The 67,344-nt window shown below is 41.1% G+C and overlaps 2 protein-coding genes across 3 annotated transcripts; both read left to right on the top strand.

Annotated features, from left to right (window-relative positions):
• Positions 1-11,052: 11,052 nt before the first annotated feature.
• Positions 11,053-42,046, top strand: DCTN4 (dynactin subunit 4). Of its 2 annotated transcripts, XM_044231278.1 has the most exons (14): positions 11,053-11,217; positions 14,129-14,199; positions 16,638-16,816; positions 23,578-23,621; positions 24,832-24,939; positions 26,041-26,061; positions 26,467-26,540; positions 26,767-26,879; positions 27,215-27,324; positions 31,426-31,499; positions 33,832-33,886; positions 34,923-35,030; positions 36,861-36,958; positions 39,419-42,046. In XM_044231278.1, the coding sequence occupies exons 1-14, from the start codon at positions 11,083-11,085 to the stop codon at positions 39,630-39,632; spliced, it is 1,404 nt and encodes a 467-aa protein (XP_044087213.1). In that variant the 5' UTR covers positions 11,053-11,082; the 3' UTR covers positions 39,633-42,046. The 2 variants fall into 2 exon arrangements, with proteins under 2 accessions (XP_044087213.1, XP_044087220.1); XM_044231285.1 differs by lacking the exon at positions 26,041-26,061.
• A 6,733-nt stretch (positions 42,047-48,779) lies between these two features.
• RBM22 (RNA binding motif protein 22) lies at positions 48,780-59,107 on the top strand. Its single transcript, XM_044231297.1, has 11 exons — positions 48,780-48,903; positions 49,346-49,399; positions 50,354-50,383; positions 51,206-51,338; positions 52,624-52,724; positions 52,826-52,998; positions 53,791-53,991; positions 55,406-55,570; positions 56,314-56,402; positions 56,616-56,747; positions 58,009-59,107. Exons 1-11 carry the CDS (start codon positions 48,850-48,852, stop codon positions 58,137-58,139), a joined length of 1,263 nt encoding a protein of 420 aa, XP_044087232.1. The 5' UTR covers positions 48,780-48,849; the 3' UTR covers positions 58,140-59,107.
• Positions 59,108-67,344: the final 8,237 nt, after the last annotated feature.

Genomic DNA, 67,344 nt, shown 5'->3' on the forward strand with positions numbered 1-67,344 from the left:
TTCCCATTGAGCCAGCCAGGCACCCCTAGTTGTTTACTTTAAATATGCGTGTAAGTTTTATTTGTCCCTCTGGAATCGCCCTCCACACACACACCCCAGGAGCAGCCCTTGGCCAAAGATGTGGTAGAGGGGTAAACACTTGACTCCTTTAGCCTTTGATGGAAATGTTTTGAGGCGTGTGTTTATGTTGTTCCCCAGAGTTTCTCTGTGGGACTAAGCTCCAGCCACCAGGATTGCCTGTTTAAGGACCCAGTTTTATCGGCCTCCTCTTCCCTGTACCAGTTCCTCACTCCTCTACTAGTGTTCCCTGAACCTCTCCATAGATGATTTCACTTAAACCCTCATCTGGTTGTCTGCTTCAGAGGGAAGAAAAACTAAGCTAAGTTTCCTTGATGTCCGACCTCCTGCAGGGTTCGGCTAAGGGGGAAATGGTAGCAGAATCTGAGGCACTTTGCATTCTACCTTCTGCCCCGGGGGATGCCAATGCCCGGCTCTGTCCTGGACCTAAAGGTCCCAGGTCCTGCTCCTGTCAGGGGCCCTCTTCACATTGCTCTGACTCCAGGTTCCAGTAAGTGCTCCCTCCCCTTACCCCTTCAGACCTCAGGCCATAAATGGCACCCCACTTTTACTAGCCCTGGGGTGCTGCAGTATTCCTTGTGATTACACTCCACTCCACTCACACTCTTAAACAAAAACACTAACTCAAATAGATGGGCGCCCCGCCCTGTTCATTGCAACATTATATACCACAGCCAAGATATAGAAACCTAAGTGTCCATCAATGGATGAATGGATAGAGAAATTGCAATGTGTATACAATGGGTATTGTTGAGCCATAAAACGAATGAAATCTTGTCACTCGTGACACCATGGATGGACCTCACGGGCATATGTGAAGTGAAATAAGTCAGACAGAGGAAGACAATTGCCCTATGATCTCTTCACTTACAGATATACCCTGGAATGTCCTACAGAGAGAATGTTAAAACAAACACAAAAACAGAAAAGCTTCCCTGTGATGGCAGGAAGATTCTCAGACCAAACACTGACAGCTCAAAATCTAAAAGGGCTCCCCAGATAGGAATCGTAAGAGGGGACCAAGAGGCACAGGGGGGAGTAGAGGCAAGACTGGAAATCCCAATTATCCAAACATAATAAAAGAAATCAACTTGGTGGTCATTTGGTAAGCTAGAGATCCAGTTTCACTCCCGACAAACCACTTCCTCTGTCTGAACCTGTTTTTCCATGTGTGAATGAAGGCATTAGACTAACTTGGTGGCCTAATAGCAAATACTTACTAACAACGTAGTATCTTTTATGTTCTACCCACTTTAACTTTCATTCACTTGTTTTACCTTCACAGTGAAGGATAAAGCTGGTTTGCAAGAGCCCTTGACACTGTTCCAAAAGGGGCTGGGCTCTCCCCCACCAGCATGGCCTCCTCAGCCCACACTGGAGCTCTGAGGATCTGATGAATGTGTTTAGCAACCGACTGGCTCTTTTCTTGGTCTCTTGTGAAATATGCTTTCCTGTGTGGTAACCCTCATGCTTTGTCATTTGGAACAAAGTAAACTAGAGACCGGAGAAGTTAGGTTCATCCCCTTCTTTTAAACATAAAAGCATCCAATCCTTTCCGTGATGTTTTTATTTTGACCTCAGAAAAAAGAAACAGATCATCTTGATAAAGAAATAAATTTCCAGTAGCTGAATTCAGCCAAACCATGAAATGGATTATTCCCAGACCCAACACAGGCCTCTGTGATGCGCAACTCCACATCACCCTTCATGTGGCAGTCTGCGTGCGTGACATGCCCAAGCTGGGCAGCAGCAAATCCTGTAGGCTCTACCTTCAAAATATAGTCAGAATTTCTGGTCCATGGCACGGTCACATCCTGCCTGGATTACTACAGTAATCTCTGAACTGACCCCTTTCTTCTATCTTTGTCTTTCTATAGTCCATCTTCAAAATGGCATCCAGAGTGACCCTTGTAAAATGTAAGTTAGATCGTGTCACTGTTCAGCTTGAAATCCTGCAATGGCTCCCTACTGCCTAGGACAAAAATACATTGTCCTTAAAATGCCTTTCAAGATCCTACATGAGCTGCACCCTCCCCTTTACCTCTGAGACTTAATTTCCTAAACCTCCCTGCCTTGCTCACTCCTTAACAACCCCTCTGCCTCCTTGCTGTTCCTCAGTTAGGTCTGAGGGACTTTGCTGTCCTCTGCTCGGAAGGCTGTTCCCCCCAGACAGCCACCAGCCTACTTGCTATTTCCTTTAAATATTTGCTCAAACCCAGCCTTCTCAACAGGCCAACCCTGACCACGCTATCTAAAACTACAGTCTGCTTCCCTTCCCCCACTTCCTCCCTCCTTCCTCCCTCCTTCCTTCCTTCCATCCTTCCTTTCTTCCTTTCTAAGATTTTATTTATTTATTTGACAGAGAGAGAGAGAACAAGCAGGGGGAAGGTCAGGCCTCTAGAGGGAGAGGGAGAAGCAGGCTCCGCATTAAACGGAGAGCCTGACATGGGGCTCAATTCCAGACCCCAGGATCATTACCTGCGATGAGGGTGGACACGTAACTGACTGAGCCACCCAGGTACCCCCACCGTTCTTTCTTTACCTTCTAAAAGAAGGAATTGCTTAAATATCAAAAGGAAAATATTTTTTTCAATTCACTCCCTTCCATCTGCCAGCAAGTTCCAGGCGGTTGAAGGTAGTATTCATGTCTTCAACAAATGCTTATCAAGTGCAGGCTCTGTGTCAGGCATTGAGTCAGGCAGAAATTCAATCTTCGATCCCATTTTAGTCAAATCAACAATCAATACACTAGTGGTCTAGAAGCCAGGTTCAGAGTTAGGTGGTGAACTGTGTAGAGATGGGGGTCCAGTCAAGCATAATGAAGGTAATAAACTTGGAATGAAGACCTGTGTTCGAACCTTCGCGTCACCTCTAACTTCCTCTGGGGTCTTCCCAAGTCCCTTCCCTTTTCTGGGATGGCTTTAGCTCATCTTTACAGTAAAGAAAGCAGACTAAATAATCTTTAAGGTCATTTCTGGCTCTACTGTTCCAAGCTCTTACCCATATTTCACGAGAGCTACAGTCTCTAGGGCTAATTGTGAGTTCCCAGGGGGTGAGTTGGCAAACAAGCAGGAGAAGGAAATGAGTGGAGTGCATGGCCTTGAGTTGTCTGTCCCTTATGAGCCAGCACTTCAGGGGTCAGAGGTCTGCCTTAAGCACTAGCAGCAGTTGGGTAGCAGCTGCAGTGGTTAGCCCGAGGTCACCCTGTGCCTCCTCCAGCTGAAAGAGGACACCCAACTCATGTCTCCGCATCCTCAGGAGAGCACAGAGGAAATGTTCCATGGGGCCACAGAACTGACATCAGCTTTCCGTTGGTCTACTAAGCCCAGAGAAGAGAGAGTGTACGGGACAAGCTTTGTTTTGGCTTGAGGTGTGCTTGAGAAAATCCCATGGAAGCCAAGGGAAGAGCACTCTAGAGATGTGAGTGAATGAAAAACAGGCTCTCCTTGTTTTTTAAGTGTTGTTAGAGGAGCAAGTGGTTTCTTACTCAGTTGTGGTTATGAATTAACAGATGTAACACGAAGCAGGGAAGTTTATTTATAAAATCAGAAAACATAATACTGGGGCACCTGGGTGGCTCAGTTGGTTAAGCATCTGCCTTCTGCTCAAGTCACAATCCCGGGGTCCTGGGATTGAGTCCCACGTCAGGCTCCCTGCTCAGTGGGGAGCCTGCTTCTCCTCCTCCATCTGCCCCTTCCCCACCATCCCCGCTGCTGGTGCTTTCTGTCACTCTTGCTCAATAACTCTATATCAAATAAATAGAATCTTAAAAGAAAAGAAGACCTCACGTCTCCCCATCATTGACATTGCACCCATGGACATAGGAGGGCCCGAGCAGGAATTTGGTGTGGACATAGGGCCTGTCTGCTTCTTGTAAAAACTCGAACCCACAAACACCACAATCCATTGCCAACCCAAAGGACCCAAGTACTTTCCAGTCGCAGTCACTCTAGGGCTCTGCACTGAATGGCTGACCTGACCTGATGACCATTCACCCCACCCACTCACAGTGCGGACTTTTCTCCCCTCTCTTTCTAAGAGACCTGAACTGGGCAGACTGCAAAATAAAATCTCGGTGTTCTATTTATTTATTGTCTTCCTATAAGACCTCTGGGTCGAGGCAGAGGCAGGAAACTAACTGGTGTGAGTCTAACACCCCCCTGAGTGACTGTCCCCAGCCCAGGCAAGAAGTGCCCCCTTCAGGTGCCGGGCGCAGGAACTGAGTGTGTCCTACACAATGGTGCTATTCTGTGTCAAACACCTCTGTATTTTTTAAAACATCAATTGATATTAAAAACAAAAAAATTATTGGAAAGTAAAAAAAAAAAAAAAAAAAGAAAATGGAATACTGTACCAGGAATCAGAAAACGTGTGGCATATTTAACTCTCTGTGTCTTGTTTCTACTGTCCAAAAGATGCAGGGATTCAAGCGGGATCTTTCTGGTATGTGATGATTCTAAGTCATCCATCTGCTACACCAGGATGCTATCATAGGCAGGAGACAGTAAACTCCAACCCATGGCTACTGTCTGTTTCTGTGAAGCCTGCAGGCCCCACTGAGGCACCCTCACTGCTCCCAGGGCCTGCCTCCCAGCCCAATACCTGTGCCTTGCTGCTGTCTGGGTCCACGCTGGTAGCTACTTACACTGGGGATTCTGCTACTGGTGACTTCCAGTCACTGAGCAGAGGAGTCTCAGTCTGCCCCAGCTGAGATGGCCAGGCTCTCTTGGGAGGAAAGCAGGGCACCCAGATGCAGGTCACTGGGGAAGAAAGTTAAACTGAGCACAACGGCAGTCTTTCTGCCCTGTAACCCTTCACCCCACCCCCTTGCCGCTGGCCATTCCCTTTGCTGGGAGAAGGTCTCCAACTTGTGGCAAGGTGTGCCCCACATCCTGCAATGGGCAATCCAGAGAGATGGAACAGAAGTTTTCTCTCTTGTTATTATATAGCTACATGATATCCTTGATTTTACCTCTTGGCCTGTAAAGCCCAAAACATTTGCCAACTGGACCTTTACAGAGCAAGTTTGCCATCCCATGGGCTATCACATAATCTGTAAGATGGTACGAGTATGGAGTTAGGTGACTGGGTTCATCCATTACCTATTGGCGTGACCTTGGGCAAGGTCCTTCACTTCTCTGAGCCCGTTTCCTCACCTGTAAGATGGAGTCTGTAGTGACAGCAACTGCCATAGGCTTGTCGTATGTATATGCTAGGTGACTTGCAAACAATACCTATCAGGCAACGTGAGCAGATTTAGCAATTTGTGTATGTAAAAATAGTCCCAGATGTATGTCATCAAACAGAATTTATTAAGTCCCTATTCTGGGCCGGGCCCTTTGCCAGGCCGTGGTCTGGAGGGGAAGGCAGATTTGCTAAGAAAACAAAAACAATACAGTATGTCCATTGCTCTAACGGGACACAGCTGTGGGACAAATGCGAGTGTGTCCAGTTCCCTCTTTGTAGATCCAGGCAAGGTTTCACTGGGGAAATAAACCTTGAGGTGGCAAGCAGATGAAGGTCATACCTGGCTAAAGGAAGTGCACATCCAGAGAGGCATGACGGCTGCCAAAGACATTGCACACTCTTGTTGGGGGCCCAGCAAGAGTCAGATAGGCCTTGAGTCTGAGTAGGCAGTGTCTGGAAGATGAGCCTAAAGAGGTAGGCAGGCCCCAGGGCCTGGGGGGCCTTATACGATATCCCAAAAATTTGGTGGTATCTCCTGTAGGTGTTGGAGAGCCATTGGAGAAAGCAGAACAACAAAAAAGATCAAGATCAAAATCTGGCTTTCAGAAACCTTGCTCTGGCTCAGTGTGGAGAGCAAACCGAGGAGCAGTCAGGAGGTTGTGACACACCCAAGAGAAAACTGGTGAAAACCAGTGAAGGTGGTGGCTGTGAGAATGAAGAGAGGCAGTGGCTGAACTAGACAGGAGGTAGAATTGAAAGGCAAGAGTTCACCCAGGAAGTCTCTAGGTTTTTGGGTGGGGCAGCTAGGTGACCGTAAGGGAATAGCTACAATGGGAGAAGCAAGGAACCAGGGCAAGGTAAGAAGCTCTGGAAAAACAATTCTGAGTTGACTCTATGGCCATGCTCCCAGAATGAAGGCACAGCCGCAGCCCTCTCCCATGGCTCCCCTGGGGAAACAAGCCGGAGCCAGCACCACCGCCGCATTTCCCAGGCAGCGCCCCTCAGGGGAAACGGGAGGGGTTTGAAGAAACGGAGGACTTTTTTCCTCCTTCCTCTGCTCACTTGCTATGGCTTTTAGGTGAGCGTGCAGATTCAATGCAGGGAAACCTGTGGTTAACACCGTTTTCTCACAGGAAACCCAAATAAGAAGTGTGGCCCAGGCTGAAGGCCTGCACTAGATCAGACTAGACCTCCAGGATTCTTATTCTGCAGAGGACCCTGAGCAGTTGATGTGGGGGTTCGATTTCAGGTCCTCTCTGCAAGATCTCATTCGACCAAAGTGTGACCGACTCGTTTGGTTTTTTTTTCTTGGTTATTGTGAATTTACTCTGAATGATTCTTTAGAGGAAGGAAAACCCTTCTGGGTTTTTCATGTTTGGAATAATCAGGGACTGTTTCTTACATGTGCCTAGTACTTCCTGGCTTACAGATTGCTTTCTCAGCCGTGGTGATTTTCCTATTCACACCAAAACCGGGATTATTCTTTCCATTCTATGGGTTATGAAACAAGACTCAGAGGTAAAAATGGCTTTTTCAAGATCATATAGCTAGAAAGCATAAAATTATTCACCCATATTTGATGTAATATTCCATGTTGGCAAAACAATGGGGAAATGGGAGTCTCAGATACTAATGGTGAGAGTATAAACTGGTCTGGTCTTTTCACAAGGGCTCACTGCCAATAACTATTAAATGTGGTTACCAGTTACCTAGCAGCTCTATTTGTGGGTCCCTATTTAACCTCAACTCCCCTTAGACAACAGAGCTTGCAGGCAGGGAGCTGGGAAAAGTCAATCAGTTGTAAGGAAGGTCAGTTCAAGAGCATGTTATTAAGCTGGTCACCAATGCATGTAACTAGGGCTTGATCATGCTGGTACCCTCTAAAGACACAGTGAGAATGTCTAGGAGAAAGAAGAAGGGGGCATTTATTCACAAGATCCCATACTTGGTCATCATTGGTCAATGATGGTCCCATAGAATGCTCACTCTTTCACATCTCCAGGTTCGCCAAGTGGATTCCCAGAGGGATATCAAGAAGGTATTCATGTTGTAATCAGACAGTTTAAAGTAAAAAAGATTTGGGGAGGACCCGGGCCCAGGGACTGGAGTTGGCCCTGGAACACAGATCTCCAAAGTGAGGTCTAATCTTCAGAGTCTGACAGGTAGGGTTCTGTGGAGCTGGAATCATGGAGAAAGAATCCAGCCCCCAAAGGCAGGGAGAGAGGCCTGGCAAGAGATAGGCAGGATGCTTCTGTTTTCTGCGATTGGAGACTTTCCATATTCCATAGCACAGGGGGAAGAGAAGATCTGATAAGCAGTGCTACCAGTGATCAGAAAGCAGCAGAGACAAGGCCTGTCATGGTCAGTCCTGGGGCCAAAGACAGAATATTTTTTAAGATTTTTATTTATTTGACAGAGAGATCACAAGTAGGCAGAGCAGCATGCAGAGAAAGAGAGAAGGAAGCAGGCTCCCGATGCGGGACTCGATCCCAGGACCCTGAGATCATGACCTGAGCCAAAGGCAGAGGCTTTAACCCACTGAGCCACCAAGGTGCCCCCAAAGACAGAATATTAAACAAATGATTACCAAAAAGCAGTGGTTCTCTAATTTTGTGGGCATGAGATTCACCTGGAAGCTTAACAGAGATTTAGACTTCTGGGTCCCACCCCCAAAATTCTAATTTTGGTCCCCCTCTCTCTCTCTTTTAAAAGATTTTATTTATCTATTTTTTTGTCAGAGCGAGAGAGAGCAAGCCCAAACATGGAGAGAGACAGGCAGAGGGAGAGGGAGAAGCAGGCTCCCCATTGAGCAGAGCCTGATGTAGGACTCCATCCGAGGACCCTGGGATCATGACCTGAGCTGAAGGAAGATGCTTAACCGACTGAGCCACTCAGGCACTCGCTCATCTGGGTCTTGATAAGGATCTGGAATCTACATTTATAACAGTAATTCTCAGTGTAGGTGATCCAGAGCCATACCTGAGAAACAATGCCCTAGGGCCTAGGCTCTGAGCCTTATGGGGGCAGGAACTGTCCCATTTATCCTTGGTTCCCTCCCTAGTACCTGACACATAGGGACCAGATAATTGTCCATTGAACTGAATTGTTCAAAAGCTGCGCTCCAAAAGATATGTTTCATGTGAAGTCAGCTCAAGTCTGTAGTGTTTCTCTACCTACAGGCTCTGGGCAACAGAGCACACATAGACAAGTGGGATTCCACCAAACTAAAAACGTTTTGCAGACAGGGGTGCCTGGGTGGCTTAGTTGATTGAATGTCTGCCTTTCACTCAGGTCATGAACCCGGGATCCGGGGAGTCTGCTTCTCCCTCTCCCTCTGCTGCTTCCCCTGCTTGTGCTCTCTCACTCTCTTTGTCAATAGTTAATAAACTATTAACAGCAAAAGAAACAATCACAGAATGAAAAGGCAACCTACACAATGGAAGAAAATATTTGCAAATCCTGTATTTGATAAGGGGTTAATATCCACAATATAAATAAGTAAATAAATAAATACTCCAATTTAAAAATGAGCAAAGGACCTGAATAGTTATGTCTCTGAAGAAAACATACAAATGATCACCAGATACATGAAAAGGTGCTCAACATCACTAACCATCAAGGAAATGCAAATCACAACCACAATAAGCTATTACCTCACACTTGTTAGAATGGCCATTATCAGATAAAAGATAACAAGTGTTGTCCAGAAAGTGGACAAAAAGAGAACTGTTGTACACTATTGTGGAAATGCAAACTGGTACAGTTACTATGGAAAGCAATATGGAGGTTCCTCAAAAAATTAAAAATAAAACTGCCTTATGATCCAGTAGTCCCACTTCCAGGTCTATAGCCAAAAGAAAAGAAATCAGAATCTTTTTTTTTAAGATTTTATTTATTTGACAAAGAGAGCAAGAGAGCACAAGCAGGGGGAACAGCGAAAGGAGAGGGAGAAGCAGACTCCGGGATGAGCAGGAAGCCCAACGAGAGACTGATCCCAGGACCTCAGGATCATGACCTGAGCTGAAGGCAGACACTTAACCCATCTGAGCCACCCACGCATCCCATGAAATCAGAATCTTAAAGAGATAGCTGCACTCCCACAATCATCTCAGCATTATTTACAACAGTCAAAAGAGGGAAACAATGTAAATGCCAACAGATGAATAAAGAAAATGTGATATATAAATATATATACAATAACTGAAATATAATATAAACATAAATATATCAATATGTATCTCCTGCCATTTGAAGCAACAGGATGAACCTGGAGGACAGTATGCTAAGAGAAATAAGCCAGACTCAGAAAGATAATATTGCATTATCTCACTTGCATATGGATTCTAAAATAATCAAACTCACAGAAGCAGAGAAAAGGGTTGTTGCCAAGGTCAGGGGGTCGGTGCGGGGCGGGGAGAGGAAGTGAAGAAATGTTGGTCAAGGGGTACAAAATTTCAGTTAAGCAAGATGAATAACTTCTGAAGATTTAATGTATAAACAGTGTGACCCTAGTTAACGATATTGTATATGATATCCTTGAAATTTTCTAAGAGTGTAGATCTTAAGTGTTCTCATCAGAAAAAAGAAAAGAAAGAGAAAAAAAGAAAATAGTAGCCATGTGAAGTGATGGGTATGTTAATTAGCTTGAGTTCATTATTTCACAGTGTATATCAAATTATCGAGGTGTACACCTTAAATATATATAATTTTAAGTTGTCAATTATACCTCAATAAAGCTGGGGGAAAATATGCTAGAGGCAGTATGCGTAGGTGTAATGCATGCCCCTCTGGAGTCAGGACAGGGTTCCACTGCTATCTATGAAATCTTAGACAAGTCATTGTAATTCTCTGAGCCTGTTTCCCTCGGAGCCAAATAAAAATGATAGCGCCTTTTGGAGTTCTTGTGAACATTAAATGAGACAATGTGTGTAAAGTTTGGTCACAGCGCCTTGCACTCAATAAATATTCAATAGACGTTAGCTAGTATTGATATTCCGTTCCCCTTCTTTTCACCAGCTCCAACATCAGACAGGTAAAGAAAGCATTAGTACAATGAGAAGAACACAGAACTGGTGGCGGGTAACCTGGGTTCCAGTCTCTGCTAGGCCGGTTAAAAGCAATCATTTTATATATCTAAGCCTTAGTTTATGTACTAGAAAAAATGTAAATGATACCTGGCAACATTGGTCAATGATTTAATTCCTCCATCAACCAATACTTACTGAATGCTCATAATACAGACTTAGTCCCAATTCTAAGTACTCAAAACCTGGAGATGAATGAGCCATGGCTTCTGGGTGGAGGAACTCAGAGTCTAAAAAATTTCAAACGAGATGATGTCTGCGAAGATTTCCTACAGGTCAGTGACAAGACAGTCAAAAGAAAGTGCTGGTTTGACTATTAACTTTCCAGTTCCCAAGGCACTCTGTCCCTGCGACCCTCCATCTACCTTCTGTAAGTCTTCCTGGAAGGTGAGGGCAGGAGAGACCGTTGTAAATGAAACAAAAGTGCAGCCTTTCTTTCCGGAAGAGACAAGGAAACGGAGAGCACTGGCCTGTCTGATTTGATCTGGGATTGCGTACTCTGATAGAAAGCTCGGACCTCGCCCAGGCAGGCAACGCTCGCTGAAACGCTGGGTTAGAACCGGGGATCCCCAGCTACGCAAGCGCACTGTGACTTTCGCCCGGCGCCGGGTCCCACAAGTTCCGAAACCTTACGCAAAGTCTCAGACGAAATACGTAGGAAAGGCGCCGAGGCAACGCAGGCTCTCGGGTCACGTGACGCGGCGAGAGCGTCGTTGACTCCTCCCTCTCCAAGATGGCGTCCTTGCTGCAATCGGAGCGGGTTCTCTACCTAGTCCAGGGAGAAAAGAAGGTTCGGGCCCCGCTATCGCAGCTTTATTTCTGCCGCTATTGCAGCGAGTTGCGGTCGCTGGAATGTGTGTCTCACGAGGTAATGCAGTCGTCTGGTGAAGAGTGTGTATGTGTTGGGGGAGGAGAGGAGAAGGGTTTGCCCTAGTCACCGCGACGGGTGGGAAGTCATTTTCCTAGTTTGCTGATTGGCTCTGTCTTCCGTCACTCAGATTTGCTGGCGATTTAATTTGCTTATAATTTGTCGTTTGGAAAGAAGGAGCGGCCTTGGGTGGGGCTGAGCGGATCTTTTGGTTCTGGAGCGCTTTCGGATTGGACAAACCCGACTTTAAGGACCCTGGCCGTCTCCTGGCCGGGGTGGGGGGGTGGTAATTGGGTGGGTTGGGGAGGAAGATGTGGGGGTGATTATTCAGGCCACTTGAGGGTCGAGATACCGTCTTTCCATGACTGTAGGGTGGTGCCCACGGGCGTTCTCATTCATGCCCCTCCCATCTTGGAAGTTCTGCTCTTACTTTGGCCAGGAAATGGGCCTTGCTGTGTTTTGTGGCTCAGACCAAGGCCTGCAGCAGGGAAGAGGTTGGGTGGTTGGGGCGAACTGGGTTAAAAGCGTTTAGAATAACGTCTGTTCGTGTAAGAAGCTCATGGAGCTTCTCCAGAGGGTATGGTGCTGTCCTTCGCAGGAACAAGTGGGCGTTGGAAGTAGGATTGCTCATAACGTAAAACACTCCACCCCATTAAAAAAAAAAATTACCAAATAACAAAATCCCCAAACTTCTACAGCACTTAGCACATCTTGTTCATTCTGTAAGCTTTGGGGATTAAAAGACGAGTAACATAAATCCTGCTGTTGAATGACTCACAGTCTAGTTAAGGAAAAGCTGCTGGTAACAGTTAATGCTTATTCAGTGCTTTCTATACGCCATGTGGTTTATGTAAACTCATTTAATCCTACAGGCCAATAGAATGAATATTCTTAAAAAAAAATCAACAACAAAAAACTATAGTTAAAGCAACAGACACAGTGTTTGCCCTAGGTTACACAGCCAAAAATTTGGGGGTGGCAGAGAGGACCAATATTTAAACTTACGGCAGCCTTTCAAATCAGGATTTGAAACATGATTCAGAGAACTTCACTGAAGATACCTGGACTGTTAAAAATGCATATGAAAACGTTAAATACGTACTTTAAGCCATTTTGTACTTGATGAATGTACTTTGATAATGTACTTTAAGCCATTTTACTCATTTTTTAAGATTTTATTTATGTATTTGAGAGAGAGACACACACACAGTGAGAGAGGGAACACAAGCAGTGGGAGAGGGAGAAACAAGCTTCCCGATGGGCAAGGAGCTCAATGCGGGGCTTGATCCCAGGACTCTGGTATCTTGTCCTGAACTGAAGGTAGACCTATAATGCCTGAGTCATCCAGGTGCCCCATTTTACATATTATTAAAATTTTATTAGGTGTATTTATCTTAATATTAAGAATAGGCACAGAAAGGAGTTAAGTAATACAAGAGAAAAATCACTGCTATATTATATACAGGATATTTCTTGTGTTTTTTTCTCCATTAGCATCTTCTCTGTGTGTATCTCTTTAGCAGGTCCTTTGTCTTTTAGGTGTTTTCCTGTTCTCGCTTCACCTCCACTTCTAGAATTTATTGGATTAGATTCCCACATGGTGGTCATTAGAGAGCTCAGTCTCCATGATTTTTAAGGATATCTTGAGCTAGGACAGTCTGTCTTACTGTATCTTACTGACTCGTGTGTACCTCCACCTGTGAAGTGGAGGCCCTTTAGGATTAGGATTTGGGGAAGGGTGAGGCCAGTAAGGGCTTGAGGAGTCCAGAAAGTTCTAATGGAGAACCTGGGATTGAAGCTGCACATGAAGGGACAGATGGAATTTGAAAAGAGCCACAAGAAGGAACAAATTATAGTTTTCCTTTTATGATGAGTAAGTGCAAATATTAGTTAACAATACTGTGCTTTATGTTCCTAGAGGTTATTTGAGCAGCGACTTTATTTTTTCAAAGGTGGTCCTGTGTATAGCAGATGATGAAAAAAAGAAGCCAGTTTCTGTCATAGTATTTCTGTTCATTTAAATTTGTCTGTACATCTGTAGATGATTAAAGTTCTAGAACTGTCAAATAGGATCTACCTATATTAAAGAAAATAATTATTCAGAGCTTTAAAAATACAGTGAATTTATTTTTCTTCTTGGTTTTTGAGTTACATACAGTAAGAGTATCTTGCTGGCTTAGTAGTTTAATTTGCCATTTAAAAATCTGTAATCAGGCACCTGGGTGACTCAGTCGTTAGGTCTCTGCCTTCAGCTCAGGTCATGATCCCAGTCAGGCCCCCTGCTCAGCAGGAAGCCTGCTTCTCCCTCTCCCACTCTCCCTGCTTGTGTTCTCTCTCTTGCTCTCTCTCTCTCTCTCTGTCAAATAAGTAAATAAAAGTATTTAAAAATAGTAAAAAGTATCTCTGATTAGAGATTAGAGAACTTTTGTGAACATGTAATACTTCAATAATGAGAAAACTTTTAAAGTTTTCCTTTAACAATTTAAGTGCTATCAAGTTATTACAGTCCATTAAAGCTAAACAGTTTAAAACGATGAAAGGATATTTGATCAGAGCTTCACAAATTGTGTTATTTTACTTATTAGTCTGTTTATTAGATTATCATAGAGTTCTTCTTTTCCATGTCTTTTCCAAGACAACTTGTAACACATCTATTACATAAAATCCTAATGAAAGGGAAGAGGAAAGATCAAAAAGGAAAACTGGAAGGGTTTTAGGAAATACAGAAAATAAGAAAAAACATGGTTGAAGAATAAACCCTAAGCTGAAAACAGTCTAGGTTCTTTGGCATATCATTGGTTTCTCATGTTCTGGTGCAGTACATTTTAGAATTCACTATTTGGCATAGATGTAGATACAAGCTAGACTGAGTGCCTTTTCCTCTGATTTTTGATTTCTTGTTTCTTTCTAGGTGGATTCCCATTATTGTCCCAGTTGCTTAGAAAATATGCCATCGGCTGAAGCCAAATTGAAAAAGAATAGGTAAGATTAGGATCCGGTTTTTGTTTTTTTTTTCTGTTTTCCTGAACTATTTTTTTAATAGCTGGCAAGGAAACTTACGGAATTAACTCTTGTTTTTAACTGGCTGGTTTTCATTTTTTAGCATCACCTTTGCCAAAGATGAAATGTCTTTTGATTTTTTTAAATTAATTTTCTATTTTAGAACAGTTTTAGACTTAAGAATTATTGTGAAGATGGTAAAGAGAGTTCTGTGTACTTAATACATAATCTCCCCTATCATTAACATCCTGCATGATTATGGTATATTTGCCTCAATTAATGAACTACATGGATATTTTGTTATTAAATAAACATTTCATTTTATTCAGATTCCCTCAGTTTTTCCCTAATCTCCTTTTTCTGTTCCTGAATTCTATTTAGGATACCCATGTTACATTTAATAGCCATGTCTCTTTTGGCTTCTCTTGCTATGACATTTTCTTAAACTTTCCTTGGTTTTTGAGGACCTTAAAAGTTTTGAGGAGTACTGGTAAGATATTTTGTAGAATGGGGGCGCCTGGGTGGCTCAGTGGGTTGAGGCCTCTGCCTTCGGCTCGGGTCATGATCCCAGGGTGTGGGATTGAGCCCCGCGTCGGGCTCTCTGCTCAGCGAGGAGCCTGCTTCCTCCTCTCTCTCTGCCTGCTTCTCTGCCTACTTGTGATCTCTCTCTGTCAAATAAATAAAATCTTTAAAAAAAAAAAAAAAGATATTTTGTAGAATGTCCCTCAGTTGGAATTTATCTGATGTTTTTCGCGTTAGCTGGGGAAATGTGTTATGGGGTATAAGACAGTAGAGTTAAAGTGCATCTTTTATTACATCCCACAAAGGGTACATACTGTCAATAGAACTTATCACTGTTGATGTTAGCCTTAATAACCTGGCTTGAGCTAGTGTTTGTCAGGTTTCTCCAATATACAGTCACTCTTTTTTCCTCCTTTTTTATACTGTACTCTTTGGAAGGAAAACACTCTTATAGTGGGGAGTTATGTTCCCCCTCTGTGAGGATTTTCTACATAAATTATTTGGAATTCGTTTAAATGGTAGATTTTTCTCTCCTCTCCTATTTATTTATTTAATCATTTATTTAAATACTGGTTTTATACCGTAGGATATAATCCAGTACCACTTTATTTGTTTATTTTTTTGCTCAGATTGTTCCAGCTTTGGCCATTGTGAGCTCTTTCGGTAGACTCCTATATCCCTTTGGTGTACCCCCATTTGTTGCATGGGCTGGAGGTTGGGGAAGATGTTCATTCATTTGAGCGTTCTGTCATTTTTTGGGCATACAAGATACTACAAGATACTCCCGGAACTCTGCCTCAGTCCTTGAGATAGCCATTTCTCCAAGGAGCCCTGGTTCCTTTAATTGGAAAATGGTATTAAAAACCAAGATCTGGGTAGTAAGTGTGCTCATTGCCCCTGGATGCCATTTGGTTTTTAGCTTAAGCATGAAAGTCCTTTGCTACCAGTCATACCCTTATACCTGCATGGATGTGAACCACCATGACTTTTCTTTCCTGAACCTGAGAAATAACTCCTAATAAGCCAGACACTGTTTGTTTTATGATTAAAAATTTAATTTAATGATGTAAATTAAATTAAAATCATTAAATTAAATCATGTTAATTTTATGATTTAATCCTCAGACTATCAGTGAGCAGTTAACAGTGGGTAGATACCATTATTATCCTTATATGAGGACATTATCCAGATGGCAAAATATCGCAAAAAATTAGAGTTGTAGAACAGAGCTTCAGAGTAAGTCCAGCACTCTAGGAGTGAAATCTTGATAACCTCAGGTGGTGAAAAAGCTACAAGCAGCAAGGCACTGGGGCCCCTAAAGGGGAAGTGTCGGGGGAGCGTTAGGAAGAGTGGTGCCTAAGGAGAGAACAGAAAGCCCTGAAAAGGCGCTGCTTCTGAACTGTTGCAGTTTGAGAATATTCTTTGGTTTCTATGTCCGCTCTCTGGCGCAGCAAACAAGCAGTTGTTTTCCAAACCCAGTTTCATAGCCTATTATATTGTTGCCTCTCGAGTTTTCATTGTGCAACTGCTCAGTCCTTTCTAAAGGCATAAGTGGTGACCTCTCTTCCTCAGAAATCTTCGTGGTCTGTACAAGCCTAAATGGAGTCTGAAACGGTTAAATCCAGACTGTTTAGCAGTGATTGTCTCTGGAATAGGATTGGTCAGGCTCTTAATTCTTCGGGAACTTTAGTGATGATTACATTTAAAAAATAAATAAATGAACATACAATACTTAAATTTTAAAACAAGATTTTAATACTTTTTAATTTCCTTTTCATTGAAAGACAGCCCTCCCTTACAGTCCCTCTTGAATTCCTAACACCTAGGACACTGTGTGGTACATAGCAGGTGCTTGATAAAGACTTGTCAAGTGAATGAACAGTGGTCTTGTGTTACAGGTGTGCCAACTGCTTTGACTGTCCCGGCTGTATGCACACTCTCTCTACTCGGGCAACAAGTATCTCCACACAGCTTCCAGATGACCCTGCCAAGACCACCATGAAAAAAGCCTACTACCTGGCCTGTGGATTTTGTCGCTGGACATCTAGAGATGTGGGCATGGCAGACAAATCTGTGGGTGAGTCAGGCGGACTTCAACATGAGATTTTATGGAATTGGCAGTGTTAGAATTGCCCACAGATGATTGTTTCTGTTACCTGTTTACCTGTTGGAATGCGGGAGCTAAATTCAGCTCAATCTTCTGTGTTTCCAAATCCTCACATTTATGCACCATAATGTTTCGTCTAAGACTGGGTAAACCATTTAGTTTTCTTAGAGCTGGTAAAATAGTGTTGATAAATCTGTTGATAAATCTTTTTTACAATCAAAATATTAATGCTCTTCATAAAACATAAATACTCCAGATGATGAAAGACACCATGAACAAATTTAAAAGATAAAAATGACAAACTAAGGGGCGCCTGGGTGGCTCAGTGGGTTAAGCCTCTCTGCCTTCAGCTCAGGTTATGATCTCAGGATCCTGGAATCGAGCCCCGCATCGGGCTCTCTGCTCAGCTAGAGCCTGCTTCCCCCTCTCTCTTTGCCTGCCTCTCTGCCTACTTGTGATATGTCTGTGAAATAAATAAATAAAATCTTTAAAAAAAAAAAAAAAAGACAAACTAAGAAAAATATTTGGATCATATATAACAAACTAAAGATAAGTAGGCAAAAATGAAGAACCCTTGTAAATCAAGAAAGAAACCCCAAAGAAAGAGTAGGCAAAGGATAAGAAAAGCAGCTCATAGAAGTAGAAATAAAATGATGAATAACCAAAATGTGTACATGGTAGGGCCCATAGTTCAGTTAAAATTATCTTTATCTTGACTCCAAACTCCTCCAAACCTTGCAGATTCCATGGAAAGACCTTAACCTTCCATAAAGTTACAGCTCAAGTTTGTGTTTCCCTCCCCTGACATTTTTTTTTTTAAGATTTTATTTATTTATTTGACAGAGATCACAATCAGGCAGAGAGGCAGGCAGAGAGAGAGGAAGGGAAGCAGGCTCCCTGCTGAGCAGAGAGCCCGACTCAGGTCTTGATCCCAGGACCCCTGAGATCATGACCTGAGCCGAAGGCAGAGGCTTAACCCACTGAGCCACCCAGGCGCCCCCTCCCCTGACATTTTTTAGCCTTTTTTATTTTGACTCTTTTTTTGAGTATCCATAAATTGCCTTGTACTATTAATGCAAATTAAAACTTCACTGATTTGGCAAATTTTTTAGATCTGGTGTTGGCAAGAATATGGCACAATAGTTCTTTCCTATATTTCTACCTTGGAGAGCAGTTTGATAACATTTATTAAAATTTTATTTTTTAAAATTAATTTATTTTGTTTTTAAAGTATATTTATTTAAGTGAAGTATATTTATTTAAGTGAGCTCTGCACCCAACATGAGGCTTGAATTCACAGCCCCAAGATTGAGTTACATGCTCCTCCCACTGAGCCAGACAGGTGCCCCTGTTTTGTTTTGTTTTAAGATTTTATTTATTTATCTGAGAGAGACAGAGAGTGCAAGTGGGAGGGACAAAGGGAGAAAGAATCTCAAGCAGACTCTGTGCTGAGTGTGGAGCCCAATTTGGGGCCCCATCTCATGACTGAGATCACCACCAGAGCTGAAACCAAGAGTCATACACTTAACTGACTATACCACTCACCGCCCCCCCCCCATTTTTTCTTTTTCCCCAAACTTGGGGCTTGAACTCAGGACCCTAAGATCAAGACTCAAGCTGAGATCACAACTTGGACGCTTGGGTGCCTGGGTGGCTCAGTTGGTTAAGCAACTGCCTTCAGCTTAGGTCATGATTCTGGAGTCCTGGGATCCAGTTCCGCACCGGGCTCCCAACTCCATGGGGAGTCTGCTTCTCCCTCTGACCTTCTTCCCTCTCATGCTCTCTAAATAAATAAATAAATAAATAAAATCTTTAAATTAAAAAAAAAAAGAGAGAGAGAGAGTTGGACACTTAACTGATTGAGCCACCCAAAGTGCCTCTATTTATATTTGTTTTTATTTTAATAAAATAAATGGCATTTTATTTATTTAAATTCTAGTAGAGTTAACTTACAGTGTTACTTTAGTTTCAAGTGTACAGTAGAGTGATTCAACAATTTTGTACATTACTCAGTGTTCATCATGTTAGTGTATTCTTAAAAACCCCTTCACCATTTTTTGAAAATAAATTGCTTTTATCCTTCTGCCCACCATTTCCAATTCCAAATATCCTGGAGTATTAAAAACATGCTCAAAGATGTATGTATTTACATGAAATGTTTATCAGTAAAACAGAAAAATTGTGTGTGTGTGTTTGGACCTAAAGACCAGCTAAGGTGTCAATCACTTTTCCATCATTTGAGCATTTCTGGGTGGAGATTGCACTTACCTTTATTAAAGGAGACTTCCTGTATTTATCTTTAAAAAATTTTTTTAAGTAAAAAAGGCTTATTTAAGAAACAAAACAGGGGCGCCTGGGTGGCTCAGTGGGTTAAAGCCTCTGCCTTTGGCTCAGGCCATGATACCAGGACCCTGGGATCGAGCCCCGCATCGGGCTCTCTCTGCTCAGCAGGGAGCCTGCTTCCTCCTCTCTCTGCTTGCCTCTCTGCCTTGTGATCTCTGTCTGTGAAATAAATAAATAAAATCTTAAAACAAAACAAACGAACAAAGGAAAGAAGAGATAAGCAGAAACAGACTCTGGACTATAGAGAACAAACTGATGGCTACCAGGGAGCAGGTGAGTGTGGGAGTAGGGGAAGTAGGTGAAGAGGATCCAGAGTATACTTATTCAAGCACTGAGTAGTGCATAGAATTGCTGAAGCATTATATTGTACACCTGCAACTAATATAACACTGTACATTGATTATACTGGAATTTAAGAAGTCGTTAAGTGTTAAAAAATTCCCACAAAGAAATAAGGAGTACTCTGTGATAAGCACTGAGTAATTTATAGAATTGTTTTGGTTTTTTTTTTTTTTTAATTACTGAATCACTATATTGTATACCTTTATCTAACACTATATGTTAAAAGCATATTCATCATAAAATAATAAAAATACATAAAAATAAAAAGTTTAAAAATAGATCTTAGTAACTCTCTAGGATGAATTCTCCAGTATTGTACTTTAAGATTATGTGGACTATTCTATTTTTTTTTAATTAACATACAATGTATTATTTGTTTTAGGGATACAGGTCTGTGATTCATTAGTCTTTCACAATTCACAGCGCTCACCATAGCACATACCCTCCCCAATGTCCATCATCCAGACACCCCCTCCCTCCCACCCCCTCCACTCCAGCAACCCTCAGTTTGTTTCCTAAGGTTAAGAATCTCTTATGATTTGTCTCCCTCTCTGGTTTCATCTTGTTTCATTTTTCCCTCTCTTCTGCTATGATCCTCTGCCTTGTTTCTTAACTTGCACATATCAGTGAGATCATATGATAATTGTCTTTCTCTGATTGACTTATTTCACTTAGCATAATATCCTTCAGTTCTATCCACATCATTGCAAATGGCAAGATTTCAAATTTTTGATGGCTGCATAATATTCCATTGTATATATGTACCACATCTTCTTTATCCATTCATCTGTTGATGGACATCTAGGCTCTTCATAGCTGCTATAAACATTGGGGTGCACATGCCCCTTTGGGTTACTACATTTGTATCTTTGGGGCAAATACCGAGTAGTGCAATTGCTTGGGTCGTAGGGTAGCTCTATTTTCAACTTTTTGAGGAACCTTCATACTGTTTTCCAGAGTTTCTGCATCAGCTTGCATTCCTACCAACAGTGCAGGAGAGCTGCACTTTCTCCACATCCTCACCGACATCTGCCATTTCTTGACTGGTTCATTTTAGCCATTCTGACTGGTGTGAGGTGGTATCTCACTGTGGTTTTGATTTATATTTCCCTGCTGCCGAGTGATATTGAGCACTTTCTCCATGTCTGTTGGCCATTTGGATGTCTTTGCAGAAATGTCTGTTGATGTCTTCTGCCCATTTCTTGATTGGATTATTTGTTCCTTGGGTGTTGAGTCTGATAAATTCTTTATAGGTTTTGGATAGTAGCCTTGTATCTGATATGTCATTTGCAAATATCTTCTCCCATTCTGTCGGTTGTCTTTTGGTTTTGTTGACTGGGAAACTTCCTTTATTTTTACATTTCCTGTTCTCCATGGTTAACATCAGAGAGTAGAAGAAACTGTATAAGTCAGTTCAAGATCTTGAGTTGCTATTTATTTTTTATAGAAATTGTGGCATTGCTAACTCCCCATTGTCTTTTTTTCTTTCTGAATTTTCATTCAACTTTCTGAAACTTTTCAGACTTGGTAAGAATTCCCATCTTGGGGGCCAACTGAGTGGTTCAGTTGGTTGGGCATCTGCCTGTGGCTCAGGTCATGATCCCAGGGTTCTGCCTTCCTGCTCAGTGGGGAGTCTGCTTCTCCCTCTCCACCTGCCACCCTGCTCGTGCTCTCTCTCTCTCACTCTCGAATAAATAAATACAATCTTTAAAATTTCAGCCTACTTACTAGTCTGTGATGAAGCCCATAATTAACTCATGTCAGTTGACATAACTAAAATGAAGACGGACTTTAAGTACAAACTTCTTACTGATTTTTACGCAGTTTGGAAATAAATATGGGTCAGGTTTCTTTATTCTTAAAAATTCAATCCTTGATTCTGTTGAGTTTGCTTTTTGGTTTAGAATGCTTGAGCTCTCGATTGTTGCTCATTGGTGGATAGATGCTTCCTGAAATGTGATTTTTATTAGAAAGATTCTATAGCACGTTTAGATTGTCAGTAAATGTGTGTTTTAATATCACTATAGCAAGTTAGTTGTTTGAATTTACTTATGAATGTAAGTTAAATATGAAAAACAACCTCAGAGTGGCAGAGTATGTACGCCTCAGTGAATTGAAGAGTATTTTTTTTGGAACGTATTTTTCTGTGTTTATATTTTGTCTCTTGTTGTCAAGGTAAAGAAACAAAGCCCAGAAATCCAAATAGATTTCTCAGTGTTACCCTTAAGAGAATGTTTTATGCTTTTTAGATTATGAGCCATTAAGGTTGGAGAATTTATATTTCAGAGCTTAAAACCTGTGTTTACTTCTAGAAATCTTTTTCCTCTAGGGTATCTTGGCAATAATAATTGAATAGTAGGAGCTCTTAAAGAGTACAGATAATTTTTACTTTCATGATGATGTTGGTGTCTGAGAAGCTCTGAAACCACTTCAGAACTATTTGTTTATTTATAAGTAATCCATTGTGTCTGTAATGTGCAGAGAAATGAGATAGTTATGTTTCCCAAAGTGTTCTTCAGAGTAAATTGCCAGTTCTAAAGCAATTAGGTAAAACACTCATTTAGATTTTTTAAAATATTACAAGTAAAACATTTCTTTTACATAATTATTTTCGTGATTGTCTTAAGTAAGGCAACCTTTAAAATATTAATATACTAAAGGATGTCGTTGCCATTTCTTGCAAGGTGTGGCATCACCTTTAACAAGCATCCTTTGTGTTTTGAAAAAAGGTTATTTTTACTTATATAGATAATACACATTCATGTATTTATCACCCAGCTTCAGAGAGTAAACGTAACCCAAACAGTGTAAGCCCCTTGTGTAGCCTATCCCCACTAGAGTCCCTTCCTCAGCCTCCTGGAGCAGTAACCACCCCAGTCCTGAATTCGTGTGAATTCGTGTTTATCGGTGTCTGGTGTCCATGCATGCATGTAGCCACTAACAGATGTTTTTTTTCAATATGAAACACATGTAAACACACCGTATACATATCCTGCTACAACTTTTCTCTCTTAGCATTCTGCTCCTAGTACAGAGCTGATTTATGCATAAATCAGAGCCTTGGCTGCTGTAGTGTTGTGGGATTTACTTCATTTTTCCAGACTGATGGTTGTAAAACTGTATCTCATTGTAGTTTACTTTTTCCCTTTTTGGGGGGGTTAGCTTTATTGAGGTATACAGTTGACCCTTGAACAATGCAAAGGTTAAAGTGTTGACCCCCAACTGTGGGGAATCTGCATGACTTTTTGACTCCCCAAAAACCTAACTACTAATAGCTTACTGTGGACTGGAAGCCTCCCTGATAACATAAACAGTTGATGAACACATACTTTGTAAGTTGTATATATTGTATCTATGTAGTCTCGTAATATAGTAAACTAGAAAAAATTAAAAATGCAGCTACAGTGCTATATTGTATTTGTTGAAAAATATCCACATGTATGTGGACGCTCACAGTTCAAACCCATGTTGTTCAGGATTCAGCTGTATTTGTCATGGTTTTACTTTTAGCTTTCTGGAATAACCTTTTCCATTGTGATTTGTGCTGTTTGTTTCTTATATAAGAAATTCTCTGAATCAAGGTCATAGAACATAGAAATTGCAGTGTTACAGATAAGAGCAGGGTCTTAAGAGTCAGACTGCTTGATTTTGAATACCAGCTTTGCCACTTAACTATCTGTGAGACTTTGGGCAAGTTATTTAACTTCTCTGAGCCTCAATTTCATTTGGCAAGTGAGACTAATAATAAGAATCCCCATGTCAGACAGTTATTACATAAAATGAAGTGTAATACATTTCAGATGCTTGTCACAGAAGCTATGCATGTCTTAGTTGTGGTGGTGGGGCTGTTATCTTTGTCACCCTCATTATTTTTAATGAAAATTTCATTGTGAGTGTTCTGGTCTATATAACTCATAGGACTATTTCTTGGAAGTTCTGTGATTTTGTGTTTTTAAATTTCATTTTGTGGCCTGCAGATGAACTGTTTTTATGAAAATAAAAATACCAAGTTATGAAAATTTGTTTAACGTCCCTTTGTTTTGCAGCTAGCGGTGGTTGGCAGGAACCTGAAAATCCTCACACGCAACGGGTAAGTAAAGCGTCATCAGAGAGAGGATGAACTAAGAAGAGATGGAGAAAAAGACTGATGATCTTCCATTTTATCCATGGATGTGGCATATGCTTAGAAATCTGTGATGTTATTTTGGTGTCTGTTACACACAGAAAGTGCTTCTCGTAAGACATTAAATCACAATGGCTGTATTTTCTAGTCTGGCTTAAGTTGATGGAGAAACCTAGTTGTAGCTTTAGTTCTGTAGTCTGGCTGTGACTCAGAAAAAGAAAACAGTATGTGTTTATTTTTGGTGAAATAAAAAGTTATAAAATAATATATTTTTCCCCTATATGAAAAATACTTTCTTTCAGACATAAAAAAGCTATGTATCTATACACAGGGTTTTTGTTTTAATGTGTGCAAAGTGTAATCACATACCCGTATGTGTAAGTGTGTAAGAAAGATACCTAAGCTAATAATTGAAGATACCTTTATGAGGGGGAGAGTGACTTGGGCACAAGAGATAAAAGAGAAGTTTTGCTTTGTTTAATGTTGTTCTAAGTTTTCACAGTTAACAGGTATTGCTTTTAGGATTAGGATATATTTTAAAAATGAAAACAAATGAGTGGGGGAGAAGACACAGTACAAAATGTTACATTCTTAGAAATAGATAGACCTGGGGCACCTGGGTGGCTCAGTGGGTTAAAGCCTCTGCCTTCAGCTCAGGTCATGATCCCAGGGTCCTGGGATTGAGCCCCGCATTGGGCTCTCTGCTCAGCAGGGAGCCTGATTCCTCCTCTCTCTCTGCCTGCTTCTCTGCCTACTTGTGATCTCTGTCTGTCAAATAAATAAATGAAATCTTTAAAAAAGAAAAAAAGAAAGAAAGAAAGAAATAGGCCTGTGGCCATACAGAAAAAATGGGAGTAGTTGTAGGGCGAAATAAGTAATGAAGTAAAAGGAAGTGTAAAAGTAAAAAGTAAAAGTGAAGTAAAACAAGAGGGCATGAAATTTCCTAGCCTTTTCATTACCCATTTCTTCCCATTGTTAAACTTAAAGGTTCCATTTTAATTCTGAAATTATACAGAGGAATGTAATGAAAAGAAATTCTTTTTGAGGAAAAGGGCAAATTTGCCCACTGTAGTAATTTGTCTTCTCTGTTCATGTCCAGTTAGTGTCATTACTTACTTCTCATACTTCCTGTTAGCTTCCTCACAAAAACAGTTACTGTGTCTTCAATGTCTTACAGATGAACAAACTGATTGAATATTACCAGCAGCTTGCTCAGAAGGAGAAGGTTGAACGAGATCGCAAGAAACTGGCACGGCGTAGAAACTATATGCCTTTGGCTTTTTCGGTGAGGACTTGGTACAAAAAGGAGTGTGCAGTTCATTGTTCACAAGGCCTGTGTGTCTTGAGAACAGTGACCATTTCAGAAGGTGGCCACTGACCTTAGATTTCTGAAAGATGGGTAGCAGAGAAAGGTTTCTCAAATCATAGGTGGTTAAGTCCAGCGGTTAGGCTTTTGCCATATCATTCACTCTATTTGAGTTCTTTGAGTTTTAAGGACATTTGTGTTCCCTTTTTCTATCACTGCCCTCTCTCTTCTGATTATTCCCCAGGGCTAGTGTTTAATTTTGTAGATAAAACTACAGAGGAAGAGAGGCAAGTATTAGATTTTATTCATATTAGACAGGTAGGCCACCTTTGATATCCTATAGTAATGGGCTCCCAGCTCAAATTATTGTTTCTGGTACCTTCCTGTAGTTTTCCAGTGTGAAGAACACTGACTCTTACACAGTGCATTTTGCATGGTTAAATAAATAGTAATACATGCCAGTGTCATTGGTAGGAATTCTTCACAGAAGTCATTGACTACAGTCTGTGTGCTATCCAGAAGCAAAACATGAGGATATGGAGCTTTTGTTATTGTCCCCTATGTTTTATTTGCTTTCGTAGAACAATTTCTTTTCTGTATGCTTGCTTGGGGTCGAGCAGGTTGACATTGAATAAATAACATTGATTGAAGGACAGTGATTTGTCAGGCACTATTCTAATAAGAATTTTTCACATATTTTACACAACAATCCTGTGGTGTAGATTGACAGCTGAGGAAATGTAACTTGTCATACTGCTTCTGTATGAGAATTGGTTAAGCCATTGAATCCCTAAGGATTGGTGGGGTCCATATAAAAATATTTAGTTTAGAACAAAATAAAACATTAAGACATGCAAAGCATCTACATTACCAGAGACTTTAATGAAGTCTAAATGAAATTTTCAGAATAGCCCAGTGGTAGAATCAGCATATGCCCTAGTGTATGTAGGAGAGGAGTTTGGATTAAAGGCATTATTCTTCCAGCTTCCCTTATAACCTGCCTGCTGTATGAGTTTGCTTCTGTCTTATGCTGCATTTTTTTGTCTCTGTTGCGACCTGCTGCTATTTGGGGGCCTACAGCAACACACTATTCATGTAGTGGTAAGTTCTCTTTTATGATTCTTGCTAACCCTGAAGAAGTTAGCAGATGATCGCTGGTGTTCCAAGAAGACATTCATCATTTGCCATAGACACTTCACATAGTTCTGGTCTAAGTCATAGCTTAGATATTTTTAGATATTTGTGATTTTTAAAAAAATCATTTAGTTCAGTTTTACTCTACTAATGTAGTTTCAGTCTCCATGTTTGGTGCTTTTGCTAATTATTTTAAAAATAAGACGATGTGGGGCTACAAATTACTTTCTTTAAAAGGAGCTTTCAAATTAGCTTTTTTTTTTTTGCTTATTTCCCTGAGCTTCTCATGCTGGCCCACCCAAAAGTCTTTCTTGTGGTAAATAGGATGTATTAATGTAGTATTTGTAATCGGAATTTCTGAACTCTTTTTAGGACAAATATGGTCTTGGAACCAGGCTTCAGCGACCACGAGCTGGTGCAACCATCAGTACCCTTGCCGGGCTGTCGTAAGTTTGGACATTAAATGACTTTGAGGAGAAAAGCGGGTATCCAAATGAATTAGAGGAATGTGACATAAAACACTTGCTACTGGGGAAGAAGATTGTCATGCTTAGAAAAGACCCCAACAGAGAAAGAATGTTCTGCAATAGAAGAATACTTTAGTTATTGATATTGTAGACTTTGAAGGCGATCAGATGGACCTTTGAGAAATTAGTGTTTTTTATCTTTTAGCCTTAAAGAAGGAGAGGACCAGAAAGAGATAAAGATTGAGCCAGCTCAGGCTGTAGACGAAGTGGAACCTCTACCTGAAGATTACTATACAAGACCAGTAAATTTAACAGAGGGTAATATTTTACTTTTTTTCCCCTTGGTTTCTATTTTACACCTAATTCTGCTTTTGTTACTAATATGCCCTGAGTTTTGAGATTTTTGATGGCGTCATGGTTGTTAGTAGTAACATAAATCCAGTAACAAATGAAATAGATATAATCACTTGAAGAACTTTAAGATGTCAGATTTCTCTATCGTAGTTTTTTGAAGAACTATTCACAAAGGAAGTGTTGTTTCATGTGTTGGAAGGACTGTTCACAAAGGAAGTGTTGTTTCAAGTATTATCTCAGAAGTCTCATTTTGAGTGAGTCATTGTAAACTAAGCCTGGTTTCTGCCTTTTCATGCTAGTGACCACCCTTCAGCAGCGCCTCTTGCAGCCTGACTTCCAGCCAGTCTGTGCTTCACAGCTCTATCCTCGTCACAAACATCTTCTGATCAAACGGTCCCTGCGCTGTCGGGTAATTACTCCATTCTGTAGAGTTGCCGTTTGTACCAGAGAAAAGCAGGAATGAAATAAACATTGGTATCTGGCCAATGTCTAAACTTCCAGAATGTAATAAATATAAAATACACTTATAGAGAATGTACTTGGGTATCCAGGTACCATTTTAAATGCTTTCAAGATAAAAATCCTTACAACTATGAGATGTAGGTACTGTTGTTACCCCTGTTCTACATATGTGGAAAATGAGGTACCTGAAGATCAATAAATTCATAGCACTAACCCCTAGAAGAGTAGTGAAAGAATATATGACTTTCAGGCTGATAGAGAGGCAACAAAGAGGAGTAATAAAATAATTTAAAAGAAAGGAATAAAGAAGAAACATCAGCAAAATCCAGCCTCTATGAATTTATAAAACAGACAACTGATTTCTTCAATAAATACATTGTAGAAGAAAACCAAAAGAACATGGAAAAGAAACCTTGTAGATCAAAACAGCAATACAGAACTTCCTTAGCTTGATAAAAGCCATGTACAAAAAGAACAGAGGGAAAAGAGCATAAAACTGGTGGTTCAAATAGAAAGCATGTAGTGAGATAGATTTACAACCAAATATTTCAGTATTTATATAAATGCCAGTGAAGTAAATGCTTCTGTTAAAAGACTAATAAGAAAACCAACAAAATGCCTGCGTATTCTATGCTAATCACAAGAAACAGAATTCAGAAAGGTTGGAAGTGAAGATAAAGGGGAAAGATAGATTGTATAAATAGTAAATTTTTAAATGGAGGGATAATTCATAGAGGAAGAAATAATTCACAAAGGATGTAACAGTTCTAAAATTATATGCACTGAATAATGTAGACTCAAAATACCGAAACATTGGAGAAAATTACATTATTTTAGACAAATGATTTGGGGAAATTAAACATGCTTTGCTTAGTAACCAAGAGAACAAACATGTACCCAGTTATCTGCAGAATATGCTTTCTTTCCAAGTACACACAGTACACTTATAAAAATTAACTGTATACTGGTCATAAAGTCAGTCCCAACCTTTTTCTTTTTTTTTTCTTTTAAAGATTTTATTTATTTATTTGACAGATAGAGATCACAAGTAGGCAGAGAGGCAGGCAGAGAGAGGGGGAAGCAGACTCCCTGCTGGGCAGAAAGCCCGATATGGAACTCCATCCCAGGACCCTGGGATCATGACGCGAGCCGAAGGCGGAGGCTTTAACCCACTGAGCCACCAGACACCTCCCAACATTTTTCAAAAGATGATATTATTAGAATTTATTATTTGATCAGAGTGCAATTAAATTAGGAATTAGTCATTCCTGTAGAGGAAAACTTCTAGGACACAGCTAAGGCCATGCCTAGAAGTAAACCTGTATATTAGAAAGGAAGAAATAAAAGATCAGTGATTTCAGCAGACATTTCAAGAAGTTAGAAAAAGAACAGCAAAGTAAGTACAAGGAAACATGAAGGAAGAGGATACTAATGAGTTAAGAACCACTGTAAAGGGGCGGCTCAGAGGGTTAAAGCCTCTGCCTTCGGCCTAGATCATGATCCCAGGGCCCTGGGATCGAGCCCCACATCGGGCTCTCTGCTCGGCATGGAGCCTGCTTCCTCCTCTCTCTCTGCCTGCTTCTCTGCCTACTTGTGATCTCTGCCAGTCAAATAAATAAATAAAATCTTAAAAAAAAAAAAGAACAACAAAAAACCACTGTGAAATACAAAAAAGCAATACAACAAAAAGCTGATTCCTTTAAGGAGATTAATGATAGTACATTTTAATATGTAAATTCATAAGACATTATACAAGATTCATGTTGACTGTACAATTCACCAGATTTATCAAAAGTAAATATGCAGTTTCCTATTGATCCATGTATCTTCAGGGTAGGTGGACTTCCACAAATACAAAATGTGCAGATTATGGTATATCTATGAAGTGAGTACTATAACTCTAAAAAGGAATGTACTAATATGGGATATATTTTTAAATGCAAAAAGTAGGGTGTGTGGCAAGTACACAACTTTTGTGTAAGGAAGGGAGGGGCAGGAAGGAAAACAAATATGTGTGTGTATAAACAAAAATTTTTTTCGATATGCATTTATATAGGTTAACAGACTTGGAACAAAGTAGAGAAAGTAGAAACAGATTCATGGGTGTGGAAAACTTGGTATTTACCAAATACAGCATTGCAGATCACTGGGGAAAGAATAGCCTGTTAGATTTTCCTAGATCAAATAATTACATGAAAATAAAATTGGGTCTCTGTCTCACACCAGTCACAAAAGTCAATTTCAGGAACATTAGAAACTTCATTTTTTTTTTTTAAGGTAATTTTTATTTATTAGAGAAGAGTGCATGAGCCAGAGAGAGGGGCAGAGGGAGAAGCAGAACCTCATTGACCACGGAGCCCGATGCTAGGTTCAGTCCCAGGACCTTGAGATCGTGACCTGAGCCGAAAGCAGATGCTTAACTGACTGAGCCACCCAGGTGCCCTGGAACATTAGAAACATGAATGAGCAAATATGAAGAGCAAAACTTCTAGAAGGAGACAGGAAAATCTTTGACTTCTGCGTAGGGAGTATTCCATAAGTAAGGCAAATCAGCACAAACTGTAGAGGAATCAATGCTATATATTTGACACAGTGAAACTTGTACCTGCACTCCAAAGAAAACCCATAGTAATGAAAAGATAGGCCATAACCTGAGAAAAGTAATTTATAAGATATATAATTAAAGGATTAGTGTCCAGAACATGTAAAGAACTTTAGCAAATTAGTAAGGAAAACATACTCCAGTCAGTATATGAAGATCCAATAAATACTAACATATAAGTCACAGCAGAGGAAATCCCAATAGCCAATAAGCATGAAAGATACTCCTACAGAAATCAGAGAAAAGTCTGTTAAAACTGTAGTGAAATACCATTTGATAGTTAACCAGATTAGCAGAAGTTAACACATATGGGAAATGACTCATACGCAAGAATACTTACTCGTTGCTGCCTTTTTTATAGTAGCAAAATCATGGAAACGTCACAGATATCCATCAGTGTGGGTATGGTTGAATAAGGTACAGAAATGATTACAGTAAGATACAGAGATAGCTCTGTGTGTGCTGGTATAGAATTCTAAGATAGATAAGGAAAAAAGTAAAGGGCCAAAGAATATATAAAATACTCCCTTTTTTGTTATTATAAAAAAGACAATGTGTGTATATACTTATATGTGCACAGGCTATTAATGAGAAAACACAGATACTGGTAGGACTCTGGGGAGGAGGACAAGGGGACAAGTAATGGGTACCTTTACACTGTCCCTGTTTTGTACTGTTAAGGAATTTTTTAACCAAGTGTATGTAGTACCCGTTAAAGAAAGTAAAAAATTGTTACTGTATTTTAAAGCATAGGATCTGAAATCACACTACTTGGATTTAAATCCCAGCTTTCATTCTTTTTTTTTTTTTTTTTAAAGATTATTTATTTTAGAGGGAGCATGAGAGCATGAGGTGGGGGGCAGCGGGAGAGAATCTCAGATAGACTCCCAGCTGAGCGTGGAGCCTAACTTGGGGCTTAGTCCCATGATCCAAAAATCGTGACCTGAGCCCAAGCCAAGAGTTCGATGCTCAGCTGACTGAGCCACCCAGGTGCCGACCCAGCTTTAATTCTTACTGGCTCTGTGGAGTTGGGTAAGATGACTTTACCCTTCTTGTGCCCCATTTTCATCATGTGTAAAATGGGGACAATAACAGTTTTGGTACCTACACTTACCTTATAAAGTCAGTGTCATGTTTAAATCCCCTTAAGGAGCATATGGTTCAGCACACTTAGTATGTACTAAGTATATGTTAGTTGTTGTTATTTCAGTAGTTATTAAGCACCGCAAAGGTGTAGTATCTGATAGATTCTTGCTTATGTCCAGAGAAGTCCAAAGCATCATCTTTTTTGCAAATTTTGGTAGTCAGAACATGCGGTCTTCTAGCAGAATAAAACAAAACAAAACTCAAGTCAGTGCTGTCCTTCTGAATTTAGTAGCTCTATGGATCCAGCAGAGTTTTCTTTCTTGTTTTCCTCTAATACATAGTATAAATTTTTCTTTTTAGAAATGTGAACATAATTTGAGCAAGCCAGAATTTAATCCAACATCTATCAAATTCAAAATCCAGCTGGTTGCTGTGTGAGTATTTTGGGATCAGTGTTTTTAGTTATTGTTCTTTGACTTTTTTCAACAAAATGTATTTACTCTGGGCTTAAAAAAAAAAAAAAAAGAAAGAAAAACTTCACCAGAATTATCTTGCTGGTTTTTCTGGTTAGGTTTCAAGTTCTATACCATGAACTTTAAAACAAATTACAGACCTAGAATCAAGGGTGTTTGCATCAGGGGCACAGTGATGGTATGGTCTCTGGGTGGGATTATTAATTAGTTATTGGACAGAGAGACACTGGTCATTGATTGCAAGTTAAAATGTACCCAGTTTTGATAATGATGAAGATATTAAGTAAAAAAACAACCAAGTAGAACAAATCAAAGAGGATCCCTGCAACAGTGTTCATTGAGTGGGATAAAAGTAATTATTAGTGTTAATTCACTGGGACTTGTCAATAGAAGGGAGTTTTGTGAATGAAAACTACTTATCAAAAATATTTTGAAAAATTAGGAAAATACTGTCTTGACTTCAGGGCAAGAAATGCTTAGCGGGAACTAGTAAGGCAGGATACCCAGAAACCGCTAAAGAAGAAAATAGCTGACCGTTAGCAAAAAAAAAAACAAAAAACAAAAAAACTATAAATTGTAAAAAAAATATATATCTACATATATTTTTACATTTATATATTTGACAACAGAATCCTGAGACAGACAATAGAGCAGGAAAGAATATTTGCTACTCCATGACAGATAAAAATTTAATGTCCCTGGAAGACAGAATTCCCACAGATTGAAAAGATGAAAATGTGAGTAGGACAAAAGGATTTGAATTGGCAGTTTATAGAAAAGGAATTTCAAATGGTCAGTGAATACATCGAAAGATGCTGAGACTTGATAGGAAAAGTTTAAAATAATAAAGAGCATTTAGTGCTTGTGAGCATGTGGGAAAATGTATTTGCATACATTGTTGGTAGGTTTGTGGATTGCTAGAGTCTTTTTGGAGAGTCTTTTTGGAGAGTCAGTTGTGGGTCCTATAACCAGTTGCCTTTTAGATTTACATGTGGGATACATGTAGATACATGTGGGAAAATGTATTTGCATACATTGTTGGTAGGTTTGTGGATTGCTAGAGTCTTTTTGGAGAGTGGTCTGTTTAACTTTTAAACAAAGTTACATAGACTAATCCAGCAGTACCATCTCAGAAATCTATTCTGTTGAAGCAAAACCACCAATATCTAAAGATACATATGTAAGGATGTGTATTGTAACATCTTAATGGCAAAAAGCTAAAAACAATTTCAGTGTCAGACTGATTAACCATTAACAAATAGTTGATTAAATTGCGGTACACTGAGGTTGTAGAATATTCTGCAGCAATTAAAAATAATAAGTCCTTCCAGCAGTCAAGAATGTCGAGAAATGCTGGTCTGTTGTCTTTGGAGGAAAGAATAGGTACACAAACACTAAGCTGAGATTTGACCCTGGGTGATTTTGAGTTCAGACTAAGCACATGTGAGTACAGTATTCTGTTGTCTTTCTTGGGCAGCGAAACAGTGGTTAAGGGGAAGGACCCTGGCGCTACACTGCCTGAGTTTGAATTCTGGCCATTCACCAAGTTACTACTTCTTCCAAGCTTTGTTTTTTCATCTCTGTAACAGGGGTGATGGTAATAACACCTCTCTCATGCAGCCACAGTGAAGATTAAGTTAAAGTGTTTAAAACATTGCCTAGCACACAGTGCTTTATGGCTTTATGAAAGTATTTGATAAGTTTGTGGTAGTGTGTTTTAACCTCTGCAGTGTGTTACTTTTTTTTTTTTTAAAGATTTTATTTATTTATTTGACAGAGAGAAATCACAAGTAGACGGAGAGGCAGGCAGAGAGAGAGGGAAGCAGGCTCCCCGCCGAGCAGAGAGCCCGATGTGGGACTCGATCCCAGGACCCTGAGATCATGACCCGAGCTGAAGGCAGCGGCTTAACCCACTGAGCCACCCAGGCGCCCCTGCAGTGTGTTACTAAGTCAGTTGTGGGTCCTATAACCAGTTGCCTTTTAGATTTACAGAAATGAATTAATAAAATCTCAAAAAAATATATCTAGCAAATACATAAGGAAGATATCTACCATGATGCACACAGATATATAGGCTCTATGTAGAAGTGTACATACGATTTCAGGAAGAACTCAGCTGTTGGTTTCATAAGTCTTAAGTTCTTAATTATGATGGAATGATTCTTTGAAATTCTTTTTCTGTGACATGTTCTGATTAACTTGAAGAAATCTTCGCTGAAATCGCTTGAAAGGAAAGTAACAATGATTTTAAGAGACTTCAATGGACATTAATGTATTTTTTATTCACACATAGCAATTATATCCCAGAAGTGAGAATCATGTCAATTCCCAACCTTCGCTACATGAAGGTTAGTACTTTGCTTATTAGCATGAAGATAAAGAACTGATAAGAAGTGTGTGTGTGTGTGTGTGTGTGTGTGTGTGTGTGTGTGTGTGTGTGTGTGTGGCTGTGTGTATGTAGCATGAGATTCAGGAGCAAGGGAAAAGAAAATAAAGTTTGAAGTCATAAAATTGGGATTTTTAACTTCTTTAAGCTGGAATTCTTGGCAACAGCATCTTTGACGTATGTTTAGAAGGAGCAGCATGTAAATTATGTAAAGATGAACTCATGAGTGGGGAAGGAAGGAAGAAGTTTTATCCCACAGACATCTTTAGCTCTTCTCCAACCAGGAGACGCTCCACATCCCATGTGTGTGCGTGTGTCAGATACGAGGTATCAACGGGATTTCTTTACCACAGCCCCTCTCTTCTTTGAGTTCCTTATCTATGCCTCCTCACCCCCACCATGAGTGTAGAATATTCTGCAACAGCCCCTTTTGTTCTTTCCTTTCATGCTGCTTATGGAGTCCACGTTCATCTGAAAGATTTTGCTAACCTCAAGAAAGTACCAAACAAGGGCAAATTATGGGACAAGAAGTCTTAAAAGTTTTAGAGTCCTGATGAATTTTTTTTTCTCTGTCTGGCTACCCTGCGGCTCTCATGCTTTACAAGGACTTTGAGACTAAGCAGACTTAAGTTGTTGCTCAGGAGTCCTTAAGTGGAGAACTGGATGGAGCAAGAGTTGTAAACTTTAATCACTTAGATAATGTACATTCCTCAGAACTTCTGAGTCTAGTACCTGGCCCTTTCTATAGGATCTTCCCTATTTCCTCATGTAATTTAAGGAACTCCATAGCATATATAGCCTAATATAAATTAGTAGAATAGGAATCTGCAAGCACTTTGGGAATGTAGTGATGTAGAGGTGGGTGTTACTGCTCGGGAATAATGGGGGGCAGGGGCAGGAGGTGACGATTTTGTGAAATGCGTGGTACAGCAACTAAGAAAGTGGACCTAGGTGGCAGTAGTAGAACATGTCTGAGAGAGGCTTGTTCTCTTCCCCAGGAGAGCCAGGTCCTCCTGACTCTTACGAATCCAGTGGAGAACCTCACCCACGTGACGCTACTGGAGTGCGAGGAGGGGGACCCAGATGACATCAACAGCACTGCTAAGGTAGGAGCATTTTGAGGGACCGTGACTTTTCCTGGAGGGGCCTTTTGACCTGGCTTAAAGGACTCCATACTGTCTTCCATTTCCACATTCAAGCAATCATCAGTTTCTTTTGATTTCACCTCCCGAATTTATTTTTTTTTTTTTAAGATTTTATTTATTTATTCATGAGAGACAGAAGGAGAAGGAGAAAAAGAGAGAGAGAGAGGCAGAGGCAGAGGGAGAAGCAGGCTCCCCACTGATCTAGGAGCCCGAAACTGTCCCAGGACCTGGGATCATGACCTGAGCCAAAGGCAGTGTTTAACCAACTAAGCCATACAGGCACCCCTGTGTTTGTTGTTGTTTTGCTTTGTTTTTTGTTTTATTTTATGCACAATCACACTGCCACTGCCCTGTTTGAAGATCTCATCCTTTCTTAACTGTACTATGCCAGTAATGTCCTTGCTGACCTATTCAGATTCCACCCCCACTGCCGTTCCAGCCTGTCGTCTGTCTTGCTTCCAAAGTGATCTTTCTAAAATCTAACTCTGATAATGGCAGACTGATCATTTGGCATCCCTATGACTTAGGGAGAAAATCCAAATTCCTCACATAGCGTAAGCGGTTCTCAGTGGTCCCCCCCATCTGATCTTCCAGGATGACCTTTCCTCAAATCCCCAAATCTAGCATTCTCCAAATTATACATACTAATGCATATCCTCCCAAGCCGATGCAGTGGGAATTGCAGCTGCTTTTCTTCTAGCTCGAGTGCCATTTCCTGACATACATACCCGTGTCTCTCTGTCTGACTCCTGCTCAGGCCTCAAGACTCCTAAGAAATAACATACCCTTCTAAATGCCGGTGTTCCTCCGCTAGATGCCCTCCACTTACACACAGTATACATAGCACTAAATATTAAAATAGGTGATTTTGACTTTCTGTAGTTAATTGAATGAACAAAATGTGGCCTTTTTTTTCATTTTGTTACTTGGTGATTCATCTAGTATTTGAAATTTTAGATCAAGAACTTTACTCAATGGGTAATCTATTATTGACTCATAATTCAGCATGATACAACAAAAATTGATAGAAATGATTCCTATATCTTTAATTAGCATTATTGAAAAAATACTTACTGGTAGGGAATTTCTTTATCTCCTTTTTCTTTTTTCCTTCTGCTTTTTCAAAAGGCTTTTTTTTTTTTAAGATTTTTATTGATTTATTTGACAGAGAGAGATCACAAGCAGGCGGAGAGAGAGAGGAGGAAGCAGGCTCCCTGCTGAGCAGAGAGCCCGATGCGGGACTCGATCCCAGGATCCTGAGATCATGACCTGAGCCGAAGGCAGCGGCCCAAACCACTGAGCCACCCAGGCTTTTTAATGATTTCACTTATTAGCATCACTTTCAAAGAGCGATGACACTCATCTGTCCTTGCTCTTTTTAGTAACACTAATAACCTGTTCCTGTGAGACAGAAATAAGTGCCTGATGTGTACCCCAGTTTGTAGACTTGCTACCTTTCTCTTTATACCTCCCATCCTCATTCATACCCATAATTACAAATGTGGTTGACATCATTACCTGCTAATCTCTGACATAGTAAAGTTGAGGCCTAGTTACAACATAAGGCTTAGTCTGAAGACTGCTGCTTAACTGTTCTTTGTTCTTGTACTTTTACTAGAAATGTCTGTGTTCCTAACAGTTTTTAAACTCTGTATAAGTAAAGTAATACTGTTTCCTGAAACTTCTTTCTGTATGTTTAGGATGGTGTACCACTGTGTCGTATGTTGTGGAGTGAATGTCCTGCAACAGAGTGACCCATTCTGAGGCAGCCCTCTCTCTTTTACTCTGCAGGTGGTGGTGCCTCCCAAAGAGCTCATCCTAGCTGGCAAGGATGCAGCAGCAGAGTATGATGAGTTGGCAGAACCCCAGGACTTTCAGGACGATCCTGAGTGAGTGAGCATTTAGTGACCCCCCTCCCCCAACATAGTACAGTTAGCTAATGTAGGAGGTCCACTTACAGACCCCAGTTTTTTTATCTTGATTTTTTAAGGTGATTTTTTTTCTTTGTTTATAAAAAAAATTACTGTAGAAATTTGCAGAATATATATGTGAAACCATGAAGAAGGAAAATAAAATCCCACTGGCACTGTTAACATTTTGGTCTTTGTCCTTCTATGTATTTCTTCCATCGTTGGGGTCATTCTGTAAGCAGTTTCTAATCTTTGTTTCCATTTAAGTAGTAAATATTTTCCCCTGTTAATTAAAATTTTCAAGTGCATTATTTTTAATAGTTACAGGATACAGTATTCTCTTCTATAGTTTTATCATTAGATTTCTCCACATACCCTCCCCACCTGCCCTTTGAGTAATAGATTTGATTCTGTCTTACCTAATAACTGAGAAATAAAAAGCCAAACCTTTGCCTGGATGAGGATACATCAGTTAGGATACAGTCTAAAACTGCAACAGGTACTGTCCCTTCCTGGGTGAAGAACCATTGCTGGAGTGAGGCCCACAGGAACCCCCCCCCAACACACACACACACAGACACACATATATACACACACAGAGGCAGCTCATAGGCAGGAGCAAGCCACTTCCCCCTCCAGGTTTCTAGGCTCCGTTAGAACCCCTCCATTGGACACGAACCTGACAGGGAGCGCTCTACAAAGCAGAGAGACATGGGTGGCAGAATCCTGTGTCACAAAGCAAGATACAGAAGGTGGACCTGGAGCTGAAAAGAACAGCTTCATATGCTGGCACAAGGAGCATGTAAGGTGTTGGGTTTTTTTTTTAAAGATTTTTATTTATTTATTTGACAGAGAGATCACAGTAGGCAGGCAGAGAGAGAGTGGGAAACAGGCTCTCCGCTGAGCAGAGAGCCCGATGTGGGGCTCGATCCCAGGAGCCTGAGATCATGACCTGAGCCGAAGGCAGAGGCTTAACCCACTGAGCCACCCACGCGCCCCACATGTAAGGTTTTTTTAACAAATGATCCAGACACCCTTAGCAAGAATTAGAAGGAATAACATGGGATGACTGGGAAAAATAAAGGGCAAAGATGGGTTTAGCACCATGATTGGCAAACTTGAGTTGACTTCAGAAAGCACCAGTGTTTTGTTTCATTCTGTGGAGTTTCAGTCCCAGCCCAGAGATTCTCTTTGGAAGGTCTAGGGGTACACCAGAAATCTGCTTTTTTTTTTTTTTTTTAAATTTTTAAAGCTTCCCAGCTGTCAGTGGTTGCCTGGTAAATGAGGCTAGAAAGACACTTTTTCCTTCTTACTATTTTTAAATTTTAAAAGAAAACTGTTTTCTTTTTTTAATGAATCCTACAAGGGTTTATTTACTACAGTACAAAATGTATTGAGTTAATACAATACAAAAGGCATTTTCTGTAATCATTGCTTTATGTGGATCCTTAAATGACATTAGGTAGATACAGAAATTTGTTAAGCCAAGGTCAGCTGCTGGAAAGATCATCTGAGATATCAAATTCTAGTCAGGTTATATGATAGAGTAATAAAAAATTGTATTAATTATACTTCACATTGCACTTTTAGCACTTTCAGATACTTAGAAATAAATACTATATGATACTATGTAAATGTTTAAATCCAGTAACTTTTCTCGGAGTATCATTTGAATAGTAGATCAAATTCTGTTTCATTGCCCTTAGACTTTTTGTTTGAAGCTAAGTTATTAAAGCACAAACATGAAGTGCACGTCAGAGAAAGTCAAAACGGAAGTATCAACTAAAGAGATTATTTTTCTATTCCAGAAATTTCTGATTTACAGAGCTTATTTATAAAAACACTACTTTTATGGTGTTCCAGAAGTTTCTTTGAAGTTCTGAGTGAATATCAGTCTGTATCCTATAGAAACATTACCACATGCACACAAAGATCAACGTAAAGGGATATTCACAGCACCATTGTTTATGACAGGAAAATTGGCAATATCAGTATATACCAGTTACAGTAAACCTATAAGAAAATACTCTGCAGCCATTAAGTAGAATGGAGAAGATCTGTATATACCAGCATGGAAAGGTATTTGTGATAAACTGAGTGGAAAAAACCAAGTTAATGGAACAAGTAATGTGTCCCTTTTGTGTCGGTGCAAACTCGTAGAAAAATACCTGGTAGGTTAAGAACCAAAGTGTTTGTAGTTTTTCTGTGTGCTAAAGGGGAAAATAAGGGAAGACTTAACTTTTTTCCCATTTGAATTTCAATTACATAGGACTGTATTTTACTTTTGTAATATTAAAAAGGTAGATTGACATTTTGCTAAAAGAACTCTATTGCTAATAAACAAGATGATGGTAATAACTTGTCATTAGATAAAATGTAAGTCTTAGTGGCTTGGCTGACTTGTGACCTACCCAACACTGTACTTACTTTTTTCCATAGCATTATAGCCTTCAGAAAGGCCAACAAAGTGGGCATTTTCATCAAAGTGACGCCACAGCGGGAGGAGGGCGAAGTGACCGTGTGCTTTAAGATGAAGCATGATTTTAAAAACCTGGCAGCCCCCATCCGCCCCATCGAAGAAAGTGACCAGGGCACAGAAGTCATCTGGCTCACCCAGCACGTGGAACTCAGCTTGGGCCCGCTTCTTCCTTAAAGGTGCCACTGGTGGGGCAAAGGACACCATGAGCCCATGTTAACATGTGGAAGCCGCTGCTTCATTAAGCCTTGTTTGTAATAATGTACCCATGCGCTACTGAATCCTGTTCCTAGGAGGGTGGGGGCACTGGCAAGACATTAGGGACTCAGGCTAACTGCTGTTCCTCTTGCTCTCACTTCTGTTCATACTAGTAATCTGTCTCCCTCACTGAACCCTGCACGTTGAATAACAACAGCACAGTTCCCTCCCAAGAAAGGGGATGGCTGTTCTTTGGAGTGGCATTAGATTTACCACCCGAGAAACTCTGACCATACTGTCTCCCAGTCTAACCTCAAAAAGGGTCACAATCTCACAGATAAAATGATAACTGCAAGGCAGACCTGCTGTTAATGGCCCAGTGCCGGTGTCAGTGTACCAGCTGCTATCTGCATTCCGTGTAGCTATAATCTAGCAGTCTAAACACATCCCTTCACCTGCCCCTATGGCTCCCGTCTTGCCGTGGTTTCCATTGGACAGAAAAATAGAATTGTCACCCTGTCTTTCGTTTCGTGGTGTTTGGCAAAACCTGAGATTCTTAAGGCGCTCCGATTTGCCGTCTTCTGAGTAAATAGAGGATGCATATTTATCAGGTGCTCTTAAAATTTCTTTCTCATTAGAATATGGAACTTCTTTTAAGAATTGGAGAAGCAAGCAATCATATGCCATACCAAGGGGTTGCAAATTCCATTCACTTTTAAATGTTGCCACAATATCCAGGGGTTAACGCTGTCATCCGGAAGTATCCCTTCTGTGTTTTACTCCCTCCCCTTCCCATCTGCTCTGCCTCTTTAACTCAATAAGTTCTAAATATTTGGCACCTGGAAAGAGGCCAAAGAAAACTTGGTAGACGAGTTCACTTCTGGAATGCAGAAAACATTTTAAAGGTCAGACTTTTAGCATGATCCAAACTAATATTCTTTCCATTGATTTGAAGGGGAAAATAGCAGTTGAATCCCAAATAGAAAATAGCTCTTGAATCCCAAACTGGGTATTAAGATAACCTTTTCCCATCCTGAGTTTAAAACATCTATCATAAGGTGTGTTGAATAAGGCTGTTTTGATTGTAAAACACAAAATAGTTCAGCTAGTACCCCAGAATACTTGCCTGACAGCACACATGCTGTTTTCTTTTGGTATCCTGGAGCTGGCTTGCTAACCTTAATTTTCTGTGGCATTTTCTAAAATGAGACTTGACCAAGTAGACCACTGTCTGCACCACATTTTCTGCAAATGTATTATTAGCAAGCAGCCAACACATTTTGGGGGAAAAGAGAAATTTCCTTTTTATCCTCGTTTTGTTTTTTTTTAAGTTCAAGCCTTTAGTGTAAAAAAAAAAAAAGAAGAAATTAAGATATATAGTAATCTAGAATACAGGCAGGACATAGTAACTTATTAGCTCCCTTTGGAAGACAAAAATATTTAGTAAGCCTTTGAAAGAACACTAAATCCTACTCAAAATGTCAAGCTGACTTAATGAAACATTGTTTCACAGAGTAATACATATGCTGCAGCATAAGAAGGAAATACACATATCTCTAATATTATGACAGTAATAAGTAAGGTTTAGCCTCTTAGGAGTTGGGGCAGGGGGTCATGTAATGACAAATATGCAGACTAGAGAAATAGTTTTAATTTTTGGTGTCTTGGTTTTTATTTCACTACGTGCTAGAATCTGCTCTGAAGCCATGGCTCCATGCTTGCCCGTGGAGGACCTGGACGTCAGAGGAGAGAATGGCTTCCTGTGTTTACACATTTGCAGACTACGCACACTTGCATATTGTGTGTTTACGGCATGTAGCTAGTGTTTGTTCCGCAAAGTAATAATGTTGAAGTAATGGGTCTCATCACCCCCATGTAACACAGAAACACAAAAATACTTTGATCATAGAATTTTTGTCCTCAGAAGCCAAATTAACTTGAATAACAGAGCCATTGTTTTACTGTTTCCTCAAGATGGTTCTCAGTGCAAGCCAGTATTCTGTGTATTAGTAGAAATGGTCCAACACCTGCAGGAGGTGAATTCAGAATTCTATTTGTCGCTTTTTTATACTAGATCAGGCGCAGGATTGGCAGCGCACAGGCAGTGCACCACTGCTGGCGAGTGCAATGTCGTTAGCACTAGGAGCTACAGTTTGGGAAACATAAAGCTAAGTTAATTTGTATTTGTAGTTTGATTAGCCCACTGAGGTTTCTTTTGTTCAAAGTGCTTATGGGTGTAATGAGTTAAATAAATGTCACGTATATTTGTGAAGAAACATCCTTTTTGGTCCCTTTTGGGAATGAGAGGCACTCCTTAATCTTTATGAATTACAGGCCCCTGTTTTGCCTTATAGCTTAACTTAATGTAGTGAAATAAAGCAGACAAACCTTGAGTATGTCTTTCATTTGCTTTCATGAGGGCTGAATGGAATAGCATGGCTCAGAGTCAGAAGACTGGCTTGGAGGGAAGAGAGTTAGTAGGAGGGTCACTGGGGTATGCTGCCTCTTCTGTTTCTTTAAATGAACTAAACTGAAAGCCCCTATCGAGTTAGTTCACTGTAACATAGAGGTCGGTGATGCTTGGGCTCTGTATAAACATATTCACAGAACCATTATATAAATGTCATGTTGTTAGGTCTCCATCAGCTTTTACCCCAGGTCATTGCTCCCCAAAACATCTTTTCAGATAACCCAAAATGGCCCACCCCTGATAGGTAGCCCCTCCATCCCCTCCCCCTGTCCTCCTGGACCTCTTCCTTCCCTCCGAGTACTATAGATGAACTGCCGCACTCCTGTCTGACGCAGGCCCCACCACCGAGCGCAGCTGGTCTCCTCCTCTCATCTGTTCAAGGATGTCCCTTACACAGTTCCCCCTCCGCTCTCCTGCATCTTTCCATCATGGTGCTAGGGTTTCTCTCAGCTTAGAAACTGACCTCACGTTCCTCTTTAGCTGATACCCCATATCTCTACTCCCTTTACAGTGGAACTCCTTCAAAACCCTTGAGTTCCTCTCCTCCTGTTCTCACCTGAACCCATTCCACCCCAGCACATTACCAGCATTGCTCTCTTCAAGTTCTCCGAGATGCCACACTGTTAAAACACATGGCTGATTTTCAGTCCTTATCTCCTTAATCTTTCAGTAGCATCTGGCAGCTGATCTCTCCCTTCTTAAAAACCTTTCTTGACTTAGTTTCTGGAACAAAAGCCCCTGGTTTTGCTTCTATGTCAGTGACAGCCTTCTTCATAAGGAGTGTGCCAGATCTCATTTTCTTAGACTTTCCTCTCTGCTTACTCACCGTGATCTCACTGTTTTCAGACCATCTATTCAGTTTACATAGTGGGGTGCCTGGGTGGCTCAGTCAGTTACACGACCGACTCTTGACTTCAGCTCAGGTCATGGTCTCAGGGGCATGAGATCACGCCCAGTGCAGAGCCTGTTTAAGATTTCTTCCTCTACCCCTTCCCCTGAGTGCACTCCCTGTCTCTCCGAAAAATAAATTCACATACCAACTCTGGAATAGTCTCTGAAAGTTCAAAACCACACTGGACGTTCTCTCACCACATCTGCCTCTCCTGCATTCTTCCTTAGCTAAATGGCAACTGTATCCTTTCAGTTGCTCACAACAAAAATCTTGGCATCAACCTTGACTCTTCGCGTGCCACCTGCAGTAAGTCAGCAAATCCTATCAGCTCTGTCTTCAAACTGATCACTTCATACCCTCTCCACAATTACCGTCCTGGGCCAAATCACCGTAGACTTACAGACCTACTGCAGTAGCATCCAAACGGTCTGGAAACCACACTTCAATCAGTGTTCACAGCAGCCAGAATGAATAAGGCATTTTTCCACTTAGGCTTTTTAGCTTGCTGAAGAGCAAAGCAAATACAACTCCTTACAATGGCTGATGAGATCCTACATGATACGAAACCCACCCAACCACTGCCTCCCTGAGTTCATCTGTTACTTCCCCGTGCTCCATAAATCCCAGCCCCATGGATCCCTGCTATTCTTGAGTCACCCCGGCAGGCGTCTTCTCAGGGCCTTTGCACTAGTTGTCCATCTGCTTAGAAAACTTCTCCCAGACACGTGTATAACTCACACCCTCATCGCAATCAAGCATTTACTCAAACATTTCTTTCTTAGTGAGGCTTTCCCTGACCACCATATTTAATGGTGTAAAAACGGCCATCCCCTAAACACATTCCCTGTTCTCCTTGGCTGTGTTTTTTCTGTAGCACTAAACACCAGCATAAAAACACCTGATATTCTGACACATCACATGAGAACATAAGCTCTAGAGTGCAGGGATTTTATCTTTTTTTTTTTAAGTTGCTGTATCTGCAGAGGCTTGAACACCTGACAAATGATAGGCACGCGATAGTTTTTGAATAAATTAGTATCACCCTTTTCCTTACGTATGTAGCTGTTGATCTTTTAGCTTTATTTTTTTTAAAGATTTTATTTATTTATTTGACAGACAGAGACCACAGAGAGACAGGCAGAGAGAGAGGAGGAAGCAGGCCCCCTGCTGAGCAGAGAGGCCTAAGCGGGGCTTGGGGCTTGATCCCAGGACCCTTGGATCATGACCTGAGGTGAAGGCAGAGGCTTTAACCCACTGAGCCACCCAGGTGCCCCTAGCTTTGTTTATTTATTTTTTTAAGGATTTTTTTTTTTATTTGAGAGAAAGCACAAGCAGGGTGAGGAGCAGAAGAAGCAGACTACCCTCTGAGGGAGGCTGATGTGGGGCTTGATCCTGGGACTCCAGGGTCTGGAACTAAGCCAAAGGCAAATGCTTAACGAAGCCACCCAGGCACCTTTTTTTTTTCTTTCTTTCTTTTTTAAATACACAGTCTCTTTTTGTCATAAGCCAAATATCCCACTTGCCTTGAGCTTTTTTGTTGCGGTGTTTCCTCTACCTAGAATATGCTTCATTCTTTGTGCACCTTCTCCAGAGTTACTTTCCTGCTCCCCCTTCCTCCCATCTAGACATGACCTTGATTCACAGCCCTATATCTCTTCAGTGCATTTACCCCTTCCTTCTTTGTGGGCCTTTGTATGTGTGTAGCCCAGTTACTGGATTGCAGACTTTTAGAGACAAATTCAGGCCCTTTGTCATCCATCTGCCCTTTATTCCATTGAAAGTGCAGTCTGGACAAAATAAAAAACCTCAGAGCTGAGTTGCTTCCTCAGTGGCAATACTTGTTTATCCTCATTTTTTGGCGATCAGGAACATACGTAGTGAAATATATTTCACAGTGTGAGACTTCTACACAAGATAATGACTTTAAGTATTAAATGAAAGTAACATTAAATAATACGGAATCAGCCAGTGAAAATACTTTCCTCATGCTTTTTAGCTGTTTCTGTTTAAAAAAGCATCAACACTCATGTTTGTAACATCTAACACTTCTTCTTTTTCAACCTAGACTTCTAGTTCAGAGCCTTCCACAGACTTTTGTCTACTTACTAAAACAAATACTGTTTCATTTTCACTGTACTTGTTTTTAAAGGCTATATCTGAACATGTGGTATTATTTTCCATTCCATTCCATTCCATTCCATTCCATTCCATTCTATTCCATTCCATTCCATTTCCATTCCATTCCATGAGGTCACTCAGGAGCTCCATTTCTGCCTGTGGTATAGGTATCTGGAAGGAGTGTCACGTCCCTCTCAAAAAGAAAAGGTGGATAGATGATAAAATCATACATTTTACTGCATCTATCAGCTAATGTGGCAGAGCAGCCAAATAGCCTGCATTTCAAGGAGGGACAGAGCCTTCCAAAGAGAGATCAGTCTTGTAGACTGGCTCACCTGTAGCCCAGCGTGAGCAGAAGAAGTGTTGGCCATCATATGGCAAGTAAGAGGAAATCAATGTTAAAAAGGCCAAACTTGGACTAACATGACAGTGTAAAATCCCTGGGAGCCTAAGACACCAAGGGAGCTGGCATGTACTCACAAGCTTTTCCCAAAACCTCTACCACATATTCATGGGAAAGACCGCAGGGAGGGGAGGGTGCTGGAGCTCTAAAGAGCATCCTGGGTTTGGCGGTAGGTAGGAGAGATCTGCTGCTACTGTGGGCAAGGCAGGAGCGCTTGCCTCCTCCTACCCAGGCTTTTCCCTCATAAGGAGCAAAAAAGACCCAAGCCACTCAGGGAGGAACAGAAAAGCATGTCTTCCCAGGGAACAGGTAAAGACCCATTGGTAAGAATGGTAAGAAAAAAACTACTCTTGGGGCAGGGGACAAGATTCAGTCCTGAGCCCCAGGATTCCCTACCAACCAATACTATTAAAATTCTACTACTGCGGGAAGGACCAGAAACACTACCCCACAAGGCCAACTCCAAACACGAGTCATAGTTTTGATGCCACAGACAGAAGGGGCAAGAATGTGGAGAAAAACCATTCCCGAGGCCTGGCCACAAAGGACCTACTAAAGACTGAGGCTGAACCAAAGCAAGGAACCCCCAACCCATTCCCAACTACCAACCTAGCAAGGAGCTAGTAACAACAGCTGGTGAGGGACAGGCGAGGCTGTAGAGACTTAACCACTGTGGTTCAGGTGTGCAGGACAGCTGACAGCTGAGGGTGACATATGAGGGCTTGAGAAAAGTACTTCAGCCCCATCCTAGAGCATAAAATAATGCTAGAGGATATGAAACCTATAATGCACTGGAGGCAACCACAGCAACAACAAAATGCAAACCCAGCTCAGTTTCTGACTGGATTGATGAAATCCCACACAAATAGCCTGACAGAACAGATCTACCCATTTCCAGGTAATACTCGTCTACCTCAGTGTGTTACATAACGAGTGACTGGCATTCAATAAAAAGTTTGAGTTACAAAAGCAAGAAAAAACTCATTTTTCATAGACAAAACAAAAAGGCCATATACAGATATGACCGGATGTTGGAATCAGAGGGGGACTTGAATGAATTAATATGTTGAAAAATCTAGTCAAAAATATGGTATGTATGAACATTTCAGCAGAGAGGCAGAAACTATAAGAAAGGGACAAATTGAAATTAAAAAAAAAAAAACACAGGATCAGAGATGAATATCCTCTGTGGTCTCATCGGTGGACTCATCATAGTTGAGGAAATAATCAGGAAACTTAGAGCTATGTCAATAGGAATAACCCAATCTGAGTCCCCCGCAGAAAGAGTGAAACCACACAGTATTCAAAACCTATGGAACGGGGGCGCCTGGGTGGCTCAGTGGGTTAAAGCCTCTGCCTTTGGGTCAGGTCCTGATCCCGGGGTCCTGGGATGGAGCCCCTCATTGGGCTCTCTGCTTGGCGGGCATCCTGCTTCCCCATCTCTATCTGCCTGCTGCTCTGCCTACTTGCGATCTCTGTCTGTCAAATAAATAAATAAAAATTAAAAACAAAACAAAACAAACCCCCCAAAAAACCTATGGAATGATAGCTGACATGTATAATTGGAGTCCCAAATGGAGAAGAAACTAGGCAGAAGAATAAAGAAATGATGTCTAAGAGTTTGCAAAATGAGTGCCGGGCTGGCTCAGTCGGAAGAGCATGCACCTCTTGATTTCAGGGTCGTGAGTTTGAGCTTCATGTAGAAGGTGGAGATTACTTAAATGAAAATTTTAAAAACGTAAAAGAATTTGTAAAACATAACAAAAGATAAACTGAAGGTTCACCTGGCTGTCTCGGTCAGTAGAGCATGTGACTCTTGATCTTGAGGTCCTGGGTTCGAGCCCCAGGCTGGACATAAAGTTTACTTAAAAATAAAAAATAAAAAAGGGTGGCTGGGTGGCTCAGCTGGTTAAGCATCTGACTCTTCACTTCAGATCAGGTCTGGATCTCGGGATTGTGAGACAGAGCCCAGTGTCTGGCTTTGCGCTGGGCATGGAGCTTGCTTAAGATTTTCTCTTCCTCTACCCCTACCCCACCTCAGCTAGGAAAAAATAAAATAAAAAAATTTTTAAAAAGACAACAAACCATAGATTCAAGCTTAGGTAACTCCAAGAACTTTCTCACATGGGAAAACATATACTTACCATTTGATCAAGTAATCACATTCCTTTGTATTTACAAATGAAAACGTTATGTCCGTACAACATATATGTGAATGTTTATAATGGTTTTATTTATATTCACTGAAATTCGGAACAACTCAAATGTCTATCAACTGGCATATGGATTTTTTAAAAATCCCCCAATACATTTATATATTAGAATTCTCAGCAATGGAAAGGAACAAATTACTGATATATGTAACAATATGGATTTGTGGTTTCACCATTTATTAGCTACAGGACCAGAAGAAGTAAGTTACCCAATTCTAAATTCTAAACTTCAGCTTCCTTTTCTATTTAAAAAAAAAAAAAAAAAAAAAAAAGGACAACCATACTTGCCTAGAGGGTAGTGGTTGCCAGATAAAATACAGGACATCCAGCTAAACTGGACTTTCAGATAAACGAATCACTTTTTAGAATAAATATGTCCCAAACATATTTATACTAAAATATGGTTTGTTGTTTATCTGAACTTCAACTTTAACTAGACGTTCTGTGTTTTTGCTTGCTAAAGCTGGCAACCTTACAAAGAAATTGTGATTATTAAGATACTGTCCCAGCCCCGGGGGGCGCCTGGGTGGCTCAGTGGGTTAAAGCCTCTGCCTTCGGCTCAGGTCATGATCCCAGGGTCCTGGGATCGAGCTCCGCATCGGGCTCTCTGCTCAGCAGGGAGCCTGCTTCCTCCTCTTTCTCTGCCTGTCTCTCTGCCTCCTTGTGATCTCTGTCTGCCAAATAAATAAATAAAATCTTTAAAAAAAAAAAAAAAAAGATACTGTCCCAGCCCAGTTCGCCCAGCATTAGGCATAATAAGCGCTCCATGGGAGCTAACGCGGTTTTAGTCCCAGCCCCTCTTTCCTTACTTGTTCCCTTATTTTTTCGCTCCATTTTAGAAATAAATCAACTGTACTTGTGGCCCTTCTTCCAACCACGGTCCAACTCCAAGAGAGCACGGGGTTGCAACCCACTAGCACTCCAATTGTTAAGCGAAGACACCCTGGGTGACGTCATGACGCACAAGGGCCGCCCCCAAGGGCGCCCAAGACGCATAAATAAGACGTCAACGGGCCGGGAGCCAGCCTCAGGGCCTGACGGGATTGTGGCGGTCCTCTTTCCCAACTAGGAAGCCACCGCTGCCTCCAGACGCTCTCAAGATGGCGACCTCTCTGGGTTCCAACACCTACAACAGGCAGAACTGGGAGGATGCGGTGAGTATGCCTGCCGGAGGAGGACAGAGAGAGGCGGCAGAGCCGGGCCTCTTTCGGGCAGGCAGGGCCGTCGCGGTGGAGCGGCCGAGGGAATTCCGGGCAGGAGCCAGCGCTGCGGCCTAGCTCGGCCAGAGCGGGAGATTGGAGGGCGGCCCTCCTCCTCGGGGCTTAGAGGGGAGAGCGCTTAGCCAGGGTCCTGGACCAGCCCGCTTTACACCCTTGCCCTCTCCACGCATTTCGCGCTGGTATTTTCTCCCGCCACCTGCCGGAAGTGCAGACAGCGCCCCCTCCCGCGACCTGGCCCGTGCTAGACCTGGGGTTCCTGCCCCACCGTGTCCCCCACCCTCGCTTCTCGCCTCCCCTCCCCCCGTCGCCGTGAGTGTGGCTGAGATGGTAGGGTCTTCGGAGCCTGGCACTCAACCAGATTTCCCATTTTCACCAGGACTTCCCCATTCTGTGCCAGACGTGTCTCGGAGAAAATCCGTATATCCGAATGGTGAGTGATCGCGTGTGAAACGGAAGTTATTCAGGTTCTGCCAGTGTTGTGGTGTTCGCACGCTGTCCGTGAAATGCTTCTCTTAGCCACGCCAGAGTACTGATGCTGCCTTGCTCACCCAAAGCATAGGACGATTTGCAAAGGACTGTCATGCTTGTTCTGTCTTTGGAACTCAGTAGCAGTCCTGAGGTTTAGGAGTGATAACATAATAGCTAATATTTGTTGAGCGTTTAGTTACCTAGCAGTTAGGTCTGTTAACCCGAGGCAGAGACAGTTATGTCTTTTCAATATGGCAGGTAAGGTGTGGAGCTTGGGTTTAAATTCAGATATGTTGACTCCCGGGACCTTAGCAAGGTAGAAGGAGAATCAGGACTAGATAGTACTGTCCTGACTCCTAATCACATACCTTTTGGCCACTGTCCCTTGTAGTTTCTTTAGTGTAAGGTAACCCCATCCTTATAAATGAAGGTAAAATAATCAGTAATTAACATTTAATGATTAGAATGACACTGTGTTGTGATCGATCTCAGAGATCTTGATTGACTGTATGTGTACAGAGTATCTGCACAGGGTGGGTCTATACGAGTTACCCTTGACTAACCTTTATAAAATGGACTGGCCAAAGCTATGTCCTCTGTGATTTGGGGACTGTGGGAACTGTTAAGAATTTTAATTCTTAGGAGAGAACTTGGGAGTCAGAAGTGAGCCTAAGAATTGTGTCAGTGGAAAGATACATAATTGCCTTAGATTCTAAGATTCTTAAGAGATTGTGATTCATAGTAGCTGGTTAGAGTACCTCTGCTCTCCCACACCTCCAGTAGGTGGTCCCTCACCACCACCTTTTAGGAGGCCAGGGATCTCCAGACACATTTCTTAGGTTGTCTTCAGGGAAGGAGCAGACATCTAATTTCTGTCTTTATGTAAACTTGCTCTTTACTATTTTTTCTGTTTCAGACCAAAGAGAAGTATGGAAAGGAATGTAAAGTAAGTATGTCTGTTTAAGAATAATGATTTAATTTTATTTTCCTTTTCTTTTCAACTTGCTGGGCTTCTCCAGTAAAAGCCAGTGCTACATAGACTTTCATATTATCATTTATATACCCATTGACTGTTAACTGTTTAGTGTGAGAGGTGGGAAAGTGAGCCCTTTAATGTAAAGGTTCTTTTTTTTTTAAGATTTTATTTATTTGACAGAGAGACCACAAGTAGGCAGAGAGGCAGGCAGAGAGAGGGAGGAGGAAGCAGACTCCCCGCTGAGCAGAGAGCCTGATGCGGGGCTGATCCCAGGACCCTGGGATCAGGACCGGAGCTGAAGGCAGAGGCTTTAAGCCACTCAGACACCCAGGCTCCCCTAATGTAAAGGTTCTTAACCTGGTATCTGTGAATGGGCTCTGAACCCTCTGAGATGATATACTGAGTGTTGTCTGACAATGCGCATAAAGGGTTTTAGCAGAGGAGGAAGGTCAGAGCTGTCATAAGATTCTTAAAGGAGTGTACAGCACTCCCCATTGCCCTGCCCAAAAGGATTAATGGTCCTGTTATTCGTAGTGGTTATCTCTGGTGTGGGGAGGACTTTGACTTTTGCATATTTCATTTCTGTACGATGTGAATTTTTTAACTCCTGGGGAAGGGTGTTGTAACTGGGATTGAAACATCAGATGGTATTTAGACTACATGGTTGCTAGGGTCTCCTTTAAACCGTAGAGTCAAGGATCTTTCCTTTCAGTCTCCCATTGTTATTAAGTCTCATGGCCTTATTGTCCAGATCAGCACGATTAGCACTCTGGCTCTCATTTTGCTTTTCAGATCTGTGCCAGGCCATTCACAGTGTTTCGCTGGTGCCCCGGGGTCCGCATGCGTTTCAAGAAAACTGAAGTGTGCCAGACCTGCAGTAAATTGAAGAATGTCTGTCAGACCTGCCTCTTGGATCTGGAATATGGTATGTCTGCCCAGTGTAACAGATCTGAAAGCATGTAGATGAAGGTGTCCTAGCTGACAAACCGATCTTTTTGTTTCCCATTTCTCACCCCCTCTCTGCTTCTGACCCCACTTTGGAGTGCCTGCTGTGCTCTACTTTTCCTAGAAGAGGAGAGTCATACTAGGCCATTCTAGAGCCCTTCTGAACAATAGGAGGAATTTAAGGAAAAGTTGGGAATTGATCAGAATTGGCCCAAATCTCTCTCATGTACATCCGTATAGCCAAAGTGAAAGGAAGACATCTTTTCCTGTGCTTCGTATTTTCTTTGCCTTGGGCTTCTTTCAAAATTCAAAGCTCTTTCCCACAATCCTTACCAGAAGCAATGGCTAATTGTGCTTTAGGTTTTTGTCTCAACTGTGTTTTTAGGACTGATAGACTGTGACTGCTTCCATCTTAAGAGTAACTGCTTTTGAGGGTTGTTTGTTTGTTTGTTTGTTTTACCTACAGGTGACTTTGTTCATGGAAAAAATACTTTTTCAATAAGAGTTGCTAGTATACAATAAAATAAAATGGAAAAATAAGTTTATATATATGTTAAGTTCAGAAAGATAGCTGCTAATCGAAGTCCTGGTCACATACTGTTTAATATTATTTATATATTTGTTAAAGTGTTCTGGTTCTGGAATACTATGATACTTACATGTGTGTGACTATCTAGAGGATCTGTAAGACAGGCTTAAAAGTCACTCACTTTTGGGGCACCTGGGTGGCTCAGTTGGTTAAGCGTCTGCCTTTGCCTCAGGTCATGAACCCAGGGTCTTGGGATTGAGCTTCCATGGAGCTGCTTCTCCCTCTCCCTCTGCCTTCCTCCCCTGCTGCCTGTGCACGGGTGTATGCGCGCACTTTCTCTCTCTGTCAAATAAATAGATAAATCTTAAAAAACAACAACAACAACGCACTTTTTACATTTATTTTAAACACTGTTGTAATAAAAGCTATTGTTTATTATATAAGCTATTACTTATTCACTACAGGTCAAGTCTGACCGTAACCAAATGTTACTCATCTCAAATATGTTCTAAAACATTGATTTCAAATTTCATGACAGCTCAGGAATTTGGACATTTTCATAGAATGCTTTGTGGTAGTTTTGGCCTATTAGCAATAAAGATTTTGAATGAAAGTAAAGCCTCTGATACCGAGGAAGCTGGAGAGGAGAGTAATGACATTTTATTCCATGAGCAGTTGAGTATGGATTTGTTTTTAAATGTATCTTGAGGGTTTTTCCTCTTTTCCTTTGTGCTAGGCCTGCCCATCCAGGTTCGTGATGCGGGATTATCTTTTAAGGATGACATGCCAAAGTCAGATGTTAACAAAGAGTACTACACACAGAATATGGAGAGAGAAGTATGCTGCCACTTTCTTGATGTAAATTTATATTTGGTAGAATCCTAGTGGTTTGACACAGTCTATACAGTTTATCTTTTGAACTTGTCATCCCTCTGTAGATTTCTAACTCTGATGGAACGCGACCAGTTGGCATGTTGGGGAAAGCCACCTCCACCAGTGATATGTTGCTCAAGCTGGCCCGGACCACACCCTACTACAAGAGGAATCGACCCCACATTTGCTCCTTCTGGGTAAAAGGAGAATGTAAAAGAGGAGAGGAGTGCCCATACAGGCAAGAGCTGAATTGCACTTTCATTATTGGCTTGCAGATACCTAGTCATTTAAGAAATGACTATGTCTGATTTAAAATCTATAGGTTTATACAACTAGTATGATAAATGTCGCATCTTAGGGCTATTACATTTAGAAGAGCTTGTTGAAATTACTGTTTTTATTTGTAATGGGACTTCTACTCATAACCAGGCCTTGGGAAGCTAAGTTGTTATGCCATATGTTGACTCTAAAAGTTCCCACCTGAGAGCTAAGTCATCGCTGTCATGGGGTACGTGTGTAGTTGATGTCCAGTGAAGGCCAGGCCTCTCAAAGGTATGTGAGTATGTTTCAGTCAAGCCTGCCAAGCATCTGGCCTAGGAGTTCTTGATTTGGGGTTGGTTCACCTTATACCCACGAAAATAATTATCTGTGCTTTTTTCTGGGCCTGGTCCATAGCTTGAATGAGACTGTCAGTGGTATGCAAGACCTCAGATACATTAAGAACCACTGACCTAGAGAAGGGTAACCATATTTTAGTTACTTTTTGTTTTGAAGTGGATTGTGCCAATTTCTTAATAAACTCTGTTACCTTAGATGGCCATTTAAATGACTTTTAGGAGGCTGGCAAGCCTTTGTGTAATACAGTAATTCCTTTGGTATTAGCTCTATCATGATAATTATGTTCTGGGATGATTGTGGTTTCTAGTTCAAAAGGCATTTCTGGGTGTGTGTATGTAGCTACTATTGGGTGATACCTGTAAATTCTTTTCCTTTGTTTCACCTTAATGCACTGTTCTTTACTGAACCATAGACATGAGAAGCCAACAGATCCAGATGACCCCCTTGCTGATCAGAACATTAAAGACCGATATTATGGAATCAATGATCCTGTGGCAGATAAGCTTCTAAAGAGGGCTTCAACAATGCCTCGCCTGGACCCACCAGAGGACAAGACTATCACCACGTTGTATGTTGGTGGCCTGGGCGATACCATTACTGAGACTGATCTAAGGTTTGTAGATAAAATTTCATGAGCTCTTTCTGCTTTTAACTGCCCTGGAATACTTTTTTGGCAAAAACACAGGCAATACTTTTTTGACAATGACTAATTTGGTACGAAGTACATTTTTCTTTAGCCACTCTATAGTTAGTATCATGCTGACTAGAATCTTTATAAAATTATCCTTTCTGATGTCAGAGTAGTAATGTTCATCAGCTGACAGTGCTTACTTGATCCTTGATCCTTGCATATAGTAATGATTACATGAGATTCTTTTTTTTTTTTTTTTTGAGAGCCTGTGAGCAGTAACCAGGGGAATGAGGAGCAGAGAGGGAGAGAGAGAAACTTAAGCAGGCTCCACACGCAGCATGTCGCTGACATGGGGCTTGATCTCACAGCCTTGAGATCATGACTTGATCCTAAATCAAGAGTCGGATACTTAACTGACTGAGCCACCCAGGTGCCCCTACATGAGATTCTGTTTGACCTAATAGCCAGTTAGAATTTCTAAACTACAGCACGTATCCCAAGTGTGATTAATTATATCAAGGAGGGAGAACTTGGCAATTACAAAACTCATACTGTTTAAATTGTTAACTTTTTAGAGAGATTTGTATTTGATGTATTTGTATTATCCTTGGCTTGTGTGTTTTTTTTTTAAAGATTTTATTTATTTATTTGACAGAGAGAGATCACAAGTAGGCAGAGAGGCAGGCAGAGAGAGAGGAGGAAGCAGGCTCCCTGCCGAGCAGAGAGCCCGATGCAGGACTCGATCCCAGGACCCTGAGATCATGACCTGAGCTGAAGGCAGCGGCTTAACCCACTGAGCCACCCAGGCACCCCTTGGCTTGTATTTTGATTGGCTGGATGGGACTTCTGGATAGATAGTGATGGAAATTACCTCTTGCAAAGAGATAAATGAGGAAGAATCTCCTATAAGTGTGTAACATGCCCTCTGTGGCCTTCTCCATTAAACCTGGCCTGTGTGAGCTAGGCCATCCCTGCAGTGGCAGACATTTCCCTGCTCCTCCTCCCTGTTGTTTCATTGTCATCATCATTGTCACTGTTGTTATTTTACAACCTTAATATAACTTTTAAATGTTCCTGGTTCATGAGCCATGGGGGCTGTAGTTTGCCAGACCCTTATGTCGGGCTTAGGTCCCTAAGGAACCCACTGGGGCCCTTTTTCCTCCAGGCAAAACACCTCTGAGATATTAGTAAATCATGTCTTACTCATTTTTTTTTTAAACTCTCAGTGAGTAGCACCCACAGTAGGGTAGGGTATTGGGGGGACTGCCTGCAGTTGGTTAGACAGATAACCATGGGGCCACCTGCCTTGTGAGTCAGCGGAAGAGTGAATAATCCATCACAACCACCTGGGAGTACATCCATTAACTCTCCTGTTTCTCTGCCTGTGTCCCTTCAGAAATCACTTCTATCAGTTTGGGGAAATCCGGACGATCACTGTCGTGCAGAGACAGCAGTGTGCGTTCATCCAGTTTGCCACGAGGCAGGCTGCAGAGGTGGCTGCAGAGAAGTCCTTTAATAAGTTGATTGTCAATGGCCGCAGACTCAACGTGAAATGGGGAAGGTGAGAGTTAGACTCCTTTAAAGTATCTTCGTTGAGATTTTCAAGAAAGTGTTCCATTATCTGGAGACTAGTATATTTCTGGTGAATAGATTTAAGTCAGTAGGACTGTTAAAAAGAATTTTTCATTTTCTAACACTTCCATCTTGTGACATTGGGAAAGTCCTGCTTTGGAAATTCATTTAGGGTTTTGATGTAGTAATCTACTCCTTTGAAGGTTCATGTTTTTTATGACCAGCTATTACAGTTCTAATGTGATGCCAGGATATGAAAAGTGGATTTGAGGGTTTACAGATGCAGTAGATCTAGAGTCCGCCTTCCAGAGGCCAGTTGTCCAGTGGAGAAGAAAAGCTAATTCCAGTTTGAAAGTGGTGATTGTGAAAGAGAGACTCTGGTGAAAGGCCCTGGAGGTTCAGAGGGAGGACAGGTTTCTGACTTTGAAGCAGGAAGGGGATCTCGAAGAGCAGCAGCACCCCCAGACCAAGTGCTTCCGGTGTGCTAAGTCAGCACTGTGCCAAGCACACAGAGGTCGCCTCTTCTCATCCGTACGTTCCCTGCAGATTTTGAGTCCAGGTCTTTCTGGCATTAAAACAGTTGCTTTTACCACTCTGCACTGTGGCCTTTATGGGGAAGGAGCGTTTGCCGAAGAGGAGGCAAGGATGAAGGATCTCTGCTTGACTAAGAAACCTGAGAAGCAGAGGTGTGAGAGAAGGTGGGACCTAGTGCTGACGTTGTGTGTCTCCCAGGTCCCAAGCAGCCAGAGGAAAAGAAAAAGAGAAGGACGGAACCACGGACTCCGGAATCAAGCTTGAACCTGTTCCAGGACTGCCAGGAGGTGAGTGCAGACTTTGTACCCGCCCCATGGCTGGCTCACGTCAGGTGCTCACATTTCCCTGACGTTCCTCAGTGCAAGGAGAGGCCTGTGGGCTGGCTTCTGGCTCCTGCAGCAGCCCTTTTCTCCCAGCAGCAGCCCAGGATTTTACAGGAGCGGGAAATGATGTTGCACAATCATCTTCTCTCTGACTGTTGCTTCTTTTCTGTTCTACAGCTCTTCCTCCTCCTCCTGCAGCAGAAGAAGAAGCTTCTGCCAACTACTTCAACCTCCCCCCTAGTGGACCTCCAGCTGTAGTGAACATCGCACTGCCCCCACCTCCCGGTATTGCCCCACCCCCTCCCCCAGGTAATGTCCATAGTCCTTGTCGGTAAGTAGGTCTAATTTAGCCTAGGAAGATCCTTGTGAGAGTCTGTCTTCACACTTCACTATCATGTCTAAATTCTTTGAGTTTGCCCCATAGAAATCTGCAAGTAAACCTGATTTGTTAGGGTCCCTGATCTTTGATTCTTTTTTTCCTGGCCTGCCAACGAGGGGAAAGTTGCCAGTGTTCTAAAGATCTGAGTGTATGTATATCAGAGTGGGAGTTACTGGATTACACTGATCTATCATCAGTGTGTCCCCTGTTTTAAACTAAATCCTAACTGATGTCCTAGAGTGCCATTGCCTAGAGTGGATGTATGTGTCATTGTGTAAAGCATTCATTACCTGTCTCTAGGATAGAGAGCTTGTGCCAGGATGTAAATTCAATAAGTCTTTTTACAAAAAATGTTTCAGATGAACTAAACAGTGTCCTTGGTCTTGTATTTAAGTTAAATTTTGGCTCAAGTTACATATGGCTTTATCTTTAGCGGGTGGGGAGGGGACGGTAATAAATGGTTCCAGTATCGCGCTGCTCTAGAAGCTGTCAGTGACCATGTGAAGAGTGTAGGTTGGGACGCCTGGGTGGCGCAGTTGGTTAAACGACTGCCTCCGGCTCAGGGCGTGATCCTGGAGTCCCGGGATCGAGTCCCACATCAGGCTCCCAGCTCCATGGGGAGTCTGCTTCTCCCTCTGACCTTCTCCTCGCTCATGCTCTCTCTCACTGTCTCTCTCTCTCAAATAAATAAAATAAAATCTTAAAAAAAAAAAAAAAAAAGAGTGTAGGTAAATCATAAGTGTCTGGTTCTCCTGCGGCAGAGTCCCCATCCTCTTTAATGAAGTCCTGCTTTCTGAATACCGTCCCTCCATTTGAGGATAAAGCATTGTTGTTGGTGGTGACAGGGTCTTGCCTCCACCTGATTTCTTCCTCCCCTCCCAAATCCTGATTGGATCCTGTCCAGTAGGGGTGGCATGTTCGATAGACACCAAAGGTTCAGATGACATATTAGCAGATACCTTAAGTCCTGTGGAGTTTTCTTTTGACCTGGTGTGAGGGGACAGGTTTCTAAAACCAGGGAGGTATTACAGGTATACATATGTTCCTGAGCAGTTCTGTGACTGACATGTTCCGAAGCCCTTTGTAAGTATGGTTTCTGTGTAGGTGGTTTTGACCTTAGAAAGAATCAGAGGTTTGAAAGGTTGTCAAGGAAACTACAAGCCTAACAAATTTGTCCTCTCCCATCTGCAGGTTTTGGGCCACACATGTTCCACCCAATGGGACCACCCCCTCCTTTCATGAGGGCTCCAGGACCAATCCACTATCCTTCTCAGGATCCTCAGAGGATGGGAGCTCATGCCGGGAAACACAGCAGTCCCTAGCACATTATCACCACTCCGGGGCTTTATAGAAGAAAGGGCGCTGAAAAAATCCCAGTACATGAATCTTGGAATAAATATATTTTTCCTTCCTTTGTAGTTTCCATGGTAGCTGAATGTGTTCAGATGTGGGCAGTCAGAGAACGACAGCCATGCTTCCCTACACGTATTCCAAGGATTGATGGACCTCAAATAAGCTGCCATTAACACATCTGGTTACTGCTATAACATTACTAATCAAACTTACTTCTATGGCAAACAAGCAACTGGGTGAATTGGAATGTCTAACGGAGTTACCATCCCAATTAGATGTTCATTTTGTATCTTCTTTGGGGGGAAAAATTGACCTGCAGTAAAATCTTTTTGACCATTTTTATGTCCATTGGGTATTTTTCCTTTTTATCATCTGCAAAAAGATTACTATTACTAATCATTGTAGTGGCATGAGTGTGATTTAACACTTCAGAAGTCAACATTAAAGAGACAAGTAGAAACCAGCACCCAGCACAGCCCAGATCTTTTCTTACCTCTCCTTTCCTCATTTATTACTAAAGGAATCTGGCGGATAGTTTTACCTCTGTGCGCTACCAAACCAAGACAAAAACAAAAATTGCTTTTTATTCCCGTCAATTGGATGGAAACACAAATGTGGAGCTGTGTATCATTGAAGAAATCTGGTGTCTGGGATGAAATTGAAAGAGCTTCCTGTAAAACACGTGAACAAACTGTGAGCCAAAAGGCGCCTGTGCGTGTTGGAAGACCTGTGACCTGCCGCTGGGACTCCCCTCTAGCCTTCACCTTCGTGTGTCTTCAGCGTCTCGTCCTCAGCCCCTGCTTCTGGCCAGGGGACTCTGTTTGGTCTTAGAATGTTTGGATATAACTGAATTGTAGATGGTAAAAATAATTGGATGTTGTGTTGTGTTTTTTTGTTTGTTTGTTTTTAAAAAATTAAAACGGGTCAATTTTCCAAACGTTGTCATAGGCTTATTTCTAGATTTTTGTTTTCCTTATCCTTTGGTAGCTCACCTTGAGGTCAGTAGAAGTTGAAAACCAGTAAATTTTTGGCTTGAGACTGTTTTGATTTTTATTCCTGTATCCATTTTATGATGGGAAAAAGGCCCTGGCCTTTTTAGTAAGTACTTATGGGTATGAGGTTGAAATAAGATAATGCATAGAGGTCACTCAGCACAGAACCTGCCATGTGGTGGTTGATAAGTGGTAGCTTTAAAAATTCATTGCCATATTATACAAGTCATTTTAAAGGGAAACAAAAGTTATCTGAAATTCCATTTTTCTGGAAGTCCATTCCATGTCGTTTACCTAAAATAGATACTTAATGGGATGGACATAACCCATACAATACCCATTTTTAGGTTCTCTGGAGAATTTTTTTTTTTCCTCTAGAGGGCTTCATCTTGGCTTTTTTTTGTTGTTGTTTTTTATTAAGTTTTTTTTTCTAAGTTTAAAAATTTGGAAGGACTTAGAAAATTTGATTTACTTTCTAGTAATGCTGAATGTGAATCAATGAGGGTACTTCCAAGTATTTTGACACCATTTTGGGTGGGGTTGGGTTTGTTTTTGTTTTTGTTTTTAGTCTTTCTAACATGTAAAAGATTTTAAGCCAACTTGTGAATAAGATGTGGATTACATATAGTGTTTTAATAATTGCCGTTTATTTATATCTGTACACATATACACATACATATGACTCCCAATTGTATATTCTTGACTTTGAGAAAGAGGAGGTTCTAAATTTTGTGCAGTGTCTGGCTATGGATAGATATTTTTTGAAAAGCATAATATGCCAGCATAAATTGAAGTATAGAAATGATGCTCAATCTTCCTTGTGTAAATCAGAATTAAGAGCAATTAGATTTTGACAAAAACTCTTAGGTATTTAACCAACTCCATTTCCTTTTCCTCTAGGGCACACAGCTGGGGGCATACTTGGTGAAAAGTAACCTTTGCCATTCCCAGACCAGGTCTGTAAAAACATCTTACACTTAATCCTATGAGCTCTTTCCCTGTCTGGCTAGATACACCGGAGTGTGCTGAAGATGGGAGTCACAATGGAAGGAGCCTGGGTTCTCTATCACTGCCTTGAAGAGAGAGCATTGGGATGGGAGGAATTTTTGTTACAGTGAGCTGTCGAGACCTGGGGATTTATCTGTTACAGCAGCTAGTGTTAACTCTAGTAACAGAAACGTAGTTGACTCTCAACACACAAAAAGAAAAACCCCATTTTTATTTACAGCAAGTAATGGTTTCAACAGACTCTGGAGCCAGATTACTGTGTTCAGATTCTCACTTGAGCATCTCCCAGCTGTGTGCCCTGGGGCACATTACTTAACCTCTGCTTACTAGTCATAATGCTTCAGCCTCTAACCCTTCTCACTGCCTGTAGTATTTTGAGGTGCTCCCCTCCTGGAGAAGGCTCAAAAGGTACAGCATCATGACAGCTGAACTAAGGCAGCTCATAGGGCAAAGAGTGATGTGACAGATGTTTTAGAAGCCAAGTCAGTGACCCACTGTATTGTCACCTGAAATAAAAGGAAGGGAAAGAGGGGTCTAGGATGACCACCCCTGGCCCACCAGTTCTCTGGTTTGCTCACATGGGTGGAAGTTCCCTGACAGAATGTTGGATAGGGTTGGAGAGTGAGATTGGAAAGTAGGGCTAGGAAAATGAGTCCAGTGTAGGATTTGGTAAGTTTAAGTCACCTGTGAGACCAGTGGCAATTCCCTGCCCAAGAGGAATTGGAGCTTAAGAAAGATCAAGATTTGGGAGTTGGTGATGAAGTAGCATTTGAAGCTCTGGGTGTAGAGTGAAATCCTGCAGGATAGGGATCTAGAACATTAGTTCTTAAACGTCAGTAGGTTAGTTCCTTCCATGGGTCTAAGTAAGTGGGTGAGGCAAAGACCACCCTCTGAGAAACACTGATATAGGACAAAACAGCTTTAGAAAAAGTTATCCTCCATAGAGATTCTCTAGTCTTTGAATTCTTTGAGCATTTTATTATGGAAATTTTCTAACATACAGGAAGGTTGAATGAATTTTAATGGGAGCAATCCTATATCTACTCACTAGATCCACAATTAACATTTGGTCATATTTGCTTCACCACAGATCTGTATTCCTTTATGCATCCCTCAATCTATTTTTTTGCATTTCAGAGTAAATTGAAGACATCAGTATACTTCACCTTGAAGCACTTAAGCATTTATATAATTTTTTTTAAGATTTTATTTATTTATTTGAGAGAGAGACAGGGAGAGAGAGCATGAGTGAGGAGAAGGGCAGAGAGAGAAGCAGACTCCCTGTGGAGCTGGAAGCCCGATGCGGGACTTGATCCCGGGACTCCGAGATCATGACCTGAGCCGAAGGCAGTTGTCCAACCAACTGAGCCACCCAGGCGTCCCTTAAGCATTTATATAATTAACCAGAGTTCAATATTTGTGGATTTTCTAGGTAAAATTTACATATATTGAAATGCACAGATCCAGAATATGTTATTCAGGAATTTTAACATTGTATCCATCTATGTGACCCAAATCCCTGGCAAGATGTTGAACGTCACCATCATTCCAGAAAAATTTCCCCTGTTCTCCCCAGTCAACACCTACCCCTCAGCAATCTCCAATATGATCTAGTCGTATTAACATCAGACAAGGGGACTTCCTGGCAAAAAGTATTTTGATAAAGAGGATCCTTACATAATGATAAACCCATATCATAGTGTTTCCACATCTGATTGAAATCTTACAGTATTTGTCTTTCTCTGATACACTGATTTCTTAATGTCAAAACAACGTTGCAGTTCTGGGATAAGCCTAACTTAGTCATAATTTAATTTTCTTAAATTTTTTAATTTTATTTTTTCCACTCTTATTGAGATGTAAATGGCACATAACATTGTATCAGCTTACAGTGTACCATGTAATTTGATACTTGTACATATAGCAAAATAATTACCAAAATAAGTCTAGTTCCCATCCATCACCTCATATAGTTACATTTTTTCTTGTGTTGAGAAATTTTAAGATCTTTTCTCTTAACAACTTTCAAATATGCCCTATGGTATTATTAACTACAGTCACCACACTGTACATTACATCCCTAGAACTTACTTATCTTACAGCAAGAAATTTGTGTCTTTTGACTACCTTCACCTTCATCTGAAGCCCTATGACTGTCACAATGTATTTTATATATGTATTTATATATCATATATCTCTATATTTATGAATTACATATATAGATATATATTATACATATATATGTTAATATATAAATATATAAACATATATGTAATATATAAATATTTACAATTATGTATATATAATATACATATGCATATATATATATACCACTTGGTTTTTCTGTGTTTATGTTCATGAGAAATTCTGATCTTGAATTTTCTGTAATGTCTTTGTCAGATTCCTTCTGGCTTTATCAAATACCTTTGGAAATGTTACCTCTTCCTCTGTATTCTGAAAGAGTTTATGTAACATTGCTATTATTTTTTCCTTAAAAATTTGATGCAATTCACCAGTGAAGCCCTCTGGCCCTGGAGATTCTTTGTGGGGATATTTTTTTCTTTAGTTTTAAAAATTTATTTTGGAATAACTTGAGATTCACAGAGAAGTTGCAAAGGTGTGCAGAGAGTTGTTACTGTTCACCCAGCTTCCCCAGATGTGAACGACTAACATAGCCATAGTATTTTTGTCAAAATTAGGAAGTTAACATTCATATAATACTATTAATTAAATAGTCTTTATTTGAATTTCACCATTTTTTCCCCTCTAATATCCCTTTTCTGTTCCAGAATCCAACATAGTCTACCACATTACCCAAGAGTACTGGTGAGCTATTTTATAGATTGTCTCTCAGCTTGGAATTATCTGATGTTTTCTCATGATTAGCGTGGGATTATGGATTTGAGGGATAATATCTCAAGGGGAAGTGCCCTTCTTACCATGTTATATCAAGGATTTCAATAGCATTGGTGATGTTAACCTTGATCACTGGGTTAAGGTGATGTCTTCCGGCTTTCTCCTTCATAAATTTACCGTTTTTCCTTTCCTATGTTCTATTTTTTTAAAGCAAGTCGGTAAGGCCAATCTATAATCAGTAGGATGGGAATTACATTTCATCTTCTGAAGAGGAAGTTTCTACATACATTATTTGGAAGTCTTTTGTGAGGAAGAAAGAAGGTTTGTCTCTTCTCCCCTGTTTGTTTATTTATTCAATAATTTATTTATATCACTGTGAATTCATGGATATTTACTTTATTCTTTAGTTATAATCTTTTATTCTGTGGATTGTCTTTTCACTGTCTTGATCTTACACTGTTGGTAGGAAGGCAAGCTGGTACAGCCACTGTGGAAAAGCAGTATGGCCATTCCTCAAGACTTTAAAAATAGAGCTACCCTATGACCCAGCAATTGCACTACTGGGTATTTACCCCAAAGCTACAAACATAGTGAAAAGAATGGGCACCTGCACCCCAATGTTCATAGCAGCAATGTCCACAATGGCCAAACTGTGGAAGGAGCCAGGATGCCCTTCAACAGATGAATGGATAAAGAAGATGTGGTTCATATATACAATGGAGTATTATTCAGCCATCAGAAAGGATGAATACCCACCATTTACATCGATATGGATGGAACTGGAGGGGATTATGCTGAGTGAAATAAGTTAAGCCGAGAAAGACAATTATTGTATGGTTTCACTCATATGTGGAACATAAGGAATAGTGTGGAAGACCACAGGGGAAGGAGGGAAAACTGAAGAGGAAGAAATGAGAGAGGGAGACAAACCATGAGACTCTGGACTCCAGGAAACAAATAGGGTTTCAGAGAGGACAGGGGTGGGAGGAGGGGTAACAAGGTGATGGGTATTAAGGAGGACATGTGTGGTGAGGAGCACTGGGTGTTATACGCAACTTGTGAATTGAACACTACATCAAAAACTAATGATGTTGGCTAGTTGAACATTTTAAAAAAAAAGGATCCTTTGATGCACAAAAATTTTAAATTTTGTATGTTCATTTTATGAAGTGTTTCATAGTAGTTGAAAATAATGAATATTCTCTAATTTGGTGGTACGGATTCCATATTTTCATCTTATTGTACAAATTTCCTATTTGTCTGATCCTATTGTCTGATCAATAATTGAAAGAACTGTGTTAAATCTTCCGCTATGACTATGGGCTTTTCATTATGTAAGGATCCTCTTTATCAAAATAAAGTCCCCTTGGAAGGAAGTCCCTTTGCCAGGAAGTACCCTTGTCTGATGTTAATGCAACTAGATCATATTTCTTCTGGACAACATCTAACTCTTTATCTTTTTCCATTTCTTTAATTTACCTCGATGTCGTATTTTTAGGAGTGCTATTTGTGAAAAGCATAGAGCTGGAATTACTTTTTACCCAAATTGGAGAGTCTTTAAATTGCTGAGTTGTATACATTTACATTTTTTATGATAACTGAGATATTTAAATGTACTTATACTTTAATTTGTGTCCCTTTAATTGCTTCTTGTTCCATCATTCCTGCTGTCTATAGAATTGATCTCTGTGCTCACCATTGCTTCTTAGATTCTACACTTTTTTTCTGGATCCTTCCTAAAGCATATTCTTTTGTTCTTTCAGGAGTTAGTGGAAAATTCTCACACTATTTATTTGTCTGAAAATGAATTTATTTTGCTCTCACCTCTTAGATATTTTGAAGATATTTTTCTATTATAGCTGTCATTTGAAATGTCGTTCTTTTGTAGGTGATCTAGCTTCTTCATCTGGGTAATTTGTAGGTAATTTCAATGTTCTTGAAATTTCTCTGTGACTTTGGAGTTCTGCAATTTCAATACAGTTGTTTTTTTTTTTTTTAAGATTGTATTTGAGAGAAAGAGAAAGAGAACATGAGTACTAACACAAGTGGGGAAGTGGGAGAGGGAGAAGCAGACTCCCCACTGAGCAGGGAGCCCTTGCTTGATCCCAGGCCCCTGAGATCAGGACCCGAGCTGAAGGCAGAGGCCCATCTGCTCAATGAACTGTGTCATCCAGGCGTTCCTCAAAAAAGTGGTTCTTAAGTGTGGATTTAATATCCCTTTTCATGACAGGGTGAGGATGGTGTGAATTTGTGCCTTTTACCAAATCTGGAGAAAACCCAGTCATCCTAAAGCATCTTCTGGAATTCCTGTCAGTACTGTCAGATGCTTTCATTTTATTCTCCACGTCTTTTGATTTCTCTCTCATACTCTTAGTTTCCTCACCTCTCCGTGAAACACTGTGGGCACTTCTAGTTCACTAATTCTCTCATCAGATACATCTGATCTATTACTGATTTGTCCATTCACTTTTTAAAAGGTGGGATTGTTTTGGTAAAATATAACACATTTATAGATTAAGCGCATAAAATACAGATGCACAACTAAATTTAATACTTGAGAGTGAACACCCATGTAACCATCACCCGAATCCAGCAACAGAAATTGTCCAGCTTTCCCCAGGAACACTTTATCCCTTCACAATCACCCCCCTTTCTTTCCTCCCAAAGTTAACCCCATCCTGACTTTTATGTGAACACTTCCCTGCAACACACACATACGTGTTTGTATCCACCTTCCCGTGTGTGCCAATTTGTGCCTGCGCTGTGCCCGTGCTGTTACATGAAACCCAGCTCCCCTCCACTCGTCGCTGCCATAGTGCGTGTCCGCTTTCTCAACATCCTTACTGGTTCAGTCCTTTACACTTTCGTATCACCATACAACTTCATTTAGGTAAGGAACAGAATAGGCAAAAGCATAGAATTTTATATGAACAGGCAAAGAACAGGATTTTATATGAAGGGCTTGCTAGGCCCACAAATTACATGAAAGGTTAATGCTCTGCTTTTTCAGGCCCCATGTTTCACTTGTTGAATAAAGATGCGAAATACAGAATGGTACAAAAGGTATGATCTCATTAAACAAAGAAGTAGTTTTGCACCTCTGCACCTTTACGCACTACATATTTAATCGAGGCTTCTTAGAAGTCTAGAAGCTCCAAACTGTCACCCGTGGTTACCTCCAGTATATGGAGACAAGGTTGAATGCAGAAGGCTGGGAAAGTCTATGAACACAGGAGAAGCTATGTGGTCCAATCCTTCCACATCTTACTTATTTGTTTATTTAGATAATAAGCATTCCCTTTTTTTTTTTTCCCCCTTTAAGCAACTTCAGCAAAGTCACATCATCAGAAGAAATAATGTGGATTTGCTTTCAGGTGCAGCAGGCTCTCCTATCCTGTAGCTGGTGGTGGCCATCACCGTCCAGAACACAGCATAGCCAGTCCAAGGAGGTCCAGATCCTCTCTTCTATGAGTCAGACCCTTTCACAGTTGGTTTTCAGCTCATGCGGATTTGGCTTTCAACAGTACCCCCGCCCCCAATTCAAGACAACACATCAATGCAGGCAAGTCTAATAGGCTGCTGGGCCCTGGAGATGGTGTGGGGTGCAGTGAAAGTCCAGAACCAAAGGAAAATGTAACCACTACCCCAGGCCTTCTAGAACTAGCTGAATTTCTCACCTCCTCATCTCCCCAGGAGAGGGAGCCAGGGAGAAAGCAGAAGGAGGTAATTCCACGTCCATGTCCACAGGGAGCCCAACAGTAATCAGAGGCTTTCCTTCCGGCTTAAGATTTGCTGACCCCACTGACATCTTGCAGCCAGCTTTTAAGAACAGGAACATCTTTCCCAGGCAAGAGCAGGAGCTGCATGAAACCTAATAACGACTGAGGGCTTCTTAGGTATGCGTCCATCATTGTGCTCACCACTGCCCTATCCAGAGGCTTCTGGCCTTGTCCTCATCTTACAGGTAGAGGGATGGACACCTCCCAATGAGAAATGACTTGCTCAAGTTCACATGGCTAGCAGTAGAAGTTAGAGCCCACCCCATCCAGCCTAACTTCCTAACCTGCACTTTTCACTTCAAAGCCCTGAGGCAAGACACTGTGCTTAGATGGTTCCAGAGTGAGTGGACATTGGCCTGGCCACCCAGTGTGGCGAAAAGGGACAGCCACTGGAACTAGACATTCCCATGTTGGCTCTGGCCCTGAACAAGCCACTTCTTTCAAGCCCAGATATGCACGTCCTGTAAAATGGGACAATACCTTTCCCTCAGGGTTGAACTGAAAATAAGAAATAGGATATGTGGGACCCTACTACCAGC

Source organism: Neovison vison, chromosome 1 (genome assembly GCF_020171115.1).
Source record: "Neovison vison isolate M4711 chromosome 1, ASM_NN_V1, whole genome shotgun sequence".
NCBI lineage: Eukaryota > Metazoa > Chordata > Mammalia > Carnivora > Mustelidae > Neogale > Neogale vison.

What these genes read in the sequence shown, in the direction of transcription:
- DCTN4 (XM_044231278.1), top strand. Translation starts at nt 11,083, where the DNA reads ATGGCGTCCTTGCTGCAATCGGAGCGGGTTCTCTACCTAGTCCAGGGA. An exon ending in AAAATCCTCACACGCAACGG is followed by an intron (nt 23,622 to 24,831) that starts GTAAGTAAAGCG and finishes AATGTCTTACAG; the next exon opens with ATGAACAAACTGATTGAATA. An exon ending in AACGGTCCCTGCGCTGTCGG is followed by an intron (nt 27,325 to 31,425) that starts GTAATTACTCCA and finishes TTTTCTTTTTAG; the next exon opens with AAATGTGAACATAATTTGAG.
- RBM22 (XM_044231297.1), top strand. Translation starts at nt 48,850, where the DNA reads ATGGCGACCTCTCTGGGTTCCAACACCTACAACAGGCAGAACTGGGAG. An exon ending in GGCAGAACTGGGAGGATGCG is followed by an intron (nt 48,904 to 49,345) that starts GTGAGTATGCCT and finishes CATTTTCACCAG; the next exon opens with GACTTCCCCATTCTGTGCCA. An exon ending in ATTACTGAGACTGATCTAAG is followed by an intron (nt 53,992 to 55,405) that starts GTTTGTAGATAA and finishes GTGTCCCTTCAG; the next exon opens with AAATCACTTCTATCAGTTTG.